The sequence below is a fragment of the Orbicella faveolata genome, unplaced genomic scaffold, assembly GCF_042242905.1.
Source record: "Orbicella faveolata isolate gen_17 unplaced genomic scaffold, um_ofav_v1 contig_2, whole genome shotgun sequence".
Classification (NCBI taxonomy): Eukaryota; Metazoa; Cnidaria; class Anthozoa; order Scleractinia; family Merulinidae; genus Orbicella; species Orbicella faveolata.
This window is the reverse complement of record NW_028301547.1, coordinates 31,862,501-31,931,347: the sequence shown is the minus strand read 5'-3', so window position 1 is coordinate 31,931,347 and position 68,847 is coordinate 31,862,501. Positions and strand designations below refer to the sequence as shown.

The following is a 68,847-nucleotide window of genomic DNA, read 5'->3' as shown; positions in this document are numbered from 1 at the left end:
TTCAGTTCCTTCAGTTTAGAACTGACTCAAAATTAGAGAGATTTATATGGGGCAGTACCAAATTTTCATTCTTTATATTTCGGCTGGGAATTACAATTAAGAGGTAATTTTTAGCAAGGACCCTTTTTTAAGGACGCTCTATTCGAAAATGGCGCCAAATCCTATAATTTCTCGAATTTATTTTTTGTGACGTCACACTTTAGGACTCTATTGTATCTGATGTTTTAAGAACTGTTTTTTTTTACAAATTTCCGTCTTTCATTTCGTGAAAGGAGCTCAATAGTACCAATTTTATATAAAACTTTTTGCTCCCCGAAAGTAACTACCCCTCAAAAGTAGTGAAAGTATACTTCAAAGGGTCACATGACTTTTATTAAGGGAAATTTGACGGGATTATGTAAGGATTTATGAAATTAACGGACAACGGATCAAGGATGACTTATGGAGTACAGAAGGACCATTTTTTTGCAGGGGGGGGGGCGGGGAGGGGTGGGAGCTTGGGCTATTTTCTAGGGCAAGAAATGTTTCCTCACCTTCACCTTTTGGCAGGTTATAATAATAATTATTATTATCATTATAATAATAATAATTATTATTATTATAATAATAATTATTATTATTTTTATTATTATTATTATTATTATTAGCTATAAAAGTTTTGATGAAACACAACTCTGTTATAACAATTTACCAGTAAATGAGCAGAGATTTGATAAGTGATTAAAACTCTGGTTGTGATTGAACGTCCACTGCAAATTAGTCTTCACTGATTTATACAGCTCTCATGCAGGCGTGCGTAACCCAAAGCCGACCATTTGCGAAAGAGTAAGTACGAGTACTGAAAATGTTTGTGATTCAAATTTTGCCTTAAGGGGGCGAGTAAGTGAGGGCGAGAGAGTGAACAGATTATGAAGCGGGGATACTTTCATGTTGACTTTAGTCAATATACTCAACTGTTGACAAAAGCATGTTTCTATAAAAGGCAAATATCGAGAGAAACATAACCCTTTTTTTTATTCCCCCTTCAACTTTCATTTAATTTCATAATGATTCAACCGTTTTCCCTTACTCATCGTTTTCTTGCAAACGAGTATGGTGACCTCTCAATCTTTTTCTTATTTCGAATCACTGATAGCATTGATATCGCAGAAGATAAAAAAATCTACAGTATCCGGCGTGAAATTAGTCACCATGTGCTCGTAACCATATGATTGAAGTCTCGATAACGCTGCAGGTCACTGCATGCTTGGAGCAAGTTGAATCACTAAAATTGCATGCCTTCTTCAAAGGTATTACCTAAGTCAATACTTTACATCTATTGTTAAGTAATATTTCTCGAAAAGCAGGGCAAGAAAATTAAGAAAGTTGGGTGCCCAGTGATTTTAATAATATTTTTGATGGTCTCTATTCGTGCCTTACAACAGCTTACAACTGCGTGACAAGATTAATGAGCAAATGATCTGACATAAAGGGTTTGATTCAATTTTATATCATGAAAACTTCCCAGTGTTCTAGGTTGGTGTTCAGAGACTCCAGACACTGGTGAATCTAAACAACCGGCTGAGAAGTTGAAAGGCATAAAAACTCAACAAACTAGATTAAAGCTAAAAACTGTTGTTGTATGTTTCTTTTTTCCATGTGCTACATCGCCTGATTACAAAACACTGATGAAAAACTCCATGTGAAGTATCCTAGACCCAGGGTCGAAAATGAAAAACAGGCAAAAAAAAAAACGTGTTGAACCATATAGAGTCTTGCGTGACATGTTATTTTGAGGATAAACATAATTTATGCAGGTCATAAGTTTGACACATTTGAGTTCCATGAACATAGCTTACAAATGCATGACAAGATTGATGAGTGAATGATCTGACATAAAGGGTTAATTTTATGTCATGAAAAATTCCCAGTGGTCTGGCTTGGAGTTCCGAGCCTGCACACATTCCCGAATCTACACTATTCTGGTCAGTTAAAGACATCACTGTTATTGGTATATTGAAAGAATAGGCTCAGAAGTTGAAATGCATAAAAACTTAATAAACTATATTACACTTAACAAACTATATCAACTATACAGCTGTTGTTGTATGTTATTTTTCCACGTGCTACATCGCCTGATTACAGATTATTGATCAAAAACGCCATGTGAAGTATCCTGGACCCAGGATCGAAAACGAGAAACAGACAGAAAAAAAAAACCTGTTGAACCAGGAGAGTCCTGCGTGACATATTATTTCGAGAATAAACAAAAATTATGCGGGTCGTAAGTTTGAGTTTCATGAAAAAATATTCCATTGTTGTGGATTATTATTCAGCGCCTTCATTATGGACATCGGTCCGCTCTTTTGGCTTCACAGCAATGAGTCTGGTGTTGACATCCTCAGACGTGAAGTCGAAAGGTGGATTTCCAACCCTTCTTAAGAACCGTTGAATTCTCTCTTCTGTTACAAGTTTTAAATCAAAATTTCCATGTGCAGTTGACCATAGCCACTTTAGATAAACCTCCACGCTTTGAAACTCAACCTTTATATCATTAACGTAGGTGCTTTTCACGATCTCAAATCCTTCTGTCACGCACATGCGATCCACACTAGCCTTGTCAACTTGGCAAGCCGATTTCTTGACTCGTTCTTCAATCTCAGGGGTCAACACCTCTAGCGCGGTCACAATGTACGGAGGAAGGTGATCTGTGTACCTAATGGCAATTTTTCCGCCTTCTTTTAAACTGCTAAACATGTTTTTGAACGCTTGTTGTTGGTTAGGAATCCAGTGAAGAACTTGATTAAGGAAAATGATGTCGTACTTCTCACAGCCCATCCCGTGGAAATTGTCCGAGTTCCCTTCGGCAAACGAGAGATTCTTGATGTCGCGATGACTCTCTTTCGCCAAGTTAAGTCGTTTCACATCAGGGTCAACGCCATCAACAAATCCCTCTGGTCCCACAAGTTCAGCCAAGTACGCTGAAAGCTCCCCAGTTCCGCAACCTAAATCCAAGATGGCGTCTCCGGGCTGTGGATTCACGTCAGTTTGTATGAAAATTTTACCGCCTTCCATTTGTACATCGCGGGAACTTTGCTGATAACCCTCGGCAGCCATGACTGTACAACGTATATATACTAGTAGCACTTTTAAATTCAAGAGCAAACGAACTTTGTCGAGTCGTGACTTGATTACCCTACAGTGAAACGGATGTCACTAACCCTGGTAACGGGGGCTTCGACGCCTGGATGTTGCTTATACAAAGTAGACGTGTTAATAAACCGCTGCACATGTTTACCTTGCTTGCTTGCGGTTAGCACGGTTAGGTTTGCTTTGCGGTTCGTGTCACTCCATTTCGCTTGCGGTTAGCGTCACTCCATTTTGCTTGCGGTTAGCGTCACTCTATTTTGCTTGCGGTTCGTGTCACTCCATTTTGCTTGCGGTTAGCTTTCATTTGTATGTTAGGGTAACTCTATTTATGTTGGAGTGTGGGCTATTTTCCAGGGCATGACATTTTTTCTCAACTTCACCTTTTGGTGGGCAAAAGCTTGTGCAAGAATTTTTTTTTTGAGCATCAAAACGCAGGTCCTCGATGGTAGAAAACACTTGCTTGAATTTTCAACAATTTTTGTTTTGCAGAATAATTTTTTCTTGGAAATTTCCCAACTCCCCCTTTCCTCAAAAAAATAATGGTTCATCGCTTCGCCTGCGGTGCAACCGGACGTGTTACGGAATCTTTGATACAGTCCGACGGTCCTTACCGGCGGTGTACAATATCACACCGTATTCATATTCTCGGTTTTGCCCTGAAATTAGCTTGCAATTGAGGCTAATGCGGGGAGTCTTTTCAAATGCAAACGACATATATCTCTTTTTAATGATATTCCCCCGCATGAGCCTCCATTGCAAGCTAGTTCCAGTCCAATACCGAGAATACGAAAATGGTCTAATTCTGCGACGCAGGCTAGGATAACTTGCTTCCCCAAAACGGTCAATACAGTACGGTTTAACTTTTATGAAATTGGATGAAAGTTTAAAGGGGGGGGGGGGGGGGTGGGGGATAAAAAAGAAACAAGTTTATCTTGCACACGAAATTTGTCTTTAACAGTAAACACGCTTTCGTCAACATTAGAGTATATTGACTACAGTCGACATGAAAGTATCCCCCACTTTATAACTTGTTCACTCTCTCGCCCTCACTTACTCGTCCGGCCTTAAGGCATAATTTGAATGGCAAACATTTTTAGTACTTTACTCTTTGGCAGCTAGTCCGCTCTTGGACCAGAAGAGCACTGTTTAAATCAGTGAAGATTAACAGTTGACGTTCAATCATAACGAAGCTTTTGATCGCTTATCACATCTCTGCCCATTTACTGGTGAATTGTTATAACAGAGTTGTGTTTCATCAAAACTTTTACACATACCTGTATTGTTTGGTCAAAATTTTGATTGACCATTATTAATTTTTGCGCAGTGTATAAAATAGAAAAGGAAAGAGGTAAGGAAAAACTGAAGTGCGAGTGGGTGAATTTTATGATATGACAATATTTATTAAGCTTTCTACTGATCATGTACAGTTTGTTGGAGTTTTATTCAAGCTGGCGCGCGTACGAATTTTATCCCGAAGGACGCACGCGAAAGTTGGAAGTGACCTTAAGTGTCACTGTGAGAAAAAAACGGGCAGTACCAAGAGATCGAGGTCGGCCGTTTGCCTTCATCTTTTCACAGTATAAACGCTATCCAAAAAGATTAACAGCCATGACATTTGCCGAGGTAGGCGTTCTTTTTCTTCGAGATATCACCACGTCATGATTTTGGCCTCTCAAGCGGTCTAAACTGGCCGAAATTTCGGGCAACTTTAGGTGAGCCTAAAAGATACCTCATACAAATTCCAGAAACTCTTATTTCGTGAGATAATATTTGCTCTCTTACCAGTTGATTGAGATATATTTGAGGTCTTTCGCTTTAATTCTACGGTTTTCTTGAGGTGCCAAATATCGCGGCCGAATCGTTTATGAGCGTGACCCAAATTTTAGCTATTTTCAGAGAGTCGTTTTTCAAAAGTGCGGCAGTTTATTTCCACAGAAAGACATTTTTGGGAAAGTCTTTTGTACTGTTATCAATATCCAGTTTGGTTAAGATTGGTATCTCCACGCAAATTGGAGTAATTGGTCTCGCAAAGACTAAAAAGAATCATTAGTCAGAAATATTTCCCGCCAAATTTTTAGCGAAGAATATCACCTTATACCGACTTTCTGCGATTGTTGTCCATGATTTACTGAAAGATCTCCAAAAAATAGTTAGCTGGACTGCGGAATAGAATATTTAAGCTGTGACATCGTTATTAACCTATGTAAACATTTCCAACTCGCCAAATCCTTACCCTTATTTAGGCTAAATTTTCCCGCGAAAATTCTATTTTTAACGTCACGCTACATGGAAAAACAAAGTGGATCCTTAGTTCGCTGGCTCTTTTTTGCTGCTTAGTAGAACAAACTGCAAGTTAATAGTGAGCGAAGCTTTTCCCTGAATTTACTTTTGGAACTCTGCAAACCCTTGTTTACATCGATTTCTCGTTTTCGGAAGGCGTGACGCGTTACAGATTCAAAGGTCAGACTTCTTACCCAAAGGTTTCTCCTTGGTTTTGAAAACATAAACTGTTCTTTCGGATCAGAAAAATCGCCTAACATTGCTGGTGGCGGGTCAGTTTTTCTTCAATTATTAGTGTGCAGGCGAGATGATCGAGGAAAGACGTCAGAAGTGGTGTTTGTTTGGCGCAGCCGAATGTAAGCAATGAAACACGGGTGTGTTTCAACCGCACGGGCCAACATTTCCTTGATACAGTCCGACGGTCTATACCGGAGGTGTAGACTGTCTGTGACGCAGGCTAGGATAACTTGCTTCCCAGGAAAATGTGAGTACACCTTCCAGAAGAAACCCTGATCACTTTGGCGCCAGCTAACTGTGCTAAAGTGACGATGTCATAAATTGTGCTTCTGCGACGTTTCGTTCAGACACTTGAAAAGGTAAGGCGGAAGTTTTCAAGCTTGGCAAATTCAAAATGGCGTTGCCTAGTGAAGCCACTCGTATTGTGTGAACATGGGTAAACTGAATGCGACGAATAGCCCGTGCTATTAACACACAGAGGAGAAAGCTGTGATAAAAGGATAACTTGGAAGGAAAAATACTTCGTAGTTGTGTTGGGCAGGATAGTGGCCGCCTGAAAACCACTCTTTAAAGCCCTGGATATAGTGCTTCCCACCACGCAGTAAATGCCGAATCTTGGGCAGATGAGGTATTCAGAGTATGTTGTTAATTCCTCATCATAATTGTCTTAGGGTGAATCTGTAGTCGCTTTAATTTTAACTAACATATCGAACGTAGAATTCTGTGGAGAAATCGATTTGCTAGAGATCGATAGAGAAAACAATGTGTTTCGAACTTGCGGTCAAAGTTAAGGAATAGTGAAGGGTAGGTGTTAACAGAGGATATGGAAGTGCTTTATTTTTGTACTTATGTTGATAAAAAAGTCAAACTACGACTGTAGAAAATGAAAAAGGATTCGTGACTTACATGTTGCTATATCAGTAGTATAAATTCGAAGTTGTTTTGACCGGCACTGAATGTGGATGTAATAAAACGTTAACTGAAACAACGGTCATAGGTACTTATACAAAGACGTTTCCACCGAACAACTTGGGTTTTCGTCGGTGTAAAAAGCTGACTGAAATTACTGGCTATCTAGCCAACGGTTCACAGTTCTGCTCTGGCGTAGCACGCGCAGAACTTTCCTTAGGCCGGATTCTCTTCAAACTTGAGTAATTCTTCTTCTGGGCGTTTTAGGAATGGAAGACTATCAACCCAGGACTTAAACTCTTCTGGCGGAGTCACTCTGGTCAGCTGGATTATGATCGGTAAATCTGATCTTATCTGATGTACTTGAACGCTTGTGTATCTATGAATTTCCATCACGTCCCTTCGCGGAGGCATCGAAGACTAGGCGGACTTTGGTTGTTCTGTCAGCATTGAAAACTGCTTCAGATACCACTCGCGCGTTTCATGGTTGATCTGTTCTGGAGTTGCTTCTTTAACGAATCCTTGTTCGACTAGCTTTTGATCTTCGGCTTGTGTTACTTCAAGGCAATCTTTTCTATTGAATGTTTTCTCAGAAGAGATCAGCCATTTGTTGGCGACATCGTAGTTACTCTCTTTTGGGGCCCCCTCGTCTTTCCATGGCATGCGCACTTGGACGAACAAATGAGCGTTACTACATTCCATGTAAGTGCTGTTTGAGCATTCTCAAAAATAAAGCTTCTCGTCATAAACAGAAACAGCTCAATTGATGTTTTCTGCATGTCGTTGTTTTACATGCGCAGTATAATTTCTGCCTTCGTCACAGATATAATGTATTTTATCGAAGCATTCGCTACATTGAGAATTTGTTATTTCGCCACGTGTCTACCATTTTGTTTGAATGTAGCAAACTTGTAATTTTAGCACAGTTCTAACACTACTTTTGTTAACAATAGCCTCCATGCAGCTATGTTTATTACAGACAAATAACTCGTTGCCTTTTCGTTTGTCTGAGTCGTAGGGAACGTTTAATTTGGGTCAAATCTGTCAAAATGTCGAAGCAAAAATTTGAAATTCAGCTTACCGTGCATCTCTGATAAAGCACGCTGTTTCAACCAATCCGAACGCGCGTTATATCGAAACTTTATTATAATTCAAGGTAATCCTGCCAAAAAGTCGATTTGGCTTGTTTTGCACTCTAGACTGTTGGTATTTATATGTTTGAAAATATTTTTGTATCATAAAATTCACCCAGTGTTGTTTTTATTGATTTCTGCCAAAAAAATCTTCCATCATTGCTAATAAAGTATTTAAATACCAACTTTACATTTATATTTATTTCTTTTTTTATGAGAATGACTTGTCATGAATGTAACTAGTCGACGGGCGAACCTGTTTGTACGCGGTGTATATTCTGAAAACTAAAGCGTCCAGTTCCTTCCCTGGTTTGTCTCACGTTTTATTCTAAGAACCACTATAAAGTGAATTGGGTTTTGTCTGCGCGGGATGGCGAACCATTTTAATTACATTAAGTAACAAACTATTTAACTTAGAAAGATACCAAAAACCCATATAATAAACTTTGATTAATTTATAATGCACTAAAAATAATCTTCCCCATTCAATGAGGTTTTCAATACTTTTAAACTAGGCAGGTGTCTGATTTCCGAGGGAATGTTGTTCCACAGAACAGATCCTCTGCAGTGTAGGTTCTCCCGTTCTGTTGGCAAAGGTGTATTTATATTTAAAAACAAATATATTGGCGCAAGATAAATGGTGATACCAGCTATCGTAAAAGACTCGGAATTTAGGAGCGAAACAAAGAGTACTGTACTGAAGAGAAATCATTCGGTTGTAGGGGTATTCAATGTTATCAGTTTAATTTCATGCTCTCCCGTCAACGTTCCAACTCTCTTGAAGTGCACTGCCAATATATTTTTTTTCCTCAATCGATTATTTTCCGCCATCTTGGGTCTTCGTAGGCGTCGTGTTTGTCATCTTGACGGGTTGCATGAGCTTGAATCAAGGGCACCCACTATATTTGACGAAACCAGCGGTCATGCAAATTGAGTGAATCCTAAGCGAATCACTCTATTAATCAAACTTCTGTAGTGATCTTTGTTTCTCTCCTTTGGGTTGACAAATTATTAATGAGCAAAGCGAAATTACTTTATTTTTTCTTTCTAACCATTCGTTTAATTAACTGACCAAATTGGAATCCATTTGCATAAAGTCCATTTGTATAAAGTTTATTTTCAGAGAATTATAATTAAAGGATCGACGGAAAAGTACTGGAGAATAAAACAAACTTTAAAATCGGCTGTTTCGTCGACCAAGGATTGTAATGATTCGAGATAAGATATGAGGTGAAAAGAGTCATGTAAACGAACCTAGGTCTATTGGTTCTTGAAATAACTGCCTGTAGAACGCCTCTTTTTAAAGATTGATGTTTTGCAAGACATTTAATTGTTGCTCCATGCAGTACCAATCGATTAAAAGTAAGTTAAAATACCTATCTATCGATCTGTTTGACGTTTTTGCAGAAACCTGTCAGATAGGCTTACCAATCAGCCAGTAGTACAAAATATGTAACAGAAATGAAAACGGTGCTTTGAGATGTGCACGGCTGCTAATTTTGAGACAACGACTTAGTCAAAATTTTGTGGCGAATTTTGCAAATTAGAAAGATAGGCATCATAACTAAAAAGTCGCTAAGTGCGAGAACAATGCAATTCTTTTTTCCATGTACATTTAGTGAAACCATATTCTAAAACATGCATGCCACATTTATACCTCAGAGGTCTAAACTGATTGACAGACTTTCTAATTTTAATCTGAGTTCTTTTCATTTCTAACCGAGTCGAAGAGAGAGCTCGTACTGCTTTGTCTATCCGGTTAATGATTGTATTGAACAAACTAATTAAACCAGCAGTCTTTTCCGACGTGCATCAGATTGGCCCATCGTCTTCCCAACAGCTGCTAGATGTTCTGGGAAATCTTCTGAAGGAGTTGTCAGTGGGAAGACGCTCTCAAAGGATACGTAAAAGATCATAAAAAGCTGCTTCTCTACATCGACAAGATATAAAGGTAAACGAAACGGGTGAGTATCTTTCTTGAAAGATTAAGCATGCAGTTGGGCTCAATCGACGCTTTTTCGCAAGTTAGGTGAATTTTTCAGTTTAAACACATTAAGCGGTCTGTTTTAATCCATTTGTAGTCCACATGCATCTCCATCTCGCACTATACCTTGAAAAATACCCATTGGAGGCCAATTTCTACAATCAATTTTGGTTGTTGATCGACAGTGTGAAAGATAGTTTTTGGCAAAAGGGTTGAAACTTAGCATACATGTCACTCTTCGGTTATCTTGCTTGTTCGTGTTTCAGTAAGAGCAGGTGTTTTTTGCCCACTAACTTTTAATAAAAAGTATTTGATATTCGAATTTCTTTAAGCAAAATTAATTACGTACCTGCGACTTGCACGGGATGGAATTAAAACACATATCTGTCTGAGATCCTTAAGAGATTTCCAACAGTCATTTCGCTTCGCAATATTTATAAGTAGAGTTTCTTCCTTTCTGAAAATGAAAACGTATTTTGTTGACACTGCTTTTTCCTGTACAAGCTGCAGGCATATTTGACGGGGCATCATGGCATCAAGCTTGGCACATATGCTGTTATCATCTATACTATTTATACTCTCTGGCTGCTTAATTTACCTGAACGTAACTGTCCCATTGGCATCGTGTAAAGAATTTGTTTCAAGCTTTTTTGAGAGTCACCAAGGTAGGGGAGAGAATTAATTTAAATTTAAAAACTATAAATCTATGGAAATAGTCTCTCCGGCGGTGTCAATTTTGTATCAACTGTTTAGTCGCCAAGTCATATTTCTTTTGGTTTTGTTTTGAAGGGCAATATTGATTTTAAATGCAGATGGCAAAACTTTTCAACTTAAATAGTTCCTTGCCTAAAATGTGAAAATGCGAAAAGTAAAACAACCTTCCTACAAGTCGATCAGTCCTCGAAAAACATCAAGTTTAATTCATTTTCCGTTAAATTGTAGTAAACGTCAAACACTGAGATTAAAATAACTGAGCTACCGCACGCAATTAAAAGCTAGCACGCATGGCAAATATAGAAACATCGCACCGCCGGATATTAAGCTGTGCGGGAAACACATGTCAGAAGCAGACCGCCTTGTCTGAATGATGTTGAATATGCGTTCTCTTTCCTAACGGAAGCTTTCCCTAGATCTGCACCAGTAGGAAGTATTGTAGCCAACATCGATGCCAAAGCAAAATTTTCGTTTTTTAGCATCGGTAGTATATAGCCAGGTCTTTCTTCGGGAAGCATTTGTTTCCGTAATGTTTACTCAATACAACATGCTCTTTCTTTTAATTTCACCATTGACATTGCATATCTCCATCAGGAGGGGGGGGGGGGGGGGAGGGGGTACTCCCTTATATGGGCTATATAGATATGTGCAGATTTTGGTCATGAATAGGGTAAGGGTTTTGGGAAGTGGGCCGCACACCCCCACCCAACCTTTCTGGAGTACCCTCCGGATCGCCATTGACACTGCAATGAAAATGAAAGAAAATTTGAACATCCTTCAATTCCACGTCATTTTTAAAATTTTTTTTTTTACATATATTTCACGGCGTATTTGTATTCTTTGATTGGAAAACCGGTTAAAGGAGCTTGCAGTCACTGTATTTTGAGTTAGCTTGGCCAGGTACAAAATTACCTTTAAATTGAAGGAATTCTGAAAATAGTAGTTTAACAAGAGAGAAAAACACCAAAGAGATAATAAAAAACCATGAAGGGACACGGATGATTAAGGATGGAGAAGATTAACAGGAATTACAAACGACAAAGTTGAAAAATTTAGGATGCGCTAACTGTGACATAGTACAACTGAGCTCAAGATGCCCTCTTGCATGAGCACGCGCCACGCAAAACCTAACTTTTAAAGTTTGACTTTCGGGGACGAAAATTTTGGATAATGAATCTATTATTTGACATTTTAGTAAGTAGTAAGTCTGTTTGTATGTAGTATGTCCGTATATTTTAACTTTTCATTTGCGTTTGGACTCCTCCAAGTACGAGGTCGCCAAAGAATTGAAAACTCATAAAATATGTCTGAGTTTTTCAGCGTGAGTTCAAGATGACTAGGTAATGGCCATGTTCCTTTTTTTCGTAAAAATGTACCTAGACATTGCAAAAAAGGACCTGGCCAATATCAAGGCTCTTTAGCCAAACAAGCAAGCTTGGCCAATAAAGGATTTATTTCCTGGCATGCAGAACACAGCGGTTGATTCCGCGTGTGTCGGACTTCGTCTTGCCACTCGAGTAGCCAATCAGAACGCAAGATTTGATTTATCATGCCCACTGGATCGAAGGACTAGCCATATAATAATCTGCAAAGATATACACTCTTGATAAGATATGTGTAATCAATTTCTTATTGTCAAAGAACATAACATATCCACATGTTAATTCATAGCGTGACGTGTTGTTTACCGTATCTACAGATCACGCTTTACTTGGCCACGTTATCGATGCTTGTACCGGAAACGATTTGGTGTGTGGATTACAGTGTTTGAGAAATGACAGGTGCCGATCATACAACTGTTTCGCTGCAGAGAACCAAAGTACAGAAATCTGTCATTTAAACAATGAAACACGAACATCCAGACCTGAAGATTTCAAGGGAAACCAGAGGACAACTTACTTTGAATTAATGCAGGTTTACATGATCTTAATGTTGCTTAAAATGAAATGAACAAAATAGTATAGTGAAAACATTAACTCCATTTATCGTCTCCTCATGAACTACATGTTCAGGTCTTCCCATTTTGCCCGATCCTAGGTTTTTGATGGCGTTTCATCGATCGATCCATCGTGTCTGCCGCGGGTCTTGTTCAGCTGTGCTCCTCCAGTAATTTCTAGGCCTTCCTCGCTCTCTCTTCCCTTGCGTGATTGCAAAACACGAAGAAAGTTAAAGGGTAACCTTGTTTCGTCATCGAGATCAAGCGAATCGCAGACACATCTTTTGTTTTCTGTTGTGTCCAGGCTTTCGACACAATCAATAATAAAACGCCTTATTCCCCATGGGATGTCACACGTGCTACACTGGTTTAAAATGCTCTTCCAAAACTATATTTCGCAATTTTTTTATTGTTATTAACATTACATTATTTACTATGTTTGCCAGATTGCTTACTGGAATTTTGTTTATGTAAACGACGGGAGATGGAGCTCACATCAGAATTACTGCAAGTGTAGGCCTGGTTACAAGGGGATCACGTGCAGCACCAGTAAGTTAGTGTTCAATGGAACATTGCAATGTAACTTGTATCATGATAAGTGAAGAAAGATGCTGAATTTCACTTTCCACCATCTTTATTCACTTATCACACTCACGATGACTTCGACAGTGCTGATCCTAGCAGCATGCAGGACGCCTGTCACATATGAACTCAGTTAAATGCTCTCCATGTTCTCGTAGCTCAGTGGATAGAGCGCCCTTCCGGTGTTCGGGAGGTCCTGTCGGGGACTCAGAGTTTTTCTTTGTTGCACGCTCTTGTCATGTTGGTCAGCCACTTTTCACATAACATGTATCATGTATAAATGTAGGTTTGCAGCCTAACTCTGGTTGCTTGAAGTCGATTAGTTATTCAGGATTAAACTTTATCGCAGTATTTCAGCTTCTCCTGAGATTAATGCTGGTTTTCATTCTATTGCATGTTTAGTGAAGGGCAGAGACAACAACAACAGCAGCAACAATATGCGCTTTTCCTGGATTAGGTTATTCTTGATTTGAAAAACCGGACCCTGCTCTTCCAATGGGAACGGCTTTGAAGCGAAACGAGCACGGCAGCTCACCGCAAAACTATGTTTGGGTAACAAGCACAAATGGCACTGATTGTTTTCCATACTCAGATGACATAATCGTCTCACAGAACTTAAGCTAAGGAGTTAAGGCTATGAAAAGTAAAGCCAGTCTCTGTATTATATCACACAAAGAAACAGTAAAAACCGAGATGCGCTAACAAATAAATTGCGTTCTTATGTCAATTTCTAGAGAAACTCGGTTTTTCTTCTTCATTTCCTGGGCATTCCTGTAAGGATATCCGGGATTCTGGAAATTCGGAAGGAGACGGGGAATACTGGATCGACCCTGCACAGGATGGAAACCCTTTGAAAGTCTACTGTAACATGACAGCTAATGGAGGTAAAATAACGAAAATATGTCAACTACCTTGTGACGGATCTGAAAACTACGTTAAAATCAAGGATCTCTCTTATGGAGGTGATTACCTAAAAATAACTTATCCTATCGGTTTAGAAATGCGGTAATACTCAAGTCCATTGGTCTGATTTCAGGAGGCTGGCTTCTCGTCGTCAATTTGTTGATGAACAGTTCTTCTCCACCTCCTAGCTGGACCCCTGAGGCATCATACCGCGGAATCAGTACTTATCACAACAATAGAATGGGCATCACAACCAGCGCCATGAATCAACTGAGAGCACACTTGAATTTCACTCAGATCCGATTCCACTGCAGTAAACAACAGGGACGTACGTTCCACGTGACCACTGTTGCTAACAGCACTGGTGAAGCTGTGGTCCAGTACTTCAGCGGCCAGACTGACGCGCTTCCCTCCTCATGTAATTCGTACCAAAGACTAGAAGGCGATAACTCTCAGTTAGCCATGCACTGTGATAAGTGGGGAAATGACGGCTCACACTACGTTGGAAAGTGGGGACACTACAGCAAAAGTAGAGAGAACAGGATGTACGACCATGCGGCATTTATTGCTCACGAGAATCATTGGGTTGTCGTTCAGAACGGTATCTGGTTGTGTGATGATGTTGGAAAGAAACCGTTATCGTTGGGAGATTTCTGGAAAATCTACGTGCGCTAAAATGCCGACCGTAGTCACAGACAGAACTGCTGATTTCTAGTTTATATAGAGACATTTATCTGTTTTCCAGAAAGAAAAAAAAACATATTGCTGCTTATGGATTGTTTAAAGCAAAATTTGGTGGAATATGACGCCAGTAAGCATTTGTGTTCTAGCATTACCTTTTTGCACTAAGGATGACGTTTTCAAATGAGAGCAAAATTTTTTCATGGCTAAATCATAGACTCCCTTTCCGGCCTGCAAAAATAATGCAGTCGATGGTGACGAGTTCAACTGGTGTGAGTTAATTCGTTCAGACACGTATGTTAGCAAATGGTCTATTCAACAGCCATGGTGCAAAATTTGAGCCCGCACCCCGGTGATCATGAGGATCGGGTACAAGATAACTGCTCTAGATAAGTCTCTTTGAGGATTGTATCAACGGAGTTGGTCAAACTGTCCAATATTTCGGATTAGGTAGAACTAACATTCATTAGGAGTCGAAAAGCTTGGTGAACGTCGTACCCAATCAAAACAAGAGCCACCTTTAACTCTAGATCTTGGCAAGTCCCCGCTGGCGAAGAGGGACAGGGGGCTCTGAGGACGAAAAAATAAATAATAATAACAGCGTACATGATTAGACTAAAAAATGTTTCTCATGGTTACATTAGCTTCTCTCATTCTTTGCTCACAATTCTTTCTTCTTTGTGCTTGCGGATCGTCCCCTTCTGCCAATTCATGTTCACTTCTTAGTCTGCATTTAAAAAATGCATGCATTCCCAAAATGTAAAAGTCACTGCAAGAAATGTAAAATATTTTCATTAAAGTCGGGAAAATTTCAAATTTGAAAACTACGCCTGTCAAAAGTCAGCTGCCATATATGGAGACATTATCATGGCTAAATTTATTCTAGTGTCATATCAGTTGAACCTGTTTTCCACAAGCCTTGCTCATCCAAATTCAACAATACAGCTGAATTCGCAAAGTTAAGCCCTCCCCCCACCCCGAAAGTAATGCTAATTCCTTTACGCTTCTGTCAAAACTCATAAGACTCAAAAGAAGCGGCCTCTTCTGCCACATCATCAAACATATGTGTTAACTTACAGAAGCAAAGTTCCGAGTTCGTGTTTGAATAACAAGAGAACATGCACAATAAGTGACACAAAAAAGTGACAATTATGGGAAAAAAAGATAGTAATTAAACTTTCAGTTTTGAATGTAAAAGAAACAATCTTCTCCGTTCGCCTCAGGCCACACTGTTGGGGGCGAGCTCTCACAATAAAGTGATCCCTACGCGCTCAGCATGTTTTCGTTCTAGGGGTAAAAACCTAAAAACGAACATTTATATATCGTGGCGCTGCGAGCTTGGCTCCTGTCAGCAGCATACTTTAAAGAAAACAAATAAACAAAAACTGAAACACAAGGCTCGATTTGATTAAAACTGAAATATAAACCGTGTAGCTATCCGCTTTACATGTTAGTTGACGTCAACCTACAGGACATTATCCAAAATTAGACCTGTTTTTTTTTTCTACGCATTGGTTAAAAGCCTTCCAGAGTTAGTAAACAGAGAGTGCCATGGTTTTGTAATCATTTCTTAAATCGACATTGCCCCTATCTACAGGGTGAAGATGAAAGACTATAATTAACATCTCTAACTTTTGAACACCTGCCGCGGCACTTTCTTATTTACATAGGTATCGTACTTTGCATAACTTTAGCGAGTTGGGATATTAAAAAAAATACTTAATTTTTCCCCAAGGCTCATGGTTTTCCTTTGATGATCTTGGCTTGTGGATCATGTCTTGTTGTTTTGAAACTGCCTTGAAGGTAAGTTACATTCCTTCATCTGCATTGCAAACAGTCTCTTCGCTTTGATGTAAAACTTTTTTTTCATATCAATGTTGGGGCTCAAGTCGAAACTTCATGAGGATTGAGTGAAATATAAAATATCATGCTAATATTTGGGCTGTAACTATTTCTTTATTTCTATATGTTTTTCCGGCTTTCGAATTTCTAGTGAAAAAGGCAAATATACATACAATCAGAAGGCTACCTAAGTACTCCACCATAACTGGATGACCGCCAAGGAAACCCAAAACGCCGTCTGGTTTTTAAAGAGTTAATGTATTTCAAGACTCTAACTCGCTTTCTTTGCGCAATGAAAAAATTTCCCTTGAAATAGAAGGTAACTTCAGTATATCCATAAACTAAGGAAATCAAGTATAGCCACGAACAAGGAAGATTGATTCAAACTTGTCGCTATCTGTGAAATAAATGAAACTTCTTTAATATTCAGACTAAACCAGCGCCTTCATCTCATCAGTGACATGGACTTGCGCCTGTAAATTGAAAAATTTAAATGCGGCTTCTTGGAACACCACCTTGCATTAAGAGTTTATTAAAACAGATGCAATGGTAGCTTTTAAGTGGCTCTATAAGGTTTGTGTGTAACGATACTGTTTAACTTTGAACAGCTTAGAGCACCATCGTAGTCAGTCCAATAGGAACTCGAACATTCAATAACGCCTAGGTTTTGGACTAAGGATGAACGTTTGAAATTTTCGAATTCTTTAAGATGGCTCGATCAGAGTTTTGAGTTCAGATACTTTTGAACTTTGAGCAACTAGAGCACCAACCAAATCAATCTAACAGAAAATCGAACGCTAACAGTTTACTAGAGATAGGTGAAAGTTCCAGATGAAGTACGTTTTAACAAGCTCTAAGATCTTGACAGGGATCTCCTAAAAATCTGCTGTATCATCTACAAGGGTCATACACGGACAGTGTGTCTTGAAAAAAATGATCCCGATTGTCACAAAGATGCAGATCCACCTTTGCACAATTTGCGATGGATAGTAGAAACAGTTATCCACCAAGCCAAAAATTACATGTTATCTACGATAATTACAGAAGTAGAAAAAGTTCTTGAAGGACTATCTTTCGAGATTTTTCCAGTGGTGAAACACTTTTAGACGTCGACAAATTTGCATCGTTCATCCGGTCACTCAAGTGTACGCCAAGGTACTTAGGTTTGATAGCTTTAGCCCTTTGGAAGTGACTCCTCAAGACTGAACCGGATTAAAACCTCTCTAGTAAATTATTAGTGCAAGTGTTGAGGACATTTGTTTGGCTGTGTGTCTAAGCAAGCTGCTTTCTTCGAGCATATCGTCAAAAATTAACATATGGCCTTGCATTGATGGCTGTGAAGATTAATTTTATACTTATTATTTTTTGTTAATCCCATCGTTTCCATTTCATTCGGGTGCGTAAGAAATGTGATCAACTAGTTCATTTCATTTTTTTTTATGCTCCAGATACACTTTCATATCTTACTGACTTTCTAAGGATCCACAAAAATGTGCCCGCTAGCACTTTTTGCATTTTGCCTGATTTCCCGGATGGATCTACGTGTCACCGCTGACCAACAGTGCAAACGGGCTGAGGCGTCGGTGAATGGCAAAGCTCTCAAAGGTCACACTTTTAAAACATCAGTAATTCGATCTCTGTTTGAGTGTCAAGTTCTTTGTCAAAACGAACTCAAGTGCCAAAGCTACAACTACTTCATACCGAGCAAAACCTGCGAGCTGAATGACAGGACTAAAGAGGCAAAGCCATACAGTTTTGTCCCGGATGAAAACAGCGTCTATGTGAAAAGCTGGCCCAATAGAGGTATGACAATGAAGACACGAGAAGGGAAGGAAGAAAAGATCGATACAAATCGTAGCTAATGCACACGAAAATTTATTATCACTGATTCATTGGAACAATAGAAAGAGATGACTGTTACTGTAGAGAGTTTATTATGATTATCACACTGGTAAAAGTTAAAACCACCCTGAACCAGAACTCAGACATATCCACTGCAAAAATTGTGATGTTTGCTTTTTGACTTAGGACAAAAGACGCTGACGTCTTGCAATAGCCTTCTGACATAAGTCATCACTCCTGTCCTCGATTTTGCGAGTGATCCATCTTAAGTTACCCAGGCCATTTTGCTAGGACTCGATCACCTGGGTGATACGAACAATGTTGGTACCGATGCTATTTATTTGCATACATATTACAGAAAACCAGAAATTGTTTAGTAACGCTTGGCTTTTGCGCCATAGTTCCCCTTGGTTCCATTCCTGAACTGCCGGCTGAAACATGCAAAGAGATCAAGGAGAGTGAAGGAGGACGAGCAGTCAGCGGCAAATACTGGTTTGATTCACTTGTACCTCAGGAGGTTGTTCTTGCGCATTGTGACATGAGGACGGAAGGTCAGTTAAATTATAAAACTTACAGCTGTAAAAATTAAACTTTTACAATGAAGTAGCCATAAATGGTTCGCGAAATGAACGGCCATCAGCCATAACGGCCGCCTTCAGATATGATTGTACAAAATGTCGGTGCCTCAGAATGGCATGGTAGGAAACTACAGAGATTGCCCGAGGAAGAAAAACAACTTAGAGGGAAAAATGTCAGTACAAAATGTATTGTGACTATAGAATCGATGGCACAATTCTGACTTTCCTGACGTAAATGTAAATTTAATGGGACAGCGTCAGGCAGCTGGTGCCTCAAGTTTTGATAAATGTGACTGGAGCTTTCTATAAGCTTGCCTAATTATCTTGCAGTAGAAAAAGAACACAACGCTTAAAGGGATAAAAGCAAATTATGAAATATCAACCAAAAAGAAAAAAAAATGATGTCCAAAAGAATCAGAATTTTGATTTCTTAGAACTGTCACAAAATCATCAAGTTTTATGGACTGCAATGCAAGTTGTTCTATTTTGCCCTGTGGAATTTTTCCTTTTATCTAAGCTATTTGTAAAATTTAGCGGCATTTAACAATATATTAGGGAAATTAGGCAAGAAAACGTTCGATAATTATAACACTATTCGTTGGAGCCTTATTCACAACTTGCATTTTGTGAACTCTAAGGGCCATGGTTGAAAATCATGCAATTCGATTCCATTATGACTCAGCAAATATATTTCTTGGAAAAAGCAAGTTTTTTGATTGACATCTAGGTGAGACATTTATAGAACTTCTTAAATTTTACTATTAGGGTTTTATTACATAAACTGCGGTGTTTGAAAAAAGGATTTCAGCCTTAAAAAAAGTCGAAATTAAACACGTATAAAATTACGATAATTTTTCACTTTGATAATATCGATGATGTGATGATTGATACCATGTTTGACCCTTTAACTGAGCTTAAATTTGTTGGTGCATGATCGAAACATAAATGCCTCCGGACATTTTTTGGAGAATTTTCGGACAATAGAAATCGTCAAAAAGTCGTTATTAGTATGTTCATATTATAATATAATAAACAAAATAATACATGTTGATTGTAGATATGAAATGTCTCTTCTCGTTTGCAACATTATATCTCAGTAGTTTGCTCCGCTCACTGGTGTTATATCGAGTTAAGATAAGATAGGATAAGAATCTTTATTTAAGTGATAAACATTCGAATATAGATTCCATATCTACCCGCACCCACGTATTATTCTCTGTATATTTTCCCTTCAGACATGGACGAATGCAGTGCTAACGTCCAGCTGTGTGACCTCAATGCCAAATGTATCAACACTCGCGGGTCTTACAATTGTTTGTGTCATGCTGGGTTTACCGGAGATGGTAAAAACTGCACAGGTAGGTAGGAACACGCGGGCGCTGTAAATAAATAAACACCACATTCTTTCAATACTCCTTTGTTGATACCGTCAGTTCATAGTACTCTTGAGAAGCTTGAAATAAAGTGAACTTTAAGAGCCATTTTCTGTTGCTATCCTTTGCTATCCTACGACTTTGAAGAGTCTTATGAGTCTTAAGTGCTGATATAGATCCGACTTTTAAAGTGCAAGTTCAGTTGGAAGGCATCGTAAAGTTCGCACTTAAAGACGAACTTTGGTCCAATATAAGCATCTAAGACTCTTAAAGTTCGAACTTTTAAGGCTCTTAAAGTTCGAACTTTTAAAAGTCTTAAAGTCCGATCTTTCAGGACTCTTAAAGTTCGAACTTTTAAAAGTCTTAAAGTTCGGTCTTTTAGGACTCTTAAAGTTCGATCTTTTAAGACTCTTAAAGTTCGAACTTTAGCAGTCCTAAAAGTTCGAACTTTAAGAGGCTAACAAGTTCGAACCTTTACGAATTATTAGGGAAGTTGGAACTTTTAGGTTTAAGTGAAATAGTTTGGACAACAGAGTTATATAGGGCATCTGAACAGTAATTAAAACAGTTTAAATTGTTGTTATTATGTAAGGCACTTTAAAGTAATTTTAATATGTATTTTTAGTTAAGGGACTTTTAATTGTTCAGCTGCTGATATTGATATTGATCCCAACAAATCACTAAATCTCGGGGGCTTTATTGACGGTATTTATCTGCCGTGCTATTAAGTCACGTTTCATCAAAATAATTTTAGTTAATTGCTTCGACTATCCTGTTGGTGTCTCCTCACCTGACATAATTCCTGATAACCAGATGACAGCTTCTTCACACGCCACTACTGATCACGTCGGTTTCAGTTACAACGGACGTCTGAACGATACCAGAGGTGACGGTTGGTGCTCTGCAGTCCCTAACAGCGACAACGACTGGCTGCAAATCGACTTTAAAAGAATAATTCAAGTTTGCGCTGTTGCTTCCCAGGGGGACGTAAGTGGTTATGTATGGGTTACTGATTTCAAGTTGTCGTATTCATCTGACGGAAAAAATTGGACAACTTACAAAGATGCGAATGATACAGATCAGGTAACGTTTAGACATTTTATCAGTGACCATGGAATGTAAACAGTAGTTAATAATGGTCCGAAGACTTGTCAGTGTGGATTTCGCACGGCGAGCTCGAGGTTCAAACAGAACAACCATAGTTATCATAAAAATTAGAATTTATGGCGTGGAAAATGCGGCAGAAACCTATCCAGTCCCTTATTAAATCTCACAACCGGCAAAATTGTAAGCCAAAATTAGCTGCACATTATACCCACCACTGAACGGTTGGGTGTGGTCGCTAGGCCCAATCTACATTAGGTTATAACGGGTGGTTGACCTTGGGTTTCCCAGTTGGCACGAATTTTGCTGGGAACAAAATTTTCAAAGGTTTGCCGCTGATCCTTTGGAAGGCCTTACATCCCAACTGTTGAATTTGACTCCAAACTTTCTTCTTTGCTGCTACTCGCTAAGGTAAAGTAATGTTCGGCTTCGTTTGGTGTAAAACAGACAATTAGTCTAGAAAGGATAAGGACAACCGGGTTGCGTTACACGGTTTGATTTGCATAAAAGAACATTCTTGAACCAATGAGCTACTTTAACATTTGATTTAATCCTTTTTTGGGGATGATAGACACAAACGCCTTTTCTTGAGTCTTTGCTTCTCGAAACAGAAATGAAGTCTTCGGAGAAGTGATTTGTGGTCAGTTCCCCTGAATGCAGGTTATTGACATTGTGGTTGACTTAGTTTTTGAATTTCCAATTAGCTAAGGAAGCAATGTGCTACTATCGATATAGATAGCGGGCTCTGGGGGCGCATGCTCAAGGTTATATTTGGGTTGCATTTTAAGGTATTTCACAGGGAAGGTAACAGTACCACTATTGACCAACACAAGTTACCAACTCCCGTGCCTGCAAGATACATCCGTTTTCACCCCACCAATAGTCATAACTGGAACTGCCTTAGAGTGGAGGTGTACAGCAATCATCACCCAGGTACATATTAAATTGCCTGCTTGCGGAGATTATTTGCAGTCTTTCAGTTCAATTAGGTTATGTAGGACTATTCTGTAGGAAAAGAATGGGTCGCTTAGGACTTCATGTAGTTTTGGTGTCAGTTGCAGTAGCAGCAAAAACAACAACAACAGCAACAATTTTTTTTACATGGTTTGGTAAGGGGCGTGCGTTATGAATAGTTGTCATTACATTCTTCTATGTTGCTTGTTCGACAAGGGCAAAAATCTCGTGGGTGAAAACGACGTTGTCAACATGTGTATATCTTGTTATACAAAGTTAGGTAATGTGTGAGCAACAAGCCTGCCTCTTTGTTATCAGTTGCTGTCAAATGTTGTCTTCGAAATACAGGCCACAAACGTTATTCCCGCTTAAACACTCTTTATCATTTCTTCAACGAAGCGTGCCAAAATAAAAAGATAATTGCCTGCTTACGTCGTTCTTTTCCTGTATTTTGTAGAATGCCAAGGCTACCAAAATCTGACCAGTTCTCACAGAAAAACCACGTACGTTCCTGTTGATGCAGCAGACTTTTATTGTGACCAGTCGCTCGGTCCTGGCTGGTTCCGTTTCCAAGGCGACGCTGGAACTAAAATGCCCACCTCGTGTGTTTCTGAAAACCATTGTGGAGCAAACGCTCCAGGATGGTTGAATGGCCCTCATCCTACAGTAGCTGAAGGTCCGGTCTCCAAACAAGTCTGCTTCACCTGGTCATCAAACTGCTGTCAATTTGCCACCAACATTCAAGTCAGAAACTGTGGTTCTTACTATGTCTACTTCATCAGTGGAACACCACCGCACAATCCATGTTATCTTGTCTATTGTGGCACTAATTAAAACGTTTACTAGAGTTTAATTTTCGCAAATACTTTCGCAGACAAAAAAACTCGCAACAGAGCTAAGGTTTATCATTAGCTGATGCCTTCTTCAGAGAATTCTTCAGACTGAACTGTAGTTGTGTGGAACGGAGTCCGATCCTGTCCCTGAGAGCACTTTTTTTAATTTCAGCAGTTCTAGGTTATAATTTTTTGAAGGCAAAGCCGGTTTTATTTGTCCAGGTCAACAAATGAAACTTCTTCCAATTAATAGGAATAGAACTTTAAAAATGGCAGCGAGGGCCATTTCATGTTGGCGCCACGCATTGGAGAGGATAATGCTTAAGATAAGATGAGATGAGATAAGATAAGATAAGATAAGATAAGATAAGATAAGATAAGATAAGATAACTTTATTTATACACGGTTTTTCCAATAGTCAACAAAGTTACTGGACTATCTACCTATCTGCCTACTTACAATAAAAATTAAAATAAGAACCTGCTTTTTATGGAGGCCGTGTCTAAAACTTTACTTAAAATTAAGATTTAACTTTAAACAGTGGCGACTTAATTTAGATTTTAAATCGGTCAGTGAACATGCTTGTCTCAGGTCTGTAGGTAAGTTGTTCCACAACTGAGCTCTGCCGTACGAAAAACATCTCTTAAGATAATCAGTTCGAAGTTGTGGAAGAACTAATTTGTTTTCGGTATTCCTTAAACGATACGCATTTACGTTGTCACGATATACGAATCTTGATCTCAGATAATCAGGTGTCATACCATTCAACGTTTTATACATTAGGATAGACTTCCGTCCTAATCTTTGATAGTGGTAGTAGTAGTAGCTTTAAGACACCTGGGACATTTTTCATGTGATACAAGGGTAGTGAAAAAGGTTTTGAGGAGTTTGTATTTTGCGTGATACAGCCGAAAACATTACAACAATCATTATATTAAGTTACAAATAATCATTAAGCATATTTAATTTAGTTGGAACACGTGGGCTGTTTTGATTGTAACAGGTAGTTATAAAGTATAATGAGTTCAAATAAAACTCTGAAGTTTTTGTTTGTGCACAGTACGTTTCAGTTAATGACTATAATCACTTTAATTTCTATCAAACGAAAACAAAATCTGTATTCTCCTCGCCTTGAGAATCACCCTGGTGCATCGAGGGATATTTTAATTCTCAAACCGATGTTTCTGTTCTTAGGACTTGAGTTACCACAACAATCGTCATTCATACGTCGCACTGACATATGCACGGCTGCTAATTTTAATAACGACCTAATCAAAATTTTGTGGCAAAGTTTGCAAATGAGAAAGATAGGCATCATAACTAAAAAGTCGCTAAATGGCGAGAACAATGCAATTTTTTTTTTCCATGTACATTTAGTGAAACCATATACTAAAACATGCATGTCGCATTTATACCTCAGAGGTCTAAACTGATTGACAGACTTTCTAATTTTAATCTGAGTTCTTTTCATTTCTAACCGAGTCGAAGAGAGAGCTCAGACTGCTTTGCCTATCCGGTTAATGATTGTATTGATTGATCAAACTAATTAAATCAGCAGTCTTTTTCGACGTGCATCAGATTGGCCCGTCATCTTCCCAACAGCTGCTAGATCTTCTGGGAAATCTTCGGAAGGAGTTGTCAATGGGAAGACGCTCTCAAAGGATACGTAAAAGATCATAAAAAGCTGCTTTTCTACATCGACAAGATATAAAGGTAGACGAAACGGGTGAGTATCTTTCTTGAAAGATTAAGCAGTTGAGCTCCATCGACGCTTTTTCGCAAGTTAGGTGTATTTTTCAGTTTAAACACACTTAGCGGTCTGTTTTAATCCATTTGTATTCCACATGCATTTCCATCTCGCACTATATCTTGAAAAATACCCCGGATTAGTGGCCAATTTCTACAATCAATTTTGGTTGTTGATCGACAGTGTAAAAGATGTTTTTTGGCAAAAGGGTTGAAACTTAGCATACATGTCACTCTTTGGTTATCTTGCTTGTTCGTGTTTCAGTAAGAGCAGGTGTTTTTTGCCCACTAACTTTTAATAAAAATTATTTGATATTCTGAATTTCTTTAAGCAAAATTAATTACGTACCTGCGACTTGCACGGGATGGAATTAAAACACATATCTGTCTGAGATCCTTAAGAGATTTCCAACAGTCATTTCGCTTTGCAGTATTTATAAGTAGAGTTTCTTCCTTTCTGAAAATGAAAACGTATTTTGTTGACACTGCTTTTTCCTGTACAAGCTGCAGTCATATTTGACGGGACATCATGGCATCAAGCTTGGCACATATGCTGTTATCATCCATACTGTTTATACTCTCTGGCTGCTTAATTTACCTGAACGTAACTGTCCCATTGGCATCATGCAAAGAATTTGTTTCAAGCTTCTTTGAGAGTCACCAAGGTGGGTGAGAAAAGTAATTTAAATTCAAGAACTATAAATCTATGGAAATAGCCTCTCGGGCGGTGTAAATTTTGTATCAACTGTTTAGTCGCCGAGTCATATTTCTTTTGTTTTTGTTTTGAAGGGCGATATTGATTTTAAATGCAGATGGCAAAACTTTTCAACTTAAATAATTCCTTGCCTAAAATGCGAAAATGGGAAAAGCAAAACAACCTGCCCACAAGTCGATCAGTCCTCGAAAAACGTCAAGTTTAATTCATTTTCCGTTAAATTGTCGTGGCCTTCAAACACTGAGATTAAAATAACTGAGCTAGCACGCAAAAAAAAAAAATCGCAGATTTTGGTCATGAATAGGGTAAGGGTTTTGGGAAGTGGGCCACACCCCCCCGCCCAACCTTTCGGAGAGTACCCCCGGATCTCCATTGACACTGCAATGAAAATGGAAGAAAATTTGAACATCCTTCAATTCCACGTCATTTCTTTTATTTTTTTACATATATTTCACGGCGTATTCTTTGATTGGAAAACCGGTTAAAGGAGCTTACAGTCACGGAGTTAGCTTGGCCAGGTACAAAATTTCCTTTAAATTGAAGGAATTCTGAAAATAGTAGTTTAACAAGAGAGAAAAACACCAAAGAGATAATAAAAAACCATGAAGGGAGACGGATGATTAGGGATGGAGAAGATTAACACGAATTACAAACGACAAAGTTGAAAAATTTAGGATGCGCTAACTGTGACATAGTACAACTGAGCTCAAGATGCCCTCTTGCATGAGCACGCGCCACGCAAAACCTAACTTTTAAAGTTTGACTTTCGGGAACGAAAATTTTGGACAATGAATCTATCATTTGACATTTTAGTAAGTAGTAAGTCTGTTTGTATGAAGTATGTCCGTATATTTTAACTTTTCATTTGCGTTTGGACTCCTCCAAGTACGAGGTCGCCAAAGAATTGAAAACTCATAAAATATGTCTGAGTTTTTCAGCGTGAGTTCAAGATGACTAGGTAATGGCCGTGTTCCTTTTTTTCGTAAAAGTGTACCTAGACATTGCAAAAAAGGACCTGGCCAATATCAAGGCTCTTTAGCCAAACAAGCAAGCTTGGCCAATAAAGGATTTATTTCCTGGCATGCAGAACACAGCGGTTGATTCCGCGTGTGTCGGACTTCGTCTTGCCGCTCGAGTATCCAATCAGAACGCAAGATTTGATTTATCATGCCCACTGGATCGAAGGACTAGCCACATAATAAACTGCAACGATATACACTCTGATAAGATATGCGTAATCAATTTCTTATTGTCAAAGAACATAACATATCCACCTGTTAATTCATAGCGTGACGTGTTGTTTACCGTATCTACAGATCACGCTTTACTTGGCCACGTTATCGATGTTTGTACCGGAAACAATTTGGTGTGTGGATTACAGTGTTTGAGAAATGACAGGTGCCGATCATACAACTGTTTCGCTGCAGAGAACCAAAGTACAGAAATCTGTCATTTAAACAATGAAACACAAACATCCAGACCTGAAGATTTCAAGGGAAACCAGAGGACAACTTACTTTGAATTAATGCAGGTTTACATGATCTTAATGTTGCTGAAAATGAAATGAACAAAATAGTATAGTGAAAACATTAACTCCATTTATCGTCTTCTCATGAACTACATGTTCAGGTCTTCCCATTTTGCCCGATCCTAGGTTTTTGATGGCGTTTCATCGATCGATCCATCGTGTCTGCCGCAGGTCTTGTTCAGCTGTCCTCCTCTAGTAATTTCTAGGCCTTCCTCGCTCTCTCTTCCCTTGCGTGTTTGCAAAACACGAAGAAAGTTAAAGGGTAACCTTGGCTTGTTCTCCATAAAATATAATCATGATTCGTCATCGAGATCAAGCGAATCGCAGACACATCTTTTGTTTTCTGTTGTGTCCAGGCTTTCGACACAATCAATAATATAACGTCTTATTCCCCATGGGTTGTCACGCGTGCTACACTGGTTTAAAATGCTCTTCCAAAACTATATTTCGCAATTTTTTTATTGTTATTAACATTACATTATTTACTATGTTTGCCAGATTGCTTACTGGAATTTTGTTTATGTAAACGACGGGAGATGGAGCTCACATCAGAATTACTGCAAGTGTAGGCCTGGTTACAAGGGGATCACGTGCAGCACCAGTAAGTTAGTGTTCAATGGAACATTGCAATGTAACTTGTATCATGATAAGTGAAGAAAGATGCTGAATTTCACTTTCCACCATCTTTATTCACTTATCACACTCACGATGACTTCGACAGTGCTGATCCTAGCAGCATGCAGGACGCCTGTCACATATGAACTCAGTTAAATGCTCTCCATGTTCTCGTAGCTCAGTGGATAGAGCGCCCTTCCGGTGTTCGGGAGGTCCTGTCGGGGACTCAGAGTTTTTCTTTGTTGCACGCTCTTGTCATGTTGGTCAGCCACTTTTCACATAACATGTATCATGTATAAATGTAGGTTTGCAGCCTAACTCTGGTTGCTTGAAGTCGATTAGTTATTCGGGATTAAACTTTATCGCAGTATTTCAGTTTCTCCTGAGATTAATGCTGGTTTTCATTCTATTGCATGTTTAGTGAAGGGCAGAGACAACAACAACAGCAGCAACAATATGCGCTTTTCCTGGATTAGGTTATTCTTAATTTGAAAAACCGGACCCTGTTCTCCCAATGGGAACGGTTTTGAAGCAAAACGAGCACAACTATGTTTGGGTAACAAGCACAAATGGCACTGATTGTTTTCCATACTCAGATGACATAATCGTCTCACAGAACTTAAGCTAAGGAGTTAAGGCTATGAAAAATAAAGCCAGTCTCTGTATTATATCACACAAAGAAACAGTAAAAACCGAGATGCGCTAACAAATAAAATGCGTTCTTATGTCAATTTCTAGAGAAACTCGGTTTTTCTTCTTCATTTCCTGGGCATTCCTGTAAGGATATCCGGGATTCTGGAAATTCGGAAGGAGACAGGGAATACTGGATCGACCCTGCAAAGGATGGAAACCCTTTGAAAGTCTACTGTAACATGACAGCTGATGGAGGTAAAATAACGAAAATATGCCAACTACCTAGTGACGGATCTGAAAACTACGTTAAAATCAAGGATCTCTCTTAGGGAGGTGATTGCCTAAAAATAACTTACCCTATCGGTTTAAAAATGCGGTAATGCTCAAGTCCATTCGTCTGATTTCAGGAGGCTGGCTTCTCGTCGTCAATTTGTTAATGAACAGTTCTTCTCCACCTCCTAGCTGGACCCCTGAGGCGTCATACCGCGGAATCAGTAATTATCACAACAACAGAATGGGCATCACAACCAGCGCCATGAATCAACTGAGAGCACACTTGAATTTCACTCAGATCCGATTCCACTGCAGTAAACAACAGGGACGTACGTTCCACGTGACCACTGTTGCTAACAGCACTGGTGAAGCTGTGGTCCAGTACTTCAGCGGCCAGACTGACGTGCTTCCCTCCTCATGTAATTCGTATCAAAGACTAGAAGGCGATAACTCTCAGTTGGCCATGCACTGTGATAAGTGGGGAAATGACGGCTCACACTACGTTGGAAAGTGGGGACACTTCAGGAAACACAAAGAGAACAGGATGTACGACCACGCGGCATTTATTGCTCACAAGAATCATTGGGTTGTCGATAACGGTATCTGGTTGTGTGATGATGTTGGAAGCGATTACAAACCGTTATCGTTGGGAGATTTCTGGAAAATCTACGTGCGCTAAAATGCAGACCATAGTCACAGAACTGTTGATTTCTAGTTTATATAGAGACATTTACCTGTTTTTCAGAAAGAAAAAAATTATATTGCTGCTTATGGATTGTTTGAAGCAAAATTTGGTGGAATATGACATCAGTAAGCATTTGTGTTCCAGCATTACCTTTTTGCACTAAGGATGACTCGTTTTTGAAATCAGAGCAAAATTTTGTCATGGCTAAATCATAGATTCCCTTTCCGGCCTGCAAAAATAATGCAGTCGATGGTGACGAGTTCCACTGGTGTGAGTTAATTCGTTCAGACACTTATGTTAGCAAATGGTCTATTCAACAGCCATGGTGCAAAATTTGAGCCCGCGCTCCGGTGATCATGAAGATCGGGGAGAAGATAACTCCTCTAGATAAATCTATTTGACTATTGTATCAACGGAGTTGATCAAACTGTCCAATATTTCGGATTAGGTAGAAGTATCATTCATTAGGAGTCTTAAAAGCGAGAAAAACGAAAAGCTTGGTGAACGTCGTACCCAATCACAACATGTGTCTCGAGAGCCACCTTTAACTCTAGATCTTGGCGAGTCCCCGCTGGTGAAGGGGGACAGGGGGCTGTGGAGGCGAAAAAATAAATAATGATAATAGCGCACATGATTAGACTAAAAACTGTTTCTCATGGTTACATTAGCTTCTCTCAATCTTTGCTCACAATTCTTTCTTCTTTGTGCTCGCGGATCGTCCCTTTTCGCCAATTCATGTTCACTTCTTAGTCTACATTTAAAAAATGCATGCATTCCCAAAATGTAAAAGTCACTGCAAGAAATGTAACATGTTTTCATTAAAGCCGGGAAAATTTCAAATTTGAAAACTACGCCTGTCAAAAGTCAGCTGCCATATATGGAGACATTATCATGGCTAAATTTATTCTAGTGTCATATCAGTTGAACCTGTTATCCACAAGCCTTGCTCATCCAAATTCAACAATACAATTGAATTCGCAAAGTTAAGCCCTCCTCCCCACTCAGCTCCCAAATGTGAGGTCCCCAAAAGTAATGCTTATTCCTTTACGCTTCTGTCAAAAGTCGTAAGACTCAAAATTAAGAAGCGGCCTCTTCTACCACATCATCAGACATATGTGTTAACTTACAGAAGCAAAGTTCCGAGTTCGTGCTTGAATAACAAGAGAACATGGATGATAAGTGACACGAAAAAGTGGCAATGATGGAAAAAACACGATAGTAATTAAACTTTCAGTTTTGAATGTAAAAGAAACAATAGTGTTAAAAAAAACCCAATCTCCTCCGTTCGCCTCTGGCCACACTGATGGAGGCGAACTCTCACAATAAAGTCATCCCTACGCGTTAAACATGTTTTCGTTCCAAGGGTAGAAGCCTAAGGAACGAACATTTATATAACGTGGCAATGCGAACTTGGCTCCTGTCAGCAGCATTTACTTTAAAGAAAACAAGTAAACAAAAACTGAAACACAAGGCTCGATTTGATTAAAACTGAAATATAAACCGTGTAGCTATCCGCTTTACATGTTAGTTGACGTCAACCTACAGGACATTATCCAAAATTAGACCTGTTTTTCTTTTTTTTTTTTTCTACGCATTGGTTAAAAGCCTTCCAGAGTTAGCAAACAGAGATTCCCATGGTTTTGTAATCATTTCTTAACTCGACATTGCCTCTATCTACAGGGTGAAGATGAAAGACGATAATTTATATGTCTAACTTTTAAACACCTGTCGCGGCACTTTCTAATTTAGATAAGTATGGTACTTTGCATAACATTAGCGAGTTGAGATATTAAAAAAATACTTAATTTTTCCCCGAAGCTCACGGTTTTCCTTTGATGATCTTAGTTTGTGGATCATGTCTTGTTGTTTTGAAACTGTCTTGAAGGTAAGTTACATTCCTTCATCTGCATGGCAAACAGTCTCTTCGCTTTGATGTAAAACGTTTTTTTCATATCAATGTTGGGGCTCAAGTCGAAACGTCATAAGGATTGAGTGAAATACAAAATATTTTGCTAATATTTGGTTGTAACTATTTCTTTTTTTCCAAATGTTTTTCGGGCTTTCGAATTTCTAATGAAAAAGGCAAATATACATACAATTAGAAGGTTACCTAAGCACTCCACCATAATTGGATGACCGCCAAGGAAACCCAAAACGCCGTTTGGTTTTTAAAGAGTTAATGTATTTCAAGACTCTAACTCGCTTTCTTTGCGCAATGAAAAAATTTCCCTTGAAATAGAAGGAAACTTCAGTATATCCACAAACTAAGGAAATCAAGTATAGCCACGAACAAAGAAGATTGATTCAAATTTGTCGCTATCTGTGAAATAAATGAAACTTCTTTAATATTCAGACTAAACCAGCGCCTTCATCTCAGCAGTGACATGGACTTGCGCCTGTAAATTGAAAAATTTAAATGCGGCTTCTTGGAATATCACCTTGCATTAAGAGTTTATTAAAACAGATGTAATGGTAGCTCTTAAGTGGCTCGATCGAGTTTGTGTGTAACGATACTGCTTAACTTTGAACAGCTTAGAGCACTATCATAGTCAATCCAATAGGAACACGAACATTCAATAACGCCTAGGTTTTGGACTAAGGATGAACGTTTGAAATTTTCGAATTATTTAAGATAGCTCGATCAGAGTTTTGAGTTCAGATACTTTTGAACTTTGAGCAACTAGAGCACCAACCAAATCAATCTAACAGAAAATCGAATGCTAACAGTTTACTAGAGATAGGTGAAAGTTCCAGATGAAGTACGTTTTAACAAGCTCTAAGATCTTGACAGGGATCTCCTAAAAATCTGCTGTATCATCTACAAGGGTCATACACGGACAGTGTGTCTTGAAAAAAATGACCCCGATTGTCACAAAGATGCAGATCCACCTTTGTACAATTTGCGATGGATAGTAGAAACAGTTATCCAGCAAGCCAAAAATTACATGTTATCTACGACAATTACAGAAGTAGAAAACGTTCTTGAAGGACTATCTTTCGAGATTTTTCCAGTGGTGAAACACTTTTAGACGTCGACAAATTTGCATCGTTCATCCGGTCACTCAAGTGTACGCCAGAGTACTTAGGTTTGATAGCTTTAGCCCTTTGGAAGTGACTCCTCAAGACTGAACACGATTAAAACCTCTCTAGTAAATTATTACTGCAAGTGTTGAGGACATTTGTTTGGCTGTGTGTCTAAGCAAGCTGCTTTCTTCGAGCATATCGTCGAAAATTAACATATGGCCTTGCATTGATGGCTGTGAAGATTAATTTTATACTTATTATCTTTTGTTAATCCCATCATTTCCATTTCATTCGGGTACGTAAGAAATGTGATCAACTATTTCATTTCATTTTTTTTATGCTCCAGATACACTTTCATATCTTACTGACTTTCTAAGGATCCACAAAAATGTGCCCGCTAGCACTTTTTGCATTTTGCCTGATTTCCCGGATGGATCTACGTGTCACCGCTGACCAACAGTGCAAACGGGCTGAGGCGTCGGTGAATGGCAAAGCTCTCAAAGGTCACACTTTTAAAACATCAGTAATTCGATCTCTGTTTGAGTGTCAAGTTCTTTGTGAAAGCGAACTCAAGTGCCAAAGCTACAACTACTTCATACCGAGCAAAACCTGCGAGCTGAATGACAGGACTAAAGAGGCAAGGCCATATAGTTTTGTTCCGGATGAAAACAGCGTCTATGTGAAAAGCTGGCCCAATAGAGGTATGACAATGAAGACACGAGAAGGGAAGGAAGAAAAGATCGATACAAATCGTAGCTAATGGACAACAAAATTTATTATCACTGATTCATTGGAACAATAGAAAGAGGTGACTGTTACTGTAGAGAGTTTATTATGATTATCACGCTGGTAAAAGTTAAAACCACCCTGAGCCAGAACTCAGACATATCCACTGCAAAAATTGTGGTGTTTGCTTTTTGACTTAGGACAAAAGACGCTGACGTCTTGCAATAGCCTTCTGACATAAGTCATCACTCCTGTCCTCGATTTTGCGAGTGATCCATCTTAAGTTACCCAGGCCATTTTGCTAGGACTCGATCACCTGGGTGATACGGACAATGTTGGTACCGATGCTATTTATTTGCATACATTTTACAGAAAACCAGAAATTGTTTAGTAACACTTGGCTTTTGCGCCATAGTTCCCCTTGGTTCCATTCCTGAACTGCCGGCTGAAACATGCAAAGAGATCAAGGAGAGTGAAGGAGGACGAGCAGTCAGCGGCAAATACTGGTTTGATTCACTTGTGCCTCAGGAGGTTGTTCTTGCGCATTGTGACATGAGGACGGAAGGTCAGTTAAATCATAAAACTTACAGCTGTAAAAATTAAACTTTTACAATGAAGTAGCCATAAATGGTTCGCGAAATGAACGGCCATCAGCCATAACGGCCGCCTTCAGATATGATTGTACAAAATGTCGGTGCCTCAGAATGGCATGGTAGGAAACTACAGAGATTGCCCGAGGAAGAAAAACAACTTAGAGGGAAAAATGTCAGTACAAAATGTAGAATATAGACTTGTGACTATAGAATCGATTTCACATTTCTGACTTTCCTGACGTAAATGTAAATTTAATGGGACAGCGTCAGGCGGCTGGTGCCTCAAGTTTTGATAAATGTGACTGGAGCTTTCTATAAGCTTGCCTAATTATCTTGCAGTAGAAAAAGAACACAACGCTTAAAGGGATAAAAGCAAATTATGAAGTATCAACCAAAAAGAAAAAAAAATGATGTCCAAAAGAATCAGAATTTTGATTTCTTAGAACTGTCACAAAATCATCAAGTTTTATGGACTGCAATGCAAGTTGTTCTATTTTGCCCTGTGGAATTTTTCCTTTTATCTAAGCTATTTGTAAAATTTAGCGGCATTTAACAATATATTAGGGAAATTAGGCAAGAAAACGTTCGATAATTATAACACTATTCGTTGGAGCCTTATTCACAACTTGCATTTTGTGAACTCTAAGGGCCATGGTTGAAAATCATGCAATTCGATTCCATTATGACTCAGCAAATATATTTCTTGGAAAAAGCAAGTTTTTTGATTGACATCTAGGTGAGACATTTATAGAACTTCTTAAATTTTACTATTAGGGTTTTATTACATAAACTGCGGTGTTTGAAAAAAGGATTTCAGCCCTAAAAAAAGTCGAAATTAAACACGTATAAAATTACGATAATTTTTCACTTTGATAATATCGATGATGTGATGATTGATACCATGCTTGACCCTTTAACTGAGCTTAAATTTGTTAACCGCGCGGCCATGGGCCGAGCGCGGTTCTAGGTTTACCCGTGGTTTATTATTTTTTTTTTAATTTTTTTTGTCGGTGACCAGACGCAGACCTCCGCTCGGCCAAACTTTGAGTCACGCAACGTGTGATGTTTTTCCGCCAGAAGCTGTTAAAACATAAACACACGGACAATTTTACGGATATTGTTTCCTTTTTTGTGGGTAAAATATATTTTCTTTTCGCTTTATCAAAGCGTTGGATTTAAAGGGAATAATAAATACGCTGAAAAAAGGTATTACGTCAGCCATGGAATGCGCTGACGTTGCAGCTTTCACTTTCGCTACATGACAAATAAGATCGTGTTTACTTTGCAAGTTTATTTCGGCAGAAGCGACGGTCATTAATTTATTTGTAATTTTGCGAGTATTTCTTGCGGTTTTAGGCAAATGAAGTAAATCCTTTGACTGTTTCATCGCAGCGAGTTCATAGATCGGAAAGAAAATTAAATATTTGCAAGCCAAGCAAAGAACGTGTCAGAACGTGCAAAGATTACGTCATTGATAGGGAAATAACCACCGTACTAAAGATAGCCGTAGATAACGCAATTCTTGAATTATGTGACTCGTGTGACTTCTTTGCTAACCCTTAACTCAAGGGAAAAAAACAATTAAATTTAATCGTGACTTTAAAAAAAGAAAGCGGTTTGTAATAGTGTTCGTATCTTCATGCCCATACATATCCCGAAGAAACTTCCAGATTAAGACTATTACGTCATCGGAGATGTCACAACGGTACGACTGATGGTGCGATAATAGAGTTTATGTTGATCAAGTGCTGTGATGTCTACAGTAATCAATGAATCATCAAAGATTGCTTTGGAATATGCACTGCGTTGCGACTGTAGTACTAAGAAAACAGTTAAATTTTAAAAGCGCGGTTATAAGATCTAACAGATCTTCTTGTTGGTGCATGATCGAAACATAAATGCCTCCGGACATTTTTTGGAGAATTTTCGGAAAATAGAAATCGTCAAAAAGTCGTTATTAGTATGTTCATATTATAATATAATAAACAAAATAATACATGTTGATTGTAGATATGAAATGTCTCTTCTCGTTTGCAACATTATATCTCAGTAGTTTGCTCCGCTCACTGGTGTTATATCGAGTTAAGATAAGATAGGATAAGAATCTTCATTTAAGTGATGAACATTGGAATATAGATTCCATATCTACCCGCACCCACGTATTATTCTCTGTATATTTTCCCTTCAGACATGGACGAATGCAGTGCTAACGTCCAGCTGTGTGACCTCAATGCCAAATGTATCAACACTCGCGGGTCTTACAATTGTTTGTGTCATGCTGGGTTTACCGGAGATGGTAAAAACTGCACAGGTAGGTAGGAACACGCGGGCGCTGTAAATAAATAAACACCACATTCTTTCAATACTCCTTTGTTGATACCGTCAGTTCATAGTACTCTTGAGAAGCTTGAAATAAAGTGAACTTTAAGAGCCATTTTCTGTTGCTATCCTTTGCTATCCTACGACTTTGAAGAGTCTTATGAGTCTTAAGTGCTGATATAGATCCGACTTTTAAAGTGCAAGTTCAGTTGGAAGGCATCGTAAAGTTCGAACTTAAAGACGAACTTTGGTCCAATGTAAGCAACTAAGACTCTTAAAGTTCGAACTTTTAAGGCTCTTAAAGTTCGAACTTTTAAAAGTCTTAAAGTTCGATCTTTTAGGACTCTTAAAGTTCGATCTTTTAAGACTCTTAAAGTTCGAACTTTTAAAAGTCTTAAAGTTTGAACTTTAGCAGTCCTAAAAGTTCGAACTTTAAGAGGCTAACAAGTTCGAACCTTTACGAATTATTAGGGAAGTTGGAACTTTTAGGTTTAAGTGAAATAGTTTGGACAACAGAGTTATATAGGGCATCTGAACAGTAATTAAAACAGTTTAAATTGTTGTTATTATGTAAGGCACTTTAAAGTAATTTTAATATGTATTTTTAGGTAAGGGACTTTTAATTGTTCAGCTGCTGATATTGATATTGATCCCAACAAATCACTAAATCTCGGGGGCTTTATTTACAGTATTTATCTGCCGTGCTATTAAGTCACGTTTCATCAAAATAATTTTAGTTAATTGCTTCGACTATCCTGTTGGTGTCTCCTCACCTGACATAATTCCTGATAACCAGATGACAGCTTCTTCACACGCCACTAATAATCGCAGCAGTTTCAGTTACAACGGACGTCTGAACGATACCAGAGGTGACGGTTGGTGCTCTGCAGTCCCTAACAGCGACAACGACTGGCTGCAAATCGACTTTAAAAGAATAATTCAAGTTTGCGCTGTTGCTTCCCAGGGGGACGTAAGTGGTTATGTATGGGTTACTGATTTCAAGTTGTCGTATTCATCTGACGGAAAAAATTGGACAACTTACAAAGATGCGAATGATACAGATCAGGTAACGTTTAGACATTTTATCAGTGACCATGGAATGTAAACAGTAGTTAATAATGGTCTGAAGACTTGCCAGTGTGGATTTAGCGCGGCGAGCTCGAGGTTCAAACAGAACAACCATGAAGGTCGATATTCCCCGAGAATGGCCCCTAGTTATCATGGAAAATAAGAATTTATGGCGTGGAAAATGCGGCAGAAATCTATCCAGTCCCTTATTAAATCTCCCAACCGGCAAAATTGTACGTCAAAATTAGCTGCACATTATACCCACCACTGAATGGTTAGGTATGGTCGTTAGGCCCAATCTACATTAGGTTACAACGGGTGGTTGACCTTGGGTTTCCCAGTTGGCACGACTTCTGCTGGGGATAAAATTTTCAAAGGTTTACTGCTGATCCTTTGGAAGGCCTTACATCACAGCTGTTGAATTTGATTCCAAACTTTCTTCTTTGCTGCTACTCGCTAAGGTAAAGTAATGTTCGGCTTCGTTTGGTGTAAAACAGACAATACATCTAGAAAGGATAAGTACAACCGGGTTGCGTTACGCGATTTGATTTGCATAAAAGACCATTCTTGAACCAATGAGCTACTTTAACATTTGATTTAATCCTTTTTTGGGGATGATAGACACAAACGTCTTTTCTTGAGTCTTTGCTTCTCGAAACAGAAATAAAGTCTTCGGAAAAGTGATTTGTGGTCATTTCCCGCATATGCAGGTTATTGACAATGTGGTTGACTTGGTTTTTGAATTTCCAATTAGCTAAGGAAGCAATGTGCTACTATCGATATAGATAACCAGCTCTGAGGGGCGCATGCTCAAGGTTATATTTGGGTTGCATTTTAAGGTATTTCACAGGGAAGGTAACAGTACCACTGTTGACCAACACAAGTTACCAACTCCCGTGCCTGCAAGATACATCCGTTTTCACCCCACCAATAGTCATTACTGGAACTGCCTTAGAGTGGAGGTGTACAGCAATCATTACTCAGGTACATAGCAAATTGCCTGCTTGCGGAGATTATTTGCAGTCTTTAAGTTCAATTAGGTTATGTAGGACTATTCTGTAGGAAAAGAATGGGTCGCTTAGGGCTTCATGTAGTTTTGGTGTCACTTGCAGTAGCAACAAAAACAACAACAACAGCAACAATTTTTTTTTACATGGTTTGGTAAGGGGCGTGCGTTATGAATAGTTGTCATTACATTCTTCTATGTTGCTTGTTCGACAAGGGCAAAAATCTCGTGGATGAAAACGACGTTGTCAACACGTATATATCTTGTCATACAAAGTTAGGTAATGTGTGAGCAACAAGCCTGCCTCTTTGTTATCAGTTGCTGTCAAATGTTGTCTTCGAAATACAGGCCACAAACGTTATTCCCGCTTAAACACTCTTTATCATTTCTTCAACGAAGCGTGCCAAAATAAAAAGATAATTGCCTGCTTACGTCGTTCTTTTCCTGTATTTTGTAGAATGCCAAGGCTACCAAAATCTGACCAGTTATCACAGAAAAACCACGCACGTTCCTGTTGATGCAGCAGACTTTTATTGTGACCAGTCGCTCGGTCCTGGCTGGTTCCGTTTCCAAGGCGACGCTGGAACTAAAATGCCCACCTCGTGTGTTTCTGAAAACCATTGTGGAGCAAACGCTCCAGGATGGTTGAATGGCCCTCATCCTACAGTAGCTGAAGGTCCGGTCTCCAAACAAGTCTGCTTCACCTGGTCATCAAACTGCTGTCAATTTGCCACCAACATCCAAGTCAGAAACTGTGGTTCTTACTATGTCTACTTCATCAGTGGAACACCACCGCACAATCCATGTTATCTTGTCTATTGTGGCACTAATTAAAACGTTTACTAGAGTTTAATTTTCGCAAATACTTTCGCAGACAAAAAAACTCGCAACAGAGCTAAGGTTTATCATTAGCTGACGCCTTCTTCAGAGAATTCTTCAGACTGAACTGTAGTTGTGTGGAACGGAGTCCGATCCTGTCCCTGAGAGCACTTTTTTTAATTTCAGCAATTCTAGGTTATAGTTTTTTGAGGGCACAGCCGGTTTTATTTGTCCAGGTCAACAAATGAAACTTCTTCCAATTAATAGGAATAGAACTTTAAAAATGGCAGCGAGGGCCATTTCATGTTGGCGCCACGCATTGGAGAGGATAATGCTTAAGATAAGATGAGATAAGATAAGATAAGATAAGATAAGATAAGATAAGATAAGATAAGATAAGATAAGATAAGATAAGATAACTTTATTTATACACGGTTTTTCCAATATTCAACAAAGTTACTGGACTATCTACCTATCTGCCTACTTACAATAAAAATTAAAATAAAAACCTGCTTTTTATGGAGGCCGTGTCTAAAACTTTACTTAAAATTAAGATATTACTTTAAACAGAGGCGACTTAATTTAGATTTTAAATCGGTTAGTGAACATGCTTGTCTCAGGTCTGTAGGTAAGTTGTTCCACAACTGAGCTCTGCCGTACGAAAAACTTCTCTTAAGATAATCAGTTCGAAGTTGTGGAAGAACTAATTTGTTTTCGGTATTCCTTAAACGATACGCATTTACGTTGTCATGATATACGAATCTTGATCTCAGATAATCAGGTGTCATACCATTTAATGTTTTATACATTAGGATAGACTTCCGTCCCAATCTTTGATAGTAGTAGTAGTAGTAGCTTTAAGACACCTGGGACATTTTTCATGTGATACAAGGGTAGTGAAAAAGGTTTTGAGGAGTTTATATTTTGCGTGATACAGCCGAAAATATTACAACAATCATTATATTAAGTTACAAATAATCATTAAGCATATTTAATTTAGTTGGAACACGTGGGCTGTTTTGATTGTAACAGGTAGTTATAAAGCATAATGAGTTCAAATAAAACTCTGAAGTTTTTGTTTGTGCACAGTACGTTTCAGTTAATGACTATAATCACTTTAATTTCTATCAAACGAAAACAAAATCTGTATTCTCCTCGCCTTGAGAATCACCCTGGTGCATCGAGGGATATTTTAATTCTCAAATCGATGTTTCTGTCCTTACGACTTGAGTTATCACAGCAATCTTCATTCATACATTGCGCTGACAAAATCCTCGAATCAGAGGACTGAAACTACTCACATAAGAGCAGGCCCCAAACTGACCAAAGTGGCTAATCGCTAAGGGTTTGGGACTGCAAACAGACAGATCCACAGAAAAGTTTAATGCTGTAAACTAAGCATCGAGGTACGCGACGGCAGTAGAACGATTTTGTGTATGATGCATGAATGAATGCATTTTAGACCTTCACTCTCTTTTTTTTCGTGATACAATCTCTTGGCAGGTTAGACACCCAATTTAGAAGTGCCCTGGATTTATGCAAGGACTTACTAGTAGTATAACAGAAGGCAGTCACTTTGATTTTTGCGGAGGAATAAAATCATCATAGTTCGTTGTCACTCTCTTATGAAAAAAAAAAAAGTAGATTTAATTAAATTTATTAAACAGATTCAATTAAACAGGTTCGTCCATGTCCTATTACTCGCCGCGCAATTAAGGAGGCCTTATACCCTCAGATATAAATTCTATTCAAAAAACCGTTCTTTCGAAACATGACGATTCAACATCCCTGGCAAATTGCAAATCGTATATTGAAACGATTTTGCTCTAATCACTCTTTGATTTACTTTTAAATTAAGAAATCTACACAGGTAGCAATATTTCAATGATACAAACACCAATAGCAACGGTTTTTTACAGTCCAAAAGTACGCTCAAAATGGATTTAATTCAGTACATTTTAATGATACTTTACAGAGAAAGCTTTAGGGATGTGTACATATGAGAATTTTACATCATAGTCCTGAACATTGTTTCCTCTACCTGGTTAACATTTCTATGACTGGTGTGTATTCGGGTATTCAGTGGAACATTTATGTAAAACCTTTCGATATTCCCCCTCTCTCTGCATCTACCCCTCCCTGTTCACAGGGCTAATTTGGGTTCTCGGAGACCGAAGTAAAACTTTAAGGCCTTACTTTTCAAAATTACCGAATAGACGGATCTCCACTGGGTTTCAAACGAATGTTGTCAAATTACAATTATGTGTTCGAGCGCTGGCAGGGTCGTTGTGCTGTGTTCTTGGGCAAGACTCATTACTCCTATAGTGCCCCTCTCCACCCAGGACTATAAATGGATATTGACGGAAAAAATGTTGGGAGGTAACCCCGCGATAGACTCGCAGGAGTAGCACAAAACTACAAGCTCATTCAATAGTCGATAGTACGTTTGGAGTAACGAAGCCTTTCATTTCACAACGTGTTAATTCAATACTCACACTTAAAGACCTTATGTTGGGATCTGGGACGAATTCATGATAATGTATTTTGAAGGATCATACACTACAAACTGAGCTACACTGGATGTGTATTTGAATGTGGATTTTCTACATGAGAAAACTAATTTGCTAGTTATTTTTTAGGGTAAATGGAGCGGCATCTAATGAGGAAAGAGGCAAAATGCATGTAGGTCTTTACGTAACAGAAAATTCAAGTAGTCAATATAAAGTATTACACGAGTAGCCTTTTACTTGACTGCAATTGACCCTTTGATGGTGTAGGGTTGGAGGGGAGGGCGGAGAATTTAAGGCCATTACCCTGTCCTGCAGAGAGTATTAAAACCATGGCTGTGGAAAGGATTTGTAGTACGTTTAAACATATTTCCTTTGAAGTCCATAACACACAGAGATAACGTCATAGGACTTTATTATTTCTGAACAGACGTCATCTTTGAGCCATCGTGCATTGCATGAAACATATTGTCACAAATAGTTAAAAACCAACAAAGAAGGCTTAGAACATCAAGAGGGTTAATGATTTTAAGTACGACAGAGAAACATGCCTGTGACAATACGGTTGCCATGAAAGATCAAGATCCTTGACCGATGAAATACGATACTTATTTTTTTCCAGATAAATTTTAGGCAAGTCGTCAAATTTGAAGTTCATTGCTTTAGCGCTTTTAAAGGTACAAGCATTCAAAGTTTGAAGGCGCCTCTAAAGTTTTCATCACCCCTCTGGTCTGAATTAGTTATGCAGTTGACTCAGATCAACTTACGTCTCGCTTTCAGAAAAAGGTAATTTGTAAACGTCAACTGTGTGTTAATAACTTTTCGCGCATTAGACTCAAATGGAAATGGATGGCATTGGACTGGACGAAGATCCCGCCAGGATTCCAAATTCTGGAGTTTCCTTTCAAAGCCAATACACGTCACTGAATCAGGCTTCTCGATTACAAAACGTATCAGAAGATAGAGGGAATAATGCTTCATCAAACGCTTCCCAAAGCAGCCAATATGCACCTCTTCATCCGTTGACACGCTCCTGGGAGGTTCCGAGACAACATGTGACTCTAGAGAAGATAATTGGTAAAGGTGCGTTTGGTCAGGTTGCCAAGGGAACAGCAGTAGATCTTCGAGGATGGCCTTGGAAGACACTAGTGGCTATTAAAAAGTCAAGAGGTGTGAAATGCTTTAAAAATAGTGGTAAAACAGTGCCGAATATGTTATGCTATTCAAATGTTTCCCCTGTTATTCAGTTAATATAGTTAATATTAGTTAATAGTAGTAAAATTTTTCCCATTTTCAGGAGAAAAACCCCTCAAAACACTGTTTTCTGAGGTTTGCTCCCTGGACAACTTGCTAATGGACAGGATGAACTTAGTTCCATGCCTCTCGAACCATTAGTTAGTACGTTATCGTGAGAATGCTGAACAACACTTCATAACACTCAGGGGCGAATTATTCATTAACTATTGTGGTATGTGACATGGAAAAGCTCATTTTTGAAGTCAGAGTATGAAGTCCTTTAACCTGGTAGCAAAACTGTCCCACAGAGTTGCTTCATAGAAAAAAATTACTTTTAAGGTATGACCCCCTTAAGGTGATTCCTCAGAAATAAAAGTTGCCGAACGATGTTTTTGAAACTTTCCCCGAATGTTCCTTACCAAGCACTTTGTCGAAAAATACCATGAAAAAGATAGGTCACCATTCTCGTAAAAGAGATATGATGGGGCAATTTAACTTACACCATTTATGCCAAATCGCGTGCGTTATTTTATCGGTTCAAGTTACGTTTAGCGTTAGCTGGAAGCAAAGTTTTCCAAAGAAATACTTGCAAAAAAAACTTGATAGGTAGAAAGTCTAAAGCATCAGTAACAATGTAATATATAGTTTATGGGAAAAATACACAATTTTAAACGACAACGACTCAAAACGTGTTTCGAGGTCATAATTTCCATCCTCGACTAACTGTTTTGTGCACGCTTTTCGCTACATCTTTTTTTCTTTCCGTACATTATTTTTTTAATTTTTCAACTTAAAGATAACTATTCGTACAGGAAAGTTATGCAGTAAAAAATATAGGTCACCATGCTCGTTTAAGAAGAAACGAGCATTTATTTCGCTGTCGGGCTTAGCTTGAGAGAAATCTCTCGATGTGTGCACGCGCTAGCGCTCATGTGCGGGCGTGCTCGCACTGAGGGCGAAAAAGGTGCCCAATAGTGATGCGCAATTCAATTCTGAGGAATCACCTTCAGGTTAAAATTATCATGTAACGTAAGTGTCGAAATCTTTGTATCGTAATTATTTAGTACACGACCGAGTGTAACGGAGACCGGGGCTAGAGACGCCAAACAAGGATGTTAGCGCCAGTTTTGAACTGAAGAGAAGAGGAGTAGATATTGAAGAGTAGTAATGAACTTCCGTAGTCTGTCAATGAAATAATCGAAAAGCGGCTTTTCTTGGCGACCTTAAACATGTTTAGATGTATTGCAGGTTCATCATCCAAACTTCTTCAGATTCTTAACTCTGGAGGACTGTCTCCACACTGCACATCCACACCAGTGGATGTGCAGTGTAGCGTAATCATTCCATGCAATGCAAAGCTGAACTAAACAAACCGGAATCGCTTCGAAGATTTGTAGAAAGAATTTCAAAATACCCTGACTTGGGATAACTATTTGCATGGCAATTCGCCGACGAAAGTCTCATGAATAAATTTTTGCAGTGGCCTTTCGTTCAGATCTGTAAACTATACACCGTAAATGCGAAGTGCGCCGAATTGAGTCGATCGTTCGCGTAGTACGTGTAAACAGACTGAGAAGATTTGAAACTCTGACTCAAATCAGTAGCAGTCACCAGAATCACTTAATACATTTAAACAAAGATAACATGAATTGACAAGATAAATTACCTTGAACTCTACCAAAATTCTGTAACCCAAACGAACCAAAGCCCATGTAATTATAATTTTATCGTTACTCATTCTTCGTTGCAGACTCATAGATCGATCAAACCTGACTATGAAATCTTCCCTAATCTTGTTCCCTGAGGCGCTTAATGTACGCTGCCAAGACCTTGATCGACGCTCACCGCTTTTTACGCATTTTCCTGCTCAGAATAGTATTGCAACAACTCGAGGCGAGCAAGTATACGTGTGCATGTGAATGTTGTGCGAATGATCTCCTTCTAGACCCAGATCCTTTTGACTGGTTCTTCGAATCGGTGGCGATTTTCATTATGGTGATTTTTCACGACTTTGAAAATTCATAAAAAGTTGGGATTTAAACCGAAAGCAAAAATTTTGTCGGTATTATGATCAAGAATGTATCAATATTGTTTTTTGGCGCTATAGTCACTTTTAGGCATTAGAAGGGTCTCGATGGCGTGGTGGTCCTTACGCTAGAATTATCTGATTTTCGCTTAATTTTTGAAGAATAACGGTTAATTTATGTCCTGATGGTTAATAGAAATCTTCAAAATTGATCATCATTGTTTTTAAAAGTAAAGAACTAATTTTTATTGCTCAAAAATGTTTGTGAAACATATTTATAGTGTTAGGACCATTCGGGGATGGAAAAAGTGTTATTAAAATGCACGCACGTTTATAAGCCGATAAAAGCGTGTTACTGGGAAAAATATTATGAATACACCCCACGCCTCGAGAAAAAAGTTCTTAGTGCATGACTAAAGGGCCAAAAAAATTACGCTTGTACCAAGCGAAAAGAGGTTATCGTTTACCAGTAGATTAACAGCGTTGTGAAAAGCGTAGCAAAACTTTCGTGTTGATTTAACGCCAACTGTTATAGCTTTTCTTATACATTGAGCGTAGAACCCAAAGATGACCCCGTTGGAAAGAATACTAAATGTACCGCTGAGTACTGGAAAGGTTCGAGTTAGCTGAGTGGGTAAGGGCGAGTGTGAAACAGAACAGGTAATGAAACGGGGCAAACCAACAAGCAAGGACGATCTTAGTCACTTTCATGCCATTATAAAGTCAAAATACTCTTCTGTTGACTACATTAGTGTGTTTATACACTGTTTTATATATATATATAATATATTTTATAAGAAAATCGAAGCTGGAATTTGCGAAATTTTAAGAATAAAGCGTTCGTTGCGAAAATTGAAATACAAAAGTAAAAAGTGAAAGCTAAAATAAGCTGGAATAAAATTATAAAAGTACGACAAACAAAGGAAATGAAATAAGGAAATAAACTTTCTGGAATCCTAAACAGACATAATTTTTTAAATCATGACTTTTTTAGATTTAGGAAAATGTTTATTAGGATCCACGCGGTGTGTGGCAAAACATTCGGAAATAACATTCGGAAATAACATTCGGAAGATGCGGCACCTGGGGTTTGAAGCTAAAACGTAAATATTAGTACGCGACGGTATAAAACCAAAAGCAAATTGATCACCCTGGCCAGTCACAAAGGATACAGACAAACCAATGAACCAACTAAAACTCTGGTAAATACACGTAGCCGACGAGAAGCGCGGGAAAACGTGTGTGATCAAGTTGTGATTGGTTTTGTTATTACTTGTGATTGAATCTAAACGTGGCACGAGTTGTTTTTTAGCCAATCGTATCGCGTAATGATGCAAAAACAACTATTTTTCGCCACGTGAGTGAAAACCGTTCTAATTTAACTGTGCGGGAGATTCAGTTTTAATGCAACATTTTGTTGTTGCATGTGTACCTGCTGTGTTTGATGAAGCACCCGTCTCGCAAATTGAGTGCACCCACCTTTCCGTTCTTCTGGGTTGGTCATCATATACGACCAAATTAATTCAAAATTTCGGTTTTTCTTTTGCTAATTACTTGTTTAATCGTTTCTATAGATTCTCGATCGCGACTGGATCTCCGCGCGCCTAATCGTCATGTTATTTACGCGGGACTACGTGGGTGTCCAATTAAACGTTTTAAATTATACTAACTGTAATTGGATACCTACGCCACTCGCAAGTCAATTACCCGCACGTTAATTAATGGCTTGGTATTCCTTCTTAGTGTTTCCTACCTTTTTTGAAACTTACGGACAACGCTACTGACTTTTTCGCTCAAACTAAGTTCGCAAGACTTGATAAAAATCGGAATTTGTTATTGATACAATTGATTAGTAACTGGACCTCGTGTTGTACAAATCAGGGAGCACTGATCGTGATTTTAATTCGGTCTCGCGCCGCGCGCTCGTCCGATTTTGAAATTACTCGCCCGATTACTCCTTGAATTGTACTCCACTCGGTCTAATTACTATTCCTAATTAAAGTCAGAATTGAACTCGGCTCCTGAAAACTGATATGTCCTCAGAAAGATAGTTCTATTTTTAATACATCCATGATTTATATACTAGGAATCAAGAACAAATTCTAAATGACTTTTTCGCTGACCAAGGATTGTAATGCGCATGTCTTATGGCCACAGCAAGTACGGTCATATGAAAAAATGCCATCCAAATTAAACGTATTTAGATCTGTTCGTTCTTAGAATAACTGGTTGTGGTAAGCCGCCACATGAATTGAGATCACTGATTAAGGCCAAGTTAACGGCAAGTTAAAATCTTTAAATTAGAAAGATTTGCAAAAAAAAGCATTTAAATGGCTGGCTGTTCCGATCCAAATTCGTTTTCGTACTTAAATGCTATAACATGTCACCCTTGAACCTAAGAGGTCTCAAAGCTTGGCAGACTGTATTTTTTTTTTTAAAAAAGTACGTTCTTTTCTTTTGTGGCATCACCAGCAGGGTTCTGCACAAAACCAGAATGCTTTGTTTATTCACTTAATGATCAAATTGTTAAAAGTATATTAAGCGAGTCTATTCCGAGGCATATCAGAACGTAATCAGCAGCTGCTGCTACATCTTCTGATAAACAAATCTTCTGAAAGAAGTCGCCAGTCCGGTGCAACTGATGCAGACCGAATCAAGAAAAATACTGTGCTTTTCTAAACTGACGATATATAACGAATAACAAAACGTGTGAGCATCTTTGTTTGAACATCAAGCAGTGAACTGAAATTCCATCGACAACTCCATAACAAGTCAGGTACCGCTAAGTTTAAACACATTATAGTGGTATACTTCAATCCTTTTCCTTTTGGACAAGCAATTCTATCTCGTTCTTTACCCAGAGAGAAAGGGAGGGGGGAGCAGGGACGGCGCAGTACGTGGTGAGAGCGTTCGTCTCCCACTAATGTGACCCGGGTTCGATTCCGACGCGATATGTGGGTTGAGTTTGTTGTTAGTTCTCGCATTGCTCCGAGGGTTTTTCTCCGGATTCTCTGGTTTTCCTCCCTCCACAAAAACCAACATTTCCAAATTTCAGTTCGATCAGGATAGAGTACCCGGGTGAAAACCAGCTAAGGCTGATGTAGCTTCCTCTCTAAGTATTGTAAACAGAGAGAAAAGGAGAAGCCGATACGTGACCAATTTTACTACAATGAACTTTAGGTTGTTGACAGTATGAGGGACTGTTTTTATTATTATTATTATTTCTTTTGGATAAAATGGGTAAAAGATACAGATATAGATAGACAACCTCTTTTAAAACGATGAAATTTAAAGCGAAGTCGGTTGTACTGAAACTTAATATGTATAAAGCTAAAACACGACAGCTTAGGAAATCTAGAATAAGAATCTAAGATCAAGTATAATACACCTGTACAAACTCTTCAAAACTACAATTAAGCGGAGATATCACTTTGCAAAATACTCTTTGAAATTGTTACCTTGTCGTTCGTTTTTCAGAGGCCCCGTTCACACTACGCTGTAGCAATTAGAAAACGGAGCTTCCTTTCCCCAGTTAGGCCTTCCGACCACTCTAATCCGTCACGAAAACGAATCTTTTCGAAAAGGCTCTTCAAACAGGAGGGATTTGAAAACGGAGCTTTACGTTTTAGCGTGGACAGAAAACATTTTGAAAACGAAGGTTTCCAAAAAAAAGATGAGGTTACTATAATCACGATATTTTCTTGGCCGAAGTTTATATCTCGAACACAAATCGATCCAAAATGACCGGTGATTATTGCATTTTCAAATTCCTCGGGCGTAGTGTTGACGGAAAACATTTGATGCATTTTCGGAAAGAAACCTCTGTTTTCAAATTCCTCGGGCGTAGTGTGAACGCGGCCAGAGAGAGAGAGAGAGAGAGAGAGAGAGACCAGGTGTCTTCTCCTGCTAACTATAAATAGAAATTATTCGATTCCTTCCTGCAACAGTAATTACGTGCGCGACTCGCACGGAATTGATTTAAACACAGCTCTGCCAACGAATACTTAAAGATATCCAGCAGATATTTCCTTTTACAATATTTATTACACAAAATCCTCTTTTTCTGAAAAAAGTACTTTGATTGGCACTACTTGATTTTTTGTTTGTTTGTTTAATCTATTTCTGTTTTGGTACAAACAGGCTTGCTTGACGAGACAGATGGCTTCAAGCTTGGAACACATATTGTTATCATCCATACTGCTATTACTTCTTGACAGCTTAATTTACCTGAACGTGATTGTACCTTTCGCAGAAACCGCTAAATCTGTTTCAAGCTTCTTTGAGAGTCACGGAGGTTGGTTAAAATATTAGCTTAATTTCAAGAACAATATGCAGTTAGGATAAAAACCCCTCAGGCTTCTCAAAGTCAAATTTTCGTAACCTTGAGCCCTTGTGTGGCTAGCAACAGACGTAATTCATGTAATTCGGATATCACTGAGAATTTTTACTTCCCTTCTTAAAATGCGAACTATGAAAAGCAAAACAGTCTGCCTACAAGTGCTTCATAAAACACCGTGTTTAATTGTTTACCGTTATCCTCTCCTTGATCATTAAACCTTGAGATTAAAACTTAGGAAGGACGCAAGTAAGGTGTGCGCATGCTCCTTATAGTTTTACGACAGCACGCACTCTGAGGACCGTAAAGCCTAAGTAATCTGCGCGCTAGAAGGAAAATGTCAGTCAATATTTTAGGACGTCAACATGAGCACAAAAAGCAAAACTGACAGTAAATTTACTCGCGTCTCCTCCCGAGAAATTCCGTAAATAAACACTTTACTTTAGTTGGTGCTTCAGGAAAACCTTCTGATCAGTTTTTCCGCAGCGGTAACAGACATAACCTTGCAGAAATAAAAGAATAAACTTCCTGTACAAACCCAATATTTTTCGTGTTTACAATTGGTATCCCACCGCATTCGTTGTACTGTGGAAATTTTGGAAGATTTCACCAGGGGAAATTCAAGAAAATCACAAATAAAGCTAAAATTTAAAGCCAAAATTTAAACAGAGATTATAGTAAAACACAATTTCATCATTGCTCGTTACATTTAATAAGTTTAAGAGGACTGGGTGTAAAAACGAATGCAAACACAACATTCAAAACATAACACTAACGCGCGCAACGAGATAAATGATTACCTCGTGAAGCTACTTTAAAAGCCTGAAGCTACGCGGGAAACATGTTTTGAAAGCAAACTTGGCTTTAGTAACATATTATGGGGGATTTTTAATGTGTGTTTGCTTGGGGTAAAGGAAGCTTTCCTTCTGCCCTTCTAGGAAACATTGAACAGAACATCGCTGCCCAAACAAAATTTTCATTAGTCTCTTCTTGCACGCTTGGGTAGCCAATCACAACGCAAAATGTGGTTTAATTTGAACTAACAAATGAATATTATAAACAGCGAGAGTAATAACTGTCTGTGATAAGAACCACTGTGCAACAACTCTGTCTGATAAGATGCATGTTATCAATTTTCTAATACAATTTAACTCTCCACATATTACATGTTGTTATTTGCAGATTACGCTTTACTTGGCCATGTTATCGGTGTTTGTACAGGAGACCAATTGAAGTGCGGGTTGCAGTGTTTGAGAAATGAAAAGTGCCGATCATACAACTGTTTCGCTGCAGAGAGCCTAAATGCACAAATCTGTCGTTTAAACAAAGAAACGCGATTTTCCAGGCCTGAGGACTTTAAGAAAAACCGGGGCTCAACTTACTTCGAGCTAAAGCAGGTTGGTATTATCACAATATTTCTTAAAATTGACAAAATGATATCGCCAAGACTTACATTCTCTCTATATGTCCCTTTGTTTATCCGTGAAGCATAGGTCATCTACATGTACGCTCATCAGTATCCTGTCATATTCCGGTTGAATACCCTAAAAGGTATCAGAAAAGCTCCTGCTGTGGAACTTTTGAGGCTGAACACCAAGAGGTACCAAAACCGCGTTTTTAACCCCCTAAAAGGTACGACGTGCACCACCATCCTTTTTATATGGGTGTCCCCCCGGGTCCTCTTCCAGTTATATTTACGCTTTTCTCGTTTTCTTTTCTTTAGCGGGATGCAAAAAGTAAAGAAAGTTAAAGGGTAACCTTACCCTGTTCTCCATAAAATAATATTTCTCTTATGGAGAAGAAGTCAATCGCAAACACGTCTTTTGTTAGCTGTTGAGTCCACACTGTTACCAGTATCAATAAAATGCCACACTCAGACAAAAGCTAAGTAACGTCCTTTATGATGATGATGATGATGATGATGATGATGATTATTATTATTATTATTATTATTCCAGATTTCCAACTCGAATTTTGTTTGTGAAAACGACGGGAGATGGAGCTCACATCAGAATTACTGCAAGTGTAATCCTGGGTACGAGGGGATCACCTGTAGCTCAGGTAACTTCTTTTTAGGGACTTTCTAATGCATCATGAATCATGAAAAAAACCCAGTTTAGTTTTGTAGCCTGACCATGGTTGTTTGAAAGTTGAGTGACACTATTCCAGGATTAAACTGAAAAGAGCTGATATTCATTGCTATTTTAATAGCAATGATTTTAAACGTACCATCGAGTTTGAAAGTAGTCCACGTCGAAAATTGAAGACAGAGGCTAGAACAGCAACAACAATTAACAGGTATTTAGACGTGAGAAAAATACAAATAAAAACAAACAAACAAAAAACACAGTAAGTCATGAAAAAAATCAAACTTGCGCTTTTCCTGGGTTAGGTTAATCTTTATTTGAACAAACTGACCCTGCCTTTTAAATAGGAACTACTTCGAAGCACCACAAGCAACTCACGGTAAAGCTATGTTTTTGTGACGAGTACAACAGATACTGATTGCAATCCATACTCGAATGACATAGTCGCCTCCCAGAACTTAAAGTAATAAGCTAAGACCTTGTAACAGTTAGAAAAAGTCGCTATTTTATATTACACAAAGAAGGACAAAAAAGCCGATAACAAATGAACTGTGTTTTTAGTTCAATTTCTAGCGAAGCTCGGTTTATTCTCTACGTTTCCTGGGCATTCCTGTAAGGACATCCGGGATTCTGGAGATTCGGAAGGAGACGGGGAGTACTGGATCGACCCTGCAAAAGATGGAAACCCTATCAAAGTCTACTGTGACATGACAACTGACGAAGGTAAAAAGGAATTATCGATGTTAATCAAGGTGTCTCGCTTCCACGGACGAGGCAGGGTAACTTTTTGCATTTGCCAAGAGTACAGACTGAAGTAGCAGAAAAGTCTTTATTCCTCTGGATGCCAAATTTATACTGAACTGTTTAAAAGTAAATGTAAATATAATTTTCTATTTATATATATATGTAATTTTTGCTTTAACCTTAGTATAGTTTTTACGTTTTTAACGTTTTTAACTAATTTTTATATAATTTTTAGACATACTGTAAAGTTAATAATTTTTTATATTAAAAATAAGCATGGCCTCTATTGATGGCAGTTTTATTCATAGAGCTGACAGAGTTACCGTGAAAAAATAAAGTTGTACTTACTTAAGTCAGAAAAATTAATACCTTTTACTTTTCAGTGTTACTTTAAGTTATTCATTAAATACTAAATGGTAAACTTAAGTTTTCCTAATTTCAGGAGGCTGGCTTCTAGTCGCCAATTGGTTAATGGAAAGCTCTACTCCACCTGCTCAGAACTGGGAACCTGAGGCATCATACCGCAGGATCAGCTACTATCAGAACAACAGAATGGGTATCGGATTAAGCGCCATGAAGGAGCTCAGGACACACCTGTCTTTCACTCAGCTTAGATTCCACTGCAGTAAACAACAGGGACGTACGTTCCACGTGACTATGGTCGCCAACAGCACCGGTGAAGCTGTGGTCCAGTACTTCAGTGATCAGACGAACGTACTTCCCCTTGCTTGCAATTCTCTTAAGAGATTGGATGATGATAACTCTCAGTTGGCCATACAATGTCATCGGTGGGGTTCACAAAATAACGGGAAATGGGGAAGCCGCAACCACAAAGGAAACAAAAGGATGTACAATCGAGCGGCATTTATTCCTGGCGAGAATCAATGGAATATCGTTAACGGAAAATGGCTGTGCGATGATACGGGAAACAACGGAGTATCGTCGAGGGATTTTTGGAAAATCTATGTGCGCTGAAATGTAGATAACAATCACAGAACTGTTGACTTTTACATTTTGAGGCATTTGTCCGTTTCTTCTGAAACAAAGCATAATTCCGTTTGAAATGTGAGGCAATTTAAACAATCACTCAGCGTAGCATCATTGAGAGATTTCTGGAGAATCTATGTAAGATGTAGAGTATAATCACAGAAACGCCGAAAAAGTGTTTTGCGGCATTAGGCTGACATTTGGTGTTTTTTCCTTCAGTTGTTCAGATAAAGGACGTTAGTAAATAGCTCTTTCAACAACTAGACCTATGCTGCAAAAGTTTGACCAGCGCTCCACTGAAAACCAGGCAAAAGAAAACAGCTCTTAACTGTTGGCCTGCATCGCTAGGGTCAAAGTGGCTGTTAAAAACAGATACAAGGCTGTGCAATATTTGGGTGGTAAAAGTAACATTCATCAGGAACTAGGGACTCTAAGTGATGAAGTGAACCAAATGGTTGGGATATATAAAAATAGAGTGAGATAAAATGCCACTTTACTATACTAAGTAAGGTTAAAAACACATGCAAAAGAAACCAACTTGAAAATAATGTATCTATGAGTATAATGAGGTCCCTAATTTACCAAACAGGTACACCGTACGGCGAGTGACCTCGTAGACTGGATGATAGGAGTTTGATTGAAATCTCTAAGAGCCTATAATGACAGATAACAGTTCAATTAAACTTACCAATACCTCAGGTGCATACGAAGAAACAACTTGGTACGAATCCCTTGTAGGATTCGTTTGTAGTTTCAACAACATCTTGTTGGATTTGGGCACCTGTATAGTGACGCAGATTGTGGCGAGTGAGACTGTGATCCTCAAAATTTGTTGAGTTTTGTCGCGGAAACAATCGTCTGTTATTTCTATTCGATGCATCCTCTGGATTTGTCCTTTCACTTCACAGAGGGAGAAATTGCATGGTTTAACTCGATGCACAATTTGTACTCTATTTTGTCGGGAAACTGTAAATTACTTGTAAATACTCCTAACTACGGCTTTACACTAATAGACAGCCTTGAAGGTTACATACATGCAAAATTACGCTAGATGAAGAAATGAAAATAGAAAACATAAAAAACGTCTTGAAAAGAAAACACGAGATTAACCCTATAACGTTATAATAATATAAAAAAATATATCTTACATAAGATCTAAGGTGACAATGATGGGAAAAGATACCATGTCTGTAATTTATTATTTCACCGGGGTATTAAGTCTTCAGTTTAGCAGACCATAGATTCTTTCGTGAGTTTCTCTATCACCATTTTATAGTCTTTCATTTGTTACATGTAGCTATACTTGAGGTCCACAAAAATTATTTGTTTCAGTGGCATGCCTGTAAACTAGCTAAGCTTAGTGCTTGTAGAGCTAAGTATGTCACCACTATAAATAAAATTTACATTTTACGTTAGTAAACAGGAGATCAGGAAGCAAATGTTCTATTTATTTGTGTACGTAGACTTAACTAAGTCGTAACGTAGTTCACTACTTGATGCTTTGAGGAATACCTTTTCAAACATATTAGCCATCAAGTTCAAAGAACGAAAATCATACCCATGATGGTGCTTGGACATCAGATCTGAATTAGCATATATTTTCACGCTTTTGTTGAACTGTTCGCTTTTTCCTTAGTTTTCTGATTTGATCAAGAAAGCATCCTAAACACTCAGGACAGTGTTTGAACACATGTCAAAACAACTCGACGTTTTCCAAAAATACCAGGGCGTCGTATTTTCACCTCTCCTCTGGGTGTTTGGAAATTTGGTAGAACACGATCTGTCATGTTTGACATATACTATACCAAATCACAATTCAAGGCTTAAGATGGAATTGAATTCTTACCATTGATAAAGTCAGTTTTTAATCGTAATTAACTGATTTTCGCTCTTTAAACTGGTGAAAGCGTTAGCCTAAGTTCAATTAGATTGCATTTCGTCAGGCCAACAGCCAATCTCTCTTAATCAGTAAGATTTTGGGAGATTTCTGACCCCTTAATACCGTCCTTTACTTAAGAAAGAGGGAGCTTAAGAAAACAACGACGGCAACGGCTACTGCAACGTCGCTAAACAGAAGGTTTAAGGACGGTGCCTACTAAATACAAAGGTTTTTGCGCCAGGTAAGGACTACGCGGAAAAAGTAGATCTTTGCAAGGGCTATTGGAATCCACAAAGAAAAATTTGGGTAGCCACGCATTTTTTCGAGATAATTAGGCTTGAATCTCAACAAAAATGCTGACATCAGCATTTTTCTGAAAAAAGAAGGAAAGGATATTTCTCCACAGATTTCCTTAGAATTCGCCTTTACACACAGAAATGCACTTGCAAAACACATCTATAACGATCTTAAAACTGCATGGTAAATGGTAACATAAAAATCATTTTTGGTAAGTTTTTTTTTATAACAACATCGCTGCAACAGCGCTTTTAGCATGTCTGATAGTCTTCCTCTGGTTCAGTTAAAATACAGTCTAAATACCTTTTGCTCACCACCAGAAACCAGTCACTTGTTGAATAGGCTTGCCACTTCCATTTCATAACATAAAATGTAGGGGTAACCACGCGTTTTTTAAAGTTATTGATCTTTTTTTTAAACTTTTACGGTGCCCGCTACACTGTTTCCTGTCACCTCCCCAGTACGTAAAAAAATTGCGTATCTCGCACTTGTTTTGCGTGCGCACTACGCCATCTGCAGGTACATGTTCACGGTTGGATTTCAGTATAATTTTCGACAGATGACAGCTAGTTTTTCAGCTGGAAGACGTTAGCAGTAAGTGGTTAGCGATATGCTGCTATTCTGGTGTTCCTGGTTTAAGTATAGGTTCATTAAACTTGATTTGGTCACAGTGGGAAAATTTTGCTTTCATTTTAGTCGTGTACTTGGTAGCGTAGTTGATTGCGTCAATGTCAACCCTAGCGCGCGCGCACGCTTTAACTATGTCTTGCGTGACGCACAGAACGTGTGCGCACTAACAAAAGTAGGCACCGTCCTTAATGAGCAGAACATTGGCTGTGCCCGTGCGTTATAATTCTTGGTACATTTCTTTGCCGTCCTCTGCAAAACAACAACGTGAAATTCGGCGTTGTCTGGAGAACGTGAACCACGACGGCTAATTTTTTAAAATTTTATTTCGAATTTATCGATGTGTCCTAGATTCAGTTTCGTGATAGCTTTGATAGTGATAAACGAAGTAAATGACTTTGGGCACCTCGAGATTCGTAGGTAAAATATAAACTCATTTTTTAATAGACGTTGTCCTCGGCGTCGCCGTCGTGGTTTCTTAAGCTCCCTAATGGTATGCGTGCAGCGTGCAACTATCGAGTTTTATATAATAACCCAAGTTATCCTCGCATTTTGATTGGTTCTCGTCTATGATCTTTTAAAGGACAGACGCACGATTGACGTCATTATTTCAAAGTTTTCCCCTCTGTGTTTAAAATGGCGGAAAGTTTTGACAATTTAGATACCATTTTACGTGACTGGGGAAAGATAAGGTACAAAAAAGTCTTGTCGAGGCATTGAACAGGTACGAGAGTCAGGAAGAAGAAAGAAAAAGCCGTGACTTTCCTAGAAAATGACTCAGAAAAAATACTCGAGTAGTCTCAGTCAGCAGTCGAGAGAGACTAAACCAAACACAAAATTGGTCTTGAAATTACTTTAAGGTAAGAAACCATTGCTTTGTCTCGAATTTAAATAAACCAATAAGCAAAATGTTTATGTCATTAATTTATTTAAAAATTTCAACTTTCCTCAGTCCGGCAAAATGATTGTTGACACAGTTTGATGCCAGGAATTAAACATCAAAACATCATCAGTTTAAATAAACACATAAGCTTAAGTTTAACCTTGTTTTCCGACGCGAATGTTCCAGTCCGTTTCAGGGCACAGTAGCGAGAAAAGCAGAGCTCACTACAGCTCACGGCCAACTGTATCCCAGCTATAGGTTGTCTCCGACACTGTACTATATCAAACTGATTTGAAAATCACCAACCACAGAGGAAACAAATTTCCACCATCACTAACGCTCCTTTCATACAAAACTCGAATCGAATGGCCTCCAGTGTTGACCACATCCGCAAGTTTTCCGAGCGTATTTTTTAAACTTCTGCAATATGCAAGACAGCATCCAAGCTTTTCTGCTCTCAGGGCTGCTCTGGTGACAAAAACTGACCTGACTTTTCAGCAGTTTCTTTAAGATTTGTAGCTTTCGCAGTTCAATTCTGCTTTCGCTGTAAGTTTTCATTCCACGTGAAGCGACGCTCGAGTCATGCTTGACAGTGGCGTGATTTTCCTGGACCAATCACAATTCCTTGCTACGCATAGCAACCAATGAGATTGCTTCATTTTGTATAGACAATAGATTACGTCAAATGCCTTTTTTTCGTGTTCGCCAAAGTGGGCAAAGGCCCGCTTTCGAGTTATGTTGAAAGATTTTGAAATAAAAAAGGCTTTTTCTGTTGTTTCTTTATTGTATAAAACAAATAGATTCCATGTTGCCGTGAGTCTGTTCAGTAGTAGATCACAGAAGATGTCAAACCGTGGTAAGAACATCAGTGACATACTCGGCTATCGCCTCGTATACCACTTATTTATTCTTACCACATTTTGACGTCATCTGTGATCTATTACTGAACAGACGCACGACAACATGGAATCTGTTTGTTAAATGGATGCACGCGGGAGGTTGCTAAGCACGAAAGAAGCGTAAGAGTCGCACTCGGCTATCGCCTCGTGCGACTCTAGCTTCCTGAGTGCTTAGCAAACCTCCCAAGTGCATCCATAACTCGATAGTTGCACACTGCACGCTTACCATTTCTTTTATAACATTGAGACTTTTGAGATAGTTTATATTGCATCATGTGGGGTACGTTTTCCTTTCCCCTTTCGTTTTAAAGTTGATGAGTTGTGCGTCTAAGGTTGAACTTGAACACATAAATGGCTTTTAAAAATGATTTCTGTCACTTTCGTTACGTGGTAAAATAAGCTTAAATGAACAGAAGACTGAGGCCTAAAGGGAAATGTCAGAAATGTAAGCTTATATTTGTGCACGATGCAGTCTTTCCTTCGAGCGGCTGTTTCTTCAATTCACGATCAAGCGATCGACGGGCGTTCGAGCAAAACTAAAACCCGGGAACTAAAATAATTCATCAGAAACTACCAACATTTGATAAAACTTCATTTATGAAAGCTCAGAAAAACTTTTACCTTTAACGTTTTTGGAACAGAAGGATTTCGTAAGTAAGACTTCACAAACAGAGATTTGTTAAAGCTTTCTTGTTTTGTTCGCCAAATGCATTTAAACGTCTTTCGATGCCAGAAAGGTTTTACAATGAAAGCTTGCGCTGAATTTTATTACAAAATTCTCTCTAAAATTCCCGCTATGCATTGCTAACCTCGAAAGGTTGATACAGACCAGTTTGTTGTTTTTTTTGGTCCATCGCCGAGTGCCGAGTGCCTTTGTTCAACCAGCCGATTCAACTCCTGTTCGCTTAAATTCGCAAATTTCTTAGATGGAGGCCCGGCAAAAAACTTAAGCTTGAAATTTGGTAGCTCACAGGAATAATATTCCTCATCTCCGAAACAATTATTAGAATTTTCCATATTTTAGAAGAAGAAAAATAGGAATTATATTTTACATCGACAAAAAAAAAACTGCCGAGAAAAAGTACAAATAAACAAACTGACGTCAGCGTGCAACCCACGGGCAAATGGATCGAGCTTATTATAGCCAATCAGAGCGCGAGCTTCGCTAAGGCTATGTTTTCAAATTAAAGGAAGTGTGACACATGTTGTTTTGTGAAATAGTTCTCAAAATACCATCGACGTTTTTAACAATTCATCAGTTGATTGACGTAGTCATCCCATTTATAGTATTGTTTATTTTTGGAACGTTGTAGAAAAGCAATTATGGAGACAAGCAACAGCTGTCACATTCGCAAGCCATTCATTCCACTTTTTAGAATCATTTTTTCCACTTATGAGGAAAAAGTATGCAGATACATGTTAGGTTGAACTTTGTTTTAAATATTGACATCATTATTAACTTTTTTGGGGGGAAGTCTTGTAAAAAAATTTCGTTAGAAATTGTAGTTTAACTCAGTTGAAGTTTAGTTAAATTCGTAATAATGTATTCGTTAAAGCAACGATGCACACCATGTTGAACAAGAAATAAAACAGATTTAATTTTTTTCCCAAAGCACCCGTACAAGCTCAGTTTGGGATTAAAAATAATCGCTATTTGTTTAGTTTTTAGCATGTCATTGCTATTTCTTTACTCGCCATATGTTCATCAGATTTTCGCGACACTTGACTTGATTAACATCAAAAAGGGAGTTCGAATCTATTTTGACTAATCGGAAAATGGTGGTCAAGATTAAACTTTCCAAGGAGAAAAAAGGTAAGACTTTTAATTTCATTTTGGCTCTAATTGCATCTTGCAACAGATGAAAACGTTATAAACAGGATTTATAAAATAAGTATTTATGGATTCTGAAAACCTTTTCAAAATAACCTGAACCTATATGTCAGTTTTTAGGCACACGTTCTCCAATGTGATTACTTGACAATTGATTAATGCTTTAGCGTGTATCGTAACTCGTTAAGGCACAGCTTAGGGCTGGATTCAATTGTCTTAAAACATTGCCAATGAAAATAACAAAACGAGGTTAACTTTGCTCATGCTATATATACTGATATTCAATATATATGGCAGGTCAGACTAAGTTTTATAGCCCTCCTTTCTCTCTTGTACAGGGACAAGTGCCCAAAAGATGCTGGAAACGGTTGTGAGCCACCTTAAATAATTTTCATCCGGATTAGATTTTTGGCTTTGTTTGATGTAAAGACACGATTGATATTTGACTTTGGGGTATATTGGCACAACCAATTTTGAACTGTTCCCCAGATAACCCTACAGCTTAACTTTTTATTCTAATCTCAGGCGTGTGTGTGAAGATACTAAAAGGCTTCATTCAGACTGTGATCATTGTGTTGACACTTCTTCCCTTTGTGGATAGTCTGGTTTTCGGAACACCATCTAATTCTTATTCAAAACTACATGCAAATCGGTTGTATGAAATTCACAAAGGTAAGTACTGCCTTTGTCGTCAAAGTTTATACATCTAAAGAACCGATTTTCGCAAAATCATGAAAAATGAATAAGCTTTGAAATGTAAATGACTACAACTTTAATTTCAAACTTCGGAGCCCCGTATATGTACCTTTGTCACTTTTGTTTGGATTCAGATCATGTCTGCTTTTAAACAAAAACAATAAACGAAGTATGTTGGTTCAGATTAAGACAACTACTCTGTTTGCACTGGATACGAAATGATTGCAACCACGCAAGCTACCCTCCTTAATCATAACTGTTTGAAAACTCAAAACAGATTCTGCGATACGTGTTGTTAGTATAGGCTTTTCTTGTTCTTGAATTTTACATAAAGTTTCATTTCTGATGAAATATCTTACCTTCAGGTTTCAGGCTTCTTGGTCACATCATAGAAACTTCAATTAATAGTGAGTTTGAATGTGGTTTGCGATGTGCGAGGAACAAGAAATGTCTATCATACACTTGTCATTCTGACGGCCACCACGACAACAAAATATGTGAAATGAATAACCAAACACGACTTTCTAAGCCAAAGGACTTCAAAGCAACCAAGGGATTCACTTACTATGAGAAAAGTGAGGCAACAACCACTTTCATTATTGCTAACGGATCTGTATCAGATTTATAGTTTACTTGTCTCGTCCATGATCCCAAAGTTCTTATATAGCCAAGTGTAAAAGTCATCTAGCATGTTTTTACATTAAAATATTACGGGTCTAGCATGGCATGCCTTGTCGAGCTTGTGCCTTGCGAGGACTGTATCACACAATTTTAAGGCAAGATCTTGCAAATGTCAATTTCAGGATGCTTCGTCCGGATTATGTTTTGTTCTGGTGTATGACACCTCACTCTCACAGTGCTTCTTTCCACCCAGGTGTATGAACGGGCACCGGCGAATTTAATGCTAGGGGGTAACCCTACGATGGACTAGCATCCCGACTAGGGGGATGGGGTGGGGTAGATATATTTCGTCATGCTACAGAAACCGGAGAAAAGCGTCGGCCCGATGGGCCACTTAATTTGTTCGTATGCAAACTTTAGCCTACCTAACTCGTCCGGGCTGCGTATATTAAATATGATGTTTAACAAAATTATTCAAGTTCGTCACGAGAGGACCCCTAGTCCTTCCCAAGCTACGCGGCGTTTACCATCCATTATGAGGTTCTTTTTTTTTAAAAGATAACATTGCAATGTGATAACATAGCGCCACATGGAAATAATGATTTTTCTTGTACAGCTTTAGTACCCGGTTGGTATTTTCAACAGCCTGGTCATTCATGTAAGAGCATTCGGGACTCTGGAAACTCTAAAGGAAACGGAGAGTACTGGATCGACCCCGAGAACAACGGAAACCCTTTATCAGTGTACTGTGACATGACAACCGATGGAGGTAGGAGAATTGACTGTTATTTAAACGATGAATTGGATCAATATCTGGAATGAAAACGGAAAAGTGGTTCCAGATGGCAGAGTTTTCACAAACAGTTGAAACCGAGCTCAAACTTGGTTAATTCGAATTTCTCACTATCTCAAATAATATTCCGCTGGATATGCTTTTTTCTCATTTGCTATCTCAAACCCCAACCTCCCCAAGTGAAACCATTTTCGAGATAACCGAGGTTGAGTTAGATAGCGAGATGATATCATACTGGCGACCCCTTGTAAAGCTCACCTTTCCTCTTCAATTTCATAGGATAGGTTAAAATGGGTTTTAATTCTTACAAGATACAGGCGCAGCACTGTCCATAACCAAGAGACTTTCCAGGAAAGGCGATTGGCCTGCGACGCAGACGTTCTTGTGGCTTGCAAGATTATGTGACAAGCACAGAGCACGTCTCTGTAGGGGATCAAAATGTGGTAACTTAGAAAGAAATATCTAAAGGCTACCCGATGTCTTGCTTTATGCCAGTCAGTGAGTCCAGAAGCTGACAAAAATGTCCTTTTTTAAGTCAAAAAAATTATTGGCATTTGCATTTTTTAACCTATGACAATTTCTAAGCCATAAGGGGCATCAATGGTCCCCGTATGCTTATTGTACAGTTCCCCATGCCAGCACCCAGGTTCTTGCATATGGGTGATAAACTAAGCAACACCACGAAATAGAAGATTGTCTTCTTCTTATTCCCATTACTCAGTATTCCCACATGATAGCGAAATAACAGGATGTTAAAATGGTCGTTTCAGGTGGTTGGGTTCTTATCTTTTCATGTTTTTCTGATATTCTAAATATTATGTATTTCAGGAGGCTGGCTTCTGATCTACAACATTGTGATTGACGGCACCTCATCGCCTCCCACCACCTTGGGTATTGAGACATCATACCGCGGTATCAACCATTATAAGAACAACAACATGGTTCTAGCAACGAGCGCCTTGAAAGAGCTGAGAAAACACTTGTCCTTCACTCAACTGAGATTCCACTGCAGTAAACGACTTGGACGTACGTTCCATGTTACCACGGTCACTAACAGCACTGGTAAAGCTGTAGTCCAGTACTTCAGCCGTCAGACCGATGCTAAGCCCTACGCCTGTGGATCATTTGTAAGACTGAGTGGAGACAACTCATTTCTTGCAGGGGATTGTGCCAACTGGGGTTTAAATACATCCAGTGGTTTATATAAAGTTGATAAATGGGGACACGATGTAGTGCCTGAGTTGTATAGATATCCAGCATTTATTTCACACTTATATCACTGGAGCGCACTTCCACATCCGCACAGATGGGAATGTGATGATTCTGTAGATGGCTCTACTCTTTCATCTGGAGACTTCTGGAATATTTATGTCCGTTAATCAATAAGTAGTTTGGATGTTTCTGAGAATTTCAATCCAAAATAAATTTTACGTAGACGTAGCTGCAAACTCATGTCTAAAACTGAAGTCAATAAGAGCCGTTTTCTATTGAGAATAGTTAAACCAAAACAGGGGTAATAAATCTAGCCCATCAGAAAGGGCATGGTTAATGCAGTGTCATTCAATGCTGGAAGCAAATAAGTGTAAGGGATGTGAAGGGCGAGAAAACGTGTTCAAGTGAGTCCCCATTGGTTTTGGTTTTACTTCTGATTGCACGACAAAGTGGTGAAAAGTGCGAAGTTTTTAAGTGTTATAAAAGAAATCAGATGCAAATTACTTTGGACAGTCGTACTGATAATTGGACCGGGTGTCGTAAGATTCATAAAGATAATAGAACTGGGTGGTGTCTTATTCGGTCTGTAATCATAGGAGTGATTACCAAAGTCGGACGATTACGTAACAGTAGTCCGTATAGTTTAATCACGACTATAATAACATACAGGATTGGACAACATGAAGTCGTTTTACCAATAAATCAAAGCAATAACAAAATGTGATGACCAACGTCTTGATGAAATCTAAAATTTTAACAGTTGAGAGTGTTTTGACCAAGATACACAGGGAAAGGAATCTATTCAAGAACATCTGTCCAAGACAGAGTGCGCAGAAAATGACGCGTATTGTCCAGTTACACTGTCCAATTAGGGTAGGATAGGATAGGATACTAGATTTAAACTGTCCAATTACACTGTCCAATCACACTGTCCAATTACAAGTATGACGGGTATAGTGTTCTATTTACGGTAAAATCGGGCTTGTTGATAGCTAATCGGATTCATGATTTGTTATAGCTTAGATTACAGTTTAAACTGGGGTAATTTGAGGTAATTTGTAATTATAGTTTGAATATTCGTTTTGGATTTTTGTTACTAGAACTTATCAGACACCTGGAGCAGAACGAAAGTCGCTATGATCCTGGGGTGGGTACTCCTATAGGAAACAGTAGGACATGCTAGTCGTCTCGCTTAGGGTTGTAAATCTCACTTAGGATATTTAGGACAAAGCGCCACTACTTTTCGCTGTATACTTTTAGAGTCAATCGATGTAATAAAGAAACGCTTTGCTTGCCGTTTTAAGTGATATCTTTAAGGGGTCAAATAAAGCTTGCCTCACGCTCAGATTGGTCTCCTTCAGGGCTTTCATCCAAATTTTCCCACCAGGATCTCCGACCTTTCGACATGGGAGTTCCCCTTAGGGTTACATCTAGCAGGGCAACAACTGCCGAGTGTGGGTGTGTGGTAGTTAATGTTTACTTCGTACGACTATTACCCAACTCACACAATTCGATGTTATAAACAATTGACGCTGTATTTTCTCTAGACTGATTTGAACGAAGCTCGCTTTACGTTCCTGGATCATCAACTTGAATTCGATAAAGGTAAATAAATCGCTTAAGTAAATTAGAGAAAAGCTGACGTTTCGAGCGATTAGGAATTCGAAAAAGCTCATTTGCACTAATGTTAACACGCGTTTAACGTATTAAGGTAGGATGAATCCCCCATATAGACCATATTCTCAAGGTAATCTGATCCTGTCAAGTTATTTTTGGATACGGAATCCTGTTCGTCTGGGGATAATGTTACCATGCGCGTTACGTGCATGCTTTATCGGCGGATAAAAATACGTGGAACTGAGTGGCGTGGGCTTTCCACGTACTGTGTAACATTCGTCACAGGATCGGCTATTCCTAGAGTCCCCTGGGACTTCTTGAGCCGCGAATAATCTATTCACTGAAAAGGGATCGATTGCCTTGGGAAGAAGTCTTATATGGGGGACTGACTCTCACACGCTTCGCCATTTCTTGTCAATATATACGAAGCTATAAACTAGGCTTGTGTTTGACCTTATCAGTTGGTCGCTACAAAAGATAAAGCCGACATGACTTTATGCAACTCAGTGTTTTTTACTGGAATCGTTTAGGGGTCAACTGAAGCTTGAGGGCACCAATATTGGTTTCCTTAAGGTCCTTGAGAGGCTTAATCCATTTTTTTCCGACACTAATCCCTACAGCTTTAATTTACAAAGCCTATGGAACTTTGGAACAGAACGCCTATGAAGTGATAGTTCACTCTGGGTCAAAAAGAAAAAAAAGAAAAAATGCTGATTTCAGTCCATTTTGAAGTTTACCTAATACATGTTCTGCGTTTTCACAGTTATAGGTACAAGAGCGGCTTTCTGCATGTCTAATAAAGAGATGCTGTGTAAACTAGTAGGTTTAAACAGTTTGCAATCTTCAAAGGTCTTGTTTTTGTTCATAAGGCAGAAAATTACCTCTTTTGGTCTTAAACTGGAAAGAAGAAACACGAAACAGTAATTAAGAGGCAATCATGGAGAAGAGAGTCATAAAATCCTTCGTTCAGTATTTGAGCTCTTTTTTCTCCTTTATAGAATGTCAGACGTATGCAAGGTGCTAAATTTATGATATAAGTGTCGCGAGACTCACTGCTGCGCAAGTTGTGGTCATGGAAACTATACATCAACAAACAAATATTTTGAAATTAAAAATTAAAACTGCTGTCAAAAATCCCAGTTGGTAGTCACGAAACTACAGTTTATCACCGACTAATCTCCGTTAGAGGCTTTACAGACCCAGAAGCTCGAGTGATTTCAATATTTCAAATATACCTTAAGCTAGCATTTATTATTTTTCTATAGTTTTTTTTTAAATAGCTGATCGAGAAAAGCCGAACGTACTATGAAGTTACAAGACAACTGTTTTTCAACTCTATTATATTACAAATAAACAAAACCACAAATGGAATGTTTTCTTGAAATATACTAATTAATTGTCGAAGACTGATGTTTTGAGAATTTCTTTACAAAAGGACATATGGAGCACGATGCTAATAAAGAGATTGCTTTGCATTTAGAAAACAGGAAACGTTGCTAGAGAGTTATGAATTACAAGCGGGCATGGCCCAGTCGTTTATGGCTCAGTAATTTTTAGGGCTACAGTTTTCTTGATCGCATTATCAACCGACCACAAAATAGATTTGCTTTCGCACACCCCAAAATCACGTCTTGGCGCGTATCTCTAAATAACTATACTTAAAAATGCCTTAGCTTTGTTAGTAAACAGCTGCGTGAGATTTACTCTACATGGCACCCGGTAAGCTAATTTTGGGACGGAAATGATGGCCAACAAAAAAGTCAATTTGTTTACTATTCGCACTTTATTGTTTGTTGCTAACTAAGAATTTGTTCTCCAAATTTTCATGGACGAAAGCACGCAACGGACTTGAACATGATTACGTTTTTTAAAACAAAACATCCATTAGAATATCACCGATCTCAAAATGGGCGGAAAGATTAAACTTTTCAACGAGAGAAATGGTAAGGTTTTTTTTTATTTATTGCATTTTACGATAGTTAGAAACGCTATAATCAAGATTTATGACGTGAATTCAAAATACGCGGACTACGGCATGTCAACTTTTAGAGTCACTTTCGATAATGCGATGCACAGGCAGAGATGTTCCATATAGGAACACTCTGCAGTCCATGAAGACTGCAAAGAAATGTGTGGTGAACTGGAAATTCAACCCCCCTTGTTATGTATGTTGTCATAAGTTGAACAAGTCGCTAAATTTTGGTCATATTCTTGTTTCTGGTCGTCTTTCATGTCGCACGCTATTGAGTCAGTTTTCAAATGACAGCACACCTTAAGAATGAAATACCTTCTCAGTAGTTATTAGCTATCAAAAAATGAAGCATTTCTTCATTCTTCTAAATACTCCCGAACTATCGAGATTAGAAGTTGCATTAGACATAAATTATAAATTGAGTTGCTTTAAGACTTACAACATCGTAACAATTAGTAAATGAATGTATCTCGATTTTGAAAAGCTTTTATTGACAAGAATTGTTGACATTTGATTCTGAGGTAGTAAACAATTAAAAAACAACGCATACTTAGGTTACAAATTTCAACTTTTTATTTTGTTACCAGGAGTGTACATGAAAATGTTGGCAGGATTAGGTCAGGCTGTAATGTTTGTGACGATACTTCTTCCCTTCGCCGTGGAATCAAACGTGAATCAATTCTTTGAAATTCGCAAAGGTGGGTCGTTTTTTTCTTCAACAGAAGTCCAGTGAACATTTTTAAAGTTCCATTTAGAATGACATACGCCACCTTCAGATTTCAGGTTTGTTGGTCACGTCATAGAAACTTCGACAAGTGATGAGTTCGAATGTGGTATGCGATGTTCAAGGAACGTGAAATGTCGGTCATACAACTTGCCATCCGACGGCCACCTTGGCAATAAAACCTGTGAAATGAACGACCAAACACGACGGATGAAACCAAAGGACCTGAAGCCAATCAAGGGATTCATTTACTATGAAAAAGGTAAGTAAATCATCTTTTTTTTAACTTGCCCGAGCATAATCTGCCCAAATCGCGCGTGCTAATTATATAAACTTTGCAATTTCCGAAAGTGGTCGACTTGTAGGGCTTTCAATTCGACCAAAAATTCTGGTTTGAATTCCAGAAATTTCCTGCGTAACAGAACAACATTTCCCGGAACTTCCGAAAAAGGATACAACCTCCCGAGGTAAACCCAAAGTTTCGAAAATTTCTTACCCGGAATTTCCCTTCCGTTTGATTTTCCTCTCGGAATTTCAGGAAGTTCTAGATTGCAGTTCGCATTTCGAAAATTCAACAATTTTCGGTTTTTCCAGAATCCTTCGGAGGAAATTCTTTACATTTGCTCCCATTTCGAAAGTTCCAGAATTTTTGGTTGAATTGAATTAAAACGTTCCTGATTTTCCATGCATTGTTATGGGGCTGTAGGGGTTGGGGGAGGGGAAGCGGAAGTGGTGGGATAACCTTAACTACAAGGGAGAACTCTCAGCATCATCAATACCGCAATTTGCGGTTCTTGTGCTATTATTATGGCCATATATTAACGGACAATACTGTATTCTGTATGAAAAACAACCAAGACTAGTGTGAGAGAACAATCAAAGGATCTCTTTATTATGAACTGCGGTTTTCTGTTACAGCTAATCGAGGTTGGTTTTCTAACCAACCTGGTCACTCATGTAAGGACATCCTAGATTCTGGACACTCCAGGGGAGACGGGGAGTATTGGATCGACCCCGAGAACAACGGCAACCCTTTATCAGTGTACTGTGACATGACGACTGATGGCGGTAAGTGATATGTCATTCTTTGTTGGTCAGTCTCTGAAATGAATAGTGCGAGAAGCATTCGATTCAGATTTGACATTTTGAGTGTTATTATGCCCACAAACTGTTGCAAAATGAAATACACGTAATTGTTTAATTTTATAGAAGGCTTTGAATCTTTTGATATAAGACGGAATACTATGCCAAAACCGCTTGGAATACAATTAAACCTCCCGTTTACACATTTAAGCGGAACGTCGGAGATTTCTGAAGGACATCGGATTCTTTTTTCGGCGTTGCTCAAATTCATTCTCATGACCTCAAATTCATGCTCAAGTCCTTTCTGGATGAACACAACAGGAATTGCCAGGAAACTAGTTTTACGCAAAAACATCCTAAGTGACGTCAAACCGCAAATGCTGTGCCCAAAAAGTGGCAATGTGCGATCGCCGTTAAGCTTTCAATGGAGAATTCCCGTGTTTCCGCCTTGTAAAAAATGATCAGTGCCTTTTCCTTTGTTAAGACAAGCTGCTGTTTTTCTGATATTTAAATATTGTGTACTTCAGGAGGCTGGCTTATGATCTACAACATTGTGATTGACGGCACGTCATCTACTCCCTCTACATTGGGCATTAAGATATCATACCGCGGCATGAGCCATTATAACAGCAACAACATGCTGCTAGCGACTAGCGCATTGAAAGAGCTAAGATCTCATTTGTCTTTCACGGAACTAAGATTCCATTGCAGCAAACAAGCTGAACATCGTACATTCCACGTGGCTACGCTCGCTAACGATGCTGGTGAAGCTGTAGTCAAGTACTTCAGCCGTCAAGCGGATGCTATTCCCAGCGCCTGCGGATCATTTGCAACACTGCCTGGAGACAACTCAGTTACCGCAAATTATTGTACAGAATGGGGAAAAGATGGCGGCGTTTATAACGTTGATAAATGGGGACATGAAGGAATGCGTGAGTTGTACAAGTTTCCAGCATTTGTTTTCCCTGACTTCAATTGGGCCACTAATCCGGACTGGGACAGATGGGAATGTGATGACTTTGGAAG

At 38.6% G+C, this 68,847-nt stretch overlaps 8 protein-coding genes across 8 annotated transcripts in view; all 8 read left to right on the top strand.

Moving 5' to 3' along the window:
* Positions 1 to 9,337: 9,337 nt before the first annotated feature.
* LOC149112844 (uncharacterized) lies at positions 9,338 to 15,678 on the top strand. Its single transcript, XM_089288699.1, has 6 exons — positions 9,338 to 9,652; positions 10,177 to 10,337; positions 12,086 to 12,300; positions 12,769 to 12,871; positions 13,639 to 13,788; positions 13,941 to 15,678. The coding sequence occupies exons 2-6, from the start codon at positions 10,202 to 10,204 to the stop codon at positions 14,480 to 14,482; spliced, it is 1,146 nt and encodes a 381-aa protein (XP_089144825.1). The 5' UTR covers positions 9,338 to 9,652; positions 10,177 to 10,201; the 3' UTR covers positions 14,483 to 15,678.
* Positions 15,679 to 15,988: 310 nt separating this feature from the next.
* Positions 15,989 to 24,071, top strand: LOC149112843 (uncharacterized). The gene is made up of 7 exons (XM_089288694.1): positions 15,989 to 16,291; positions 17,779 to 18,133; positions 18,574 to 18,723; positions 19,986 to 20,108; positions 20,878 to 21,206; positions 22,016 to 22,160; positions 22,639 to 24,071. Exons 2-7 carry the CDS (start codon positions 17,821 to 17,823, stop codon positions 23,013 to 23,015), a joined length of 1,437 nt encoding a protein of 478 aa, XP_089144820.1. The 5' UTR covers positions 15,989 to 16,291; positions 17,779 to 17,820; the 3' UTR covers positions 23,016 to 24,071.
* A 517-nt stretch (positions 24,072 to 24,588) lies between these two features.
* On the top strand, positions 24,589 to 30,238 carry LOC149112842 (uncharacterized). The gene is made up of 6 exons (XM_089288695.1): positions 24,589 to 24,740; positions 25,265 to 25,425; positions 26,792 to 27,006; positions 27,502 to 27,604; positions 28,357 to 28,506; positions 28,659 to 30,238. The coding sequence occupies exons 2-6, from the start codon at positions 25,290 to 25,292 to the stop codon at positions 29,201 to 29,203; spliced, it is 1,149 nt and encodes a 382-aa protein (XP_089144821.1). The 5' UTR covers positions 24,589 to 24,740; positions 25,265 to 25,289; the 3' UTR covers positions 29,204 to 30,238.
* Positions 30,239 to 30,720: 482 nt separating this feature from the next.
* On the top strand, positions 30,721 to 39,852 carry LOC149112841 (uncharacterized). The gene is made up of 7 exons (XM_089288693.1): positions 30,721 to 31,094; positions 32,580 to 32,934; positions 33,375 to 33,524; positions 35,741 to 35,863; positions 36,609 to 36,937; positions 37,779 to 37,923; positions 38,403 to 39,852. Exons 2-7 carry the CDS (start codon positions 32,622 to 32,624, stop codon positions 38,777 to 38,779), a joined length of 1,437 nt encoding a protein of 478 aa, XP_089144819.1. The 5' UTR covers positions 30,721 to 31,094; positions 32,580 to 32,621; the 3' UTR covers positions 38,780 to 39,852.
* A 1,180-nt stretch (positions 39,853 to 41,032) lies between these two features.
* LOC110041538 (uncharacterized) lies at positions 41,033 to 42,527 on the top strand. Its single transcript, XM_089288696.1, has 2 exons — positions 41,033 to 41,446; positions 42,105 to 42,527. The coding sequence occupies exons 1-2, from the start codon at positions 41,441 to 41,443 to the stop codon at positions 42,525 to 42,527; spliced, it is 429 nt and encodes a 142-aa protein (XP_089144822.1). The 5' UTR covers positions 41,033 to 41,440.
* A 6,164-nt stretch (positions 42,528 to 48,691) lies between these two features.
* Positions 48,692 to 52,952, top strand: LOC110051515 (uncharacterized). The gene is made up of 5 exons (XM_089289381.1): positions 48,692 to 48,827; positions 50,052 to 50,266; positions 50,828 to 50,930; positions 51,530 to 51,679; positions 52,143 to 52,952. The coding sequence occupies exons 1-5, from the start codon at positions 48,692 to 48,694 to the stop codon at positions 52,673 to 52,675; spliced, it is 1,137 nt and encodes a 378-aa protein (XP_089145507.1). The 3' UTR covers positions 52,676 to 52,952.
* Positions 52,953 to 61,034: 8,082 nt separating this feature from the next.
* On the top strand, positions 61,035 to 63,732 carry LOC149112840 (uncharacterized). Its single transcript, XM_089289565.1, has 2 exons — positions 61,035 to 61,189; positions 62,042 to 63,732. The coding sequence occupies exons 1-2, from the start codon at positions 61,174 to 61,176 to the stop codon at positions 62,590 to 62,592; spliced, it is 567 nt and encodes a 188-aa protein (XP_089145691.1). The 5' UTR covers positions 61,035 to 61,173; the 3' UTR covers positions 62,593 to 63,732.
* Positions 63,733 to 67,790: 4,058 nt separating this feature from the next.
* LOC110051545 (uncharacterized) overlaps positions 67,791 to 68,847 on the top strand; it is a 1,156-nt gene continuing 99 nt past the window's right edge. Inside the window, exons 1-2 of the mRNA XM_089288690.1 lie at positions 67,791 to 67,806; positions 68,349 to 68,847. The exon at positions 68,349 to 68,847 is cut by the window's right edge and continues 99 nt beyond it. Coding sequence (XP_089144816.1) covers positions 67,791 to 67,806; positions 68,349 to 68,847 — 515 coding nt within the window. The remainder of the gene's footprint in view (positions 67,807 to 68,348) is intronic.

Excerpts from the sequence above, each read along its gene's own strand:
- LOC149112844 (XM_089288699.1), top strand. The coding sequence starts at position 10,202 with ATGGCATCAAGCTTGGCACATATGCTGTTATCATCTATACTATTTATA. Across the intron at positions 10,338-12,085 it reads CTTTTTTGAGAGTCACCAAG|ATCACGCTTTACTTGGCCAC; the intron begins GTAGGGGAGAGA and ends CCGTATCTACAG. Across the intron at positions 13,789-13,940 it reads TAACATGACAGCTAATGGAG|GAGGCTGGCTTCTCGTCGTC; the intron begins GTAAAATAACGA and ends GTCTGATTTCAG.
- LOC149112843 (XM_089288694.1), top strand. The coding sequence starts at position 17,821 with ATGTGCCCGCTAGCACTTTTTGCATTTTGCCTGATTTCCCGGATGGAT. Across the intron at positions 18,724-19,985 it reads TTGTGACATGAGGACGGAAG|ACATGGACGAATGCAGTGCT; the intron begins GTCAGTTAAATT and ends TTTTCCCTTCAG. Across the intron at positions 22,161-22,638 it reads GTACAGCAATCATCACCCAG|AATGCCAAGGCTACCAAAAT; the intron begins GTACATATTAAA and ends TGTATTTTGTAG.
- LOC149112842 (XM_089288695.1), top strand. The coding sequence starts at position 25,290 with ATGGCATCAAGCTTGGCACATATGCTGTTATCATCCATACTGTTTATA. Across the intron at positions 25,426-26,791 it reads CTTCTTTGAGAGTCACCAAG|ATCACGCTTTACTTGGCCAC; the intron begins GTGGGTGAGAAA and ends CCGTATCTACAG. Across the intron at positions 27,007-27,501 it reads CTTACTTTGAATTAATGCAG|ATTGCTTACTGGAATTTTGT; the intron begins GTTTACATGATC and ends TATGTTTGCCAG.
- LOC149112841 (XM_089288693.1), top strand. The coding sequence starts at position 32,622 with ATGTGCCCGCTAGCACTTTTTGCATTTTGCCTGATTTCCCGGATGGAT. Across the intron at positions 32,935-33,374 it reads GAAAAGCTGGCCCAATAGAG|TTCCCCTTGGTTCCATTCCT; the intron begins GTATGACAATGA and ends TTTGCGCCATAG. Across the intron at positions 36,938-37,778 it reads ATGCGAATGATACAGATCAG|GTATTTCACAGGGAAGGTAA; the intron begins GTAACGTTTAGA and ends TTGCATTTTAAG.
- LOC110051515 (XM_089289381.1), top strand. The coding sequence starts at position 48,692 with ATGGCTTCAAGCTTGGAACACATATTGTTATCATCCATACTGCTATTA. Across the intron at positions 48,828-50,051 it reads CTTCTTTGAGAGTCACGGAG|ATTACGCTTTACTTGGCCAT; the intron begins GTTGGTTAAAAT and ends TGTTATTTGCAG. Across the intron at positions 50,267-50,827 it reads CTTACTTCGAGCTAAAGCAG|ATTTCCAACTCGAATTTTGT; the intron begins GTTGGTATTATC and ends TTATTATTCCAG.